At 45.6% G+C, this 72,089-nt stretch overlaps 1 protein-coding gene across 1 annotated transcript; it reads right to left on the bottom strand.

Annotated features, from left to right (window-relative positions):
• Window positions 1–49,454: 49,454 nt before the first annotated feature.
• Window positions 49,455–54,956, bottom strand: LOC142574074 (uncharacterized). The gene is made up of 3 exons (XM_075683244.1): window positions 54,916–54,956; window positions 53,949–54,256; window positions 49,455–49,611 (listed from the first exon to the last, which is right to left on the bottom strand). The coding sequence occupies exons 1-2, from the start codon at window positions 54,922–54,924 to the stop codon at window positions 53,951–53,953; spliced, it is 315 nt and encodes a 104-aa protein (XP_075539359.1). The 5' UTR covers window positions 54,925–54,956; the 3' UTR covers window positions 49,455–49,611; window positions 53,949–53,950.
• Between the last annotated feature and the right edge of the window lie 17,133 nt (window positions 54,957–72,089).

The raw sequence follows: 72,089 nt of genomic DNA, 5'->3' as shown, positions 1-72,089 counted from the left end.
TCTAACTCGTTTAAGAAGTAGTTTCTAGATTATCTTGGATAGAGGCGAAAGCAATGTGATGGGTCGGCCATTTTAGAGTAGTAGTTTGTTCTTGTTAAATATCGGTAGTATTTTGCCAAGTTTCGAAGCTGTCGCAAAGACTGTTTCAACAGGGCTGCAGGTAAGTCATCATGTCCTGCAGAATTTTTTGTTGTTTAACGAAAGCACAGCACTTCGAACCTCAGCAGGATCACTAGGAGCCAGATAAAAGGAAGTGCAGTGAGGGTTTATTATAGGCCAATCACGAGGTTGCTGAAAGTTCGCGGGTAGTTGTTTTGAGGTAAGATCTGCAGTAACCTCGGCAAAGTGACTTAAATTTCTGTGCCAGTGCATATGATTGAGTACTGACAGTGTTTCCATCAGTGACAGCCATCGATTTAGTTTGGTGCGTTACGTTATTCATTGCAGAGTTCAGAACTTTCCATGTTTTAGCAGCATTATTAGTGGCACGCGTTATTTGTGAATGATAATAATGAGCCTTCGAAATATGCAATAGCTTTTCAACACGTTTCTTATACGTCTTGTATCTCGTTTTGAAATCTATCCTATAAGGACATAGCTTAATTGTCTTATGTAGGTTGTTCTTGTGATTTATCAATTTTCGAAGGCCTTGTCCAATCCACGGCTTTTTCTACAAACCCTGTGTACTGTCGGGTATCGCACAATAAGAACTACTTATGTGACCGTGACCTATATTAAGAAAGGCTTCAAGCTTTTCATCAGCGGTAGGGACGTTACAATTACTGTCCCATGTGTGTAACCCTAATTTCGATGTAGTCATACACTTACGGATATATTTTTCATTCTTAGCGTGGAATGACGAAGCAGGCATAATAAACATGTGCATATGATCTGTTATATCAGCAGATATTGTACCACTCGTAAAGGCAGTACATGAATAATTAGTTATTGCGTGACCTATTATTGTGCGTTTGCTACTATTGTATCGAGTCGGCACATTTATTAGTCGGGTTAAACCATAATAGGCCAAAAGATCAGTCTACTCGCAAATTGTGCTGTTTTTGTCAGAGGTATCAATATTGAGGTCACCTGCGATAAAAATATATTCCTCGCGTTGTCTATGGTGACTAATAGGTAATTCCATTCCCAGTTCATTATTCGGCCATTCTGCGGACCATGGTTACGTATCACATACTGAAGGCCGGAAAGTTCGAGGTGGAGCCTATGCATTCCTTCGCCCAGTGCCATGCCCCGAAATAAATAAATAAATAAATAAATAAATAAATAAATAAATCGAATTTTATTCTCAAGGAGCGAAAGGGGATAAGGGAGAAAATGGCATAAACTTCAGCTTCCCCATAAGCCAGGGTCCTAAAGTAGAATTCGGCAATGAGCAGCACTAGCACACGTACAAGGTCGCTTGGCATAAGTGTGTAGATACACAAAGAAAACAAAATGGTAGAAGAAAGACGGTCACGTTTTAAATTCAGCAACAAAACATATACGTGTGAAAAAGGTATCGCTAAAAAATGCAGACCATCAACTAATTACGAAAGGATACGGCGACAACAAACCAAGGTGTTGACCAATAACAAAAGAATTTTAAAAAAGCTTCTAGCAGAACTTGCAAACTGAGAAAGAATAGGCATATCATGATTAGCCAATTTGAAAATAAAGGAGCAAGAGGAATCATCCAGGGCTTTTTTTGTGATAAGAAAATTAATAAAAAAGGAACTTGCAGATGTAGTTTCAGCGTTCAGTCCGATAAAAACAAAGGTGTTTACAGAGCAGCAATGCGGCATGATACCGAACCTTGTATAATCACCGATTTCTCGTACTATACCTGGGTGCGCGACGGTTCAGGTTAAACGAGCTCATTGTAGCGCATATATTTCCCTTTAGTGACGTGAACGACAAGACTAAGCGACGAAAACCATGTCTGCGTAATAGGCCCGTCATTTTGTTTAACGTACTGCAGGAGCTCGATACATTCATGCCGAACTAAATTTTCTGAAAATATCGCTACTAGTGTTTTGACCCTACTTTAAAGTATATAATTTGCTCGTTCTTTTGTTATTTAGATACAACATGCATGTTTTAAATAAGGATTTAGGGTCATAGGCGTAGCATGACAGATGATGGTTTGCGTTCTCTTGGCATTATTCTTACACATCACTTCGAAATACAGTTCTGGTGCACTATATTTACGTCATTAACGAGAGTGTCCTGATTTGGGCATGCCCCTGAAAAAAATAATAATATCGCGTTATATATGGCGTGTATAATTCACTTGACATTTTCAGAGGTAGAATAAATATCGTTCACATAAACAATAAAGAGCAGGGGCTCAAGAATGATCCCTTGGGACACTTCATATTGGGTAAACTTAATTTTTGAGTTTTAACTGTTTGGCTAACGTACTGAGACCGCGATGCTGGAGATAGGACAAAAAATTGTATGCATATGATCACGCATTCTATGTTGCTCAAACTTAGATAAAAGCGTAACATGGTGAACACCGCCGAATGGTTTTGTGAGATATCGATATATACTTCTAAATCACGTCAAGCGCCGCGCTTATAAATTCGCTGTGCGTTAACAAGGACAATTCGGTTTGTTTGTCCTTCGGGAAGCCGTATTGTGCTGTCGACGTACGCGAGTGTTTGTCTAAAAATTATGTGCAGTTACTTGCGCATCATTTTTTCTCAGCCCTCCGAATTAAAAAAATCTCAGAGATACTGAAATCGGTCGGAAATTATTAACATTATTTTTGTCCCCCCCCCCCCCTGCAACGCTGTTCTAGAGCTAAGTGATGAAATGTAATTAAAACTGACGCAGGTATGTCCACAAGAAATATAATCGGCCTGATTTGCACGCGTTATACGTCACGTGACTTGTTCTCTTCCTTCCTTTCTTTCTTTCTTTCTTTCTTTCTTTCTTTGCTGTAAGCCACGTTTTTAACTTGATCCTTTGACGTGTGGAAAAGATATACTTAAAGAAAAGCTGGCTTTTTCTTAAATCGAGGACGTCCTCCCTAGATTGTAATTTCTAGGTTCTCCAACGGCTACGAAATGATCATTTAGACTGTCAAATAATAGCTCGTAAAAGACAACGAACGCAGAAGAAAAGTAGAAGAAGTAGAAGACACAGCACTGTGTAGGTCTCTTCAACGTTCGCCCCTTGTTTTTTGCGCGCTGTTATTTTACGATCTTGAATAATCAATTACTCCGAATTTCAGCTCTAGCGAAGATCATTTAGAACATTGGAAAGGTCTACTCCGCGGACAGCAGCGCTGTTCGTGAGCGTGTCAGCGACATTTGTTACACCGCTCCATTGTTTCAGACAGTTCAGTTGTTTCCAGAACAACCCGGACATCATTCACCAAGTCGTTAAAACAGGCTTCAGCTTACGTCTACTAAAGATAAAGTTTGTAAACTAGCTTCCTGCATATTTTATTATGGTCTTACTAGTTCTATTGCTTGTAAAGGAGCTTGTAAAGTCAGTAAATAAGTGTTGCCGTTAATAGCCAGAAATGTTTTCCTGGTGGTTTTTACAAGGTAACTACTAAGCTATAACTCCTGTGCTTCGAGGTTATTAGGCGACGATTGTCCCTAATTACCGACAGTAAGAGGTTGGAATCAATACGATAATGCTCGCTGCCCCAGATTCATGGCAGTGGCAGGTATCAGAATTTGCGAATGTGTAGTCAGAGACGTACTTATTGAATAAATGGTTACTAATTAAGCTTTAATTAACAGGTGTACAAGGAAGTTCTTATTGCATAATTGAAGTCATATGTTACACAGAACATTCGATTTTGATATAAGTGCAGCGCCTACCGCCGCTTTCGAGAAGTGCGTTCTCGAAATCGACAGCGTCCAGTTAACACCTATCAGCAATGCATTCTTTCGAGTTGCTGCCTTGCTGAGGCTCATCAGCATTTTTAAATCAAGGAAAAAAAAAACAAAGCTACCTTATATGAAGGGTTGGCTTCAGTATACCAAAATTCGTCAAAGCAACGGATTAAGACATGGTCATTTGGCGCAAGATAATCGGCAAGATTTAATGCGTTTGTTTAAATATCTCGCGAAATGCGTGTCGCCGTATCGTTCGACGCTTTGACCACTCCCTGAGTTTCTCTCTCACATTTTCATGGTTTTTGAACAGATTACTCCCTTATTAGGACTAAATATGTAGTGCTTATTCATACTGACGCAATATTGCATCGTCCAACGTCAAGTTAGCGCGTCCGAGCATAATTATAATAGCTTTGGTTGCCCTAAAGCATCCGACAAAAAAACATTTGTTATACTGCAGATGCTTCAGGAATAACTGTTCATAATTGGTAAACGAGCAGAATAGAGATAAAGAGGTGGCGTTTTAACAACAACAAAGTTATACACGATGATGCATATCGAAATAAATATGATGAATAATTTATTAAGTAGTGATGTATATTCTGCTAACGAGATCATTAACAGCGATAGGAGGCAGATTTTGACGGTAAAATTTAAATTAGCTTATTTTTAGAAGTACACCTTTGCTAAACATACTTTGACTATCAATAGTTACAAGATGTACGTGACCAACATTTATACCAATACCCATTGGTGTTCGTTACCAATTTCTTTTTTTAATAAAGAGGTAAAAAGGTAGCAATCGTATATCAATTACTCTAACTGACTGTTCTTTTTTATAGCCTATTTGAAAATAAACCAGTGAACAGTTGCTAAGTTAGTTTTCTATTACCTAATCTGTCCGGAGTCTGTTAGGCCGAGATTGCGGCAGTCTCAAGCAAAATTTCTATGCCGTCTTGTTTACTTCATTATGTTGGGTTAACAGTCATGCGCTACGGTGTAGCACACATATATTCATACGTAAGTTATAGGTATACGGATCCGAAAGTTTAATCATTTATGCAAATACATAAGTGCTCACTAGTACGACATGTGCTCCCCCAAAGTAAATGCCATTGAAGTTACGCAAAGATGCCAACAGAAGCCCAGGAATTTAAGTGGAAAACAAATTAGGCTGTATTATCCAGAAGCCAAAGGTTGGCGGCCTGGGGTGTAGTTCCAACTGGGAAATGCCCCAATTGCAAAGAAACAGGGACAATTGATCATTTCTTGTTCCAATGGCACGCAGCAAAGGCCAAGCGAAAGCTTGCATGCAAGACCTTATACACGGAGACACCAAAGGAAAGACGACCACAAACAAGAACACACAGTCTTTTAAATAATATAGTTATGATGTGCATACGGAATAGAAAATGCCTCGCCGAGGTGTCCAAGAAACAGGTACGAGCCACTTTTCCGATTGTAAAATAAGAAAGCGAGGTTACGGATTTGGAAGTTTGCGAATGAGCAATATAATATTACCAAAGAAGCGAGTTTTTTGCAGAGGTGGCATACTCGCTCCCTCATAGATAGAGAAGGCGAAACTGCTACAAACATTTCCTATTATCAACAACGGCCCTAAAATTACCCCCCTCCTCCCACCAATCACACAATGCACATATACATTTCGAATCATTATGTTTGATGGAATATACATTGCATAGCGTATACATACAAAAAGTGTATCCTTTGTGCCGTTGTAAGATTGTTAATAGACACCAACCAACACAGTGGTTAACTTCATGTTAAAGAAATGCTTTCTTGGTACGTCTGTTATTATGGCAAACTGATCGTAGCTGTGTACCAATGAACTGTAGAAGGCGTTATATGTCATACAGATTCCCCATATGTAGTGTTCACTGTGCATAGTATTGTTATCATTGTATAATGACCTAAATCTACGCAACTTCATAAGACCTGCGTACTAGTAAATTGTGCTTATGTTTTAAGTTTTTAATGAAATTCCCATTGCGTAGTCCTTATATATATGTATATATATATATATATATATATATATATATATATATATATATATATATATATATATATATATATATATATATATATATATATATATATTATTTCTCTGCTTAGTTTATGATCCCTACAATTGACTCTCACGCCTTCTTAGGCCACTGAACCATCCTTTCCATTAAAGTTCGTTCCCTCTCTCAATGGCATCGACTTCGTATGACAGTGCAAGCGGCACTTATAAATCGAATATGCCCCACTATATGGTTAGTAATTATAGTTCAGTTGGGTTAGTAACTGCACTACCAATGTAGTGAATATCGCGACAGATCGTCACTAACAAACAGCTAATACTTACAAAGACCTTTTTGCTAAGAATGTGAGTCTTTGAGTTAGTTATGTTTACTAGCTTCAACAGGTAGTGAATATTACTATCCCTTTACTTTCACTTACTTAGAAGGTAATGCCTTTTGTGAGCAAGTAAACTGTTAGTATTTAGTTAGTGAATATATTGACCCCTGTTTCTTTAATCTATATAAGAGAAAGCTAGAACAACAAACAATCTGCCATGATTTTCTTGGTCATACGTTAGCCATTTCGAAAAAGAAAGTTCATTCTGTAACAGCACTATATACCCTGATAGATTAAATTTGCGGTCGCCTGACATGCCTCGATTCTTAATAAGCTGCCATTAGAACAAATTGTCTTCGAAATTCACTCGATGTCCACTACAGCGACTGATCAATTCCGAATAAAAACAAAAAAAGGAAGTCGTGGTGGTGGGGAGGTTGAGATATTTCCTTCCTGTTCTGCTGGCGCATCTTTAATTCATGTACATCGGGGGATGTGTAGCGATCAAAGAGAACGTTTGTGCAATTCTTGTTTCCTGCCGTGATTTATTAGGCGCATTTCTTGCCGTCATTTTAGGCACAACGTGAACTTACGCAACTCCATACATACTGCTTTTGAAGCGTTCACCAGTAACCAGGGGTGGATCCAGAGTAGTATCTAGAGGGGGGGGGGGGTGGCTCTAACCAAAACGTATGTAGAACAGCAGGCTGAAGAGGTGGGGGACGGGATTGCCTACTTCACACTCAAGCATCCCAGCGCTCAAATGTTTCTGTGCAGCATCGGTACATAGCAGGATGAAGTCACGTGTCAAAAGTACCAGAAGCGCATAGTCCGAGGGAGGGAGGCCTGCCCCCATCCACTCCCGCTGAATCCACCAGTGACCTTAATAATAGCTGCAAACGACAATGAAAGTGCATAGCTGCCACGAACAGGTTATTCAATAATAATAATATTAATAATAATAATTAACTTTTCATCAAGCATGTCCAAATGACGGATGCAGCGGGAATAAAAGCGGTGAACTGCTTGACAAGGTTCCTACCACCTGTACATTAAGTATACGGACAGCGGAATGCGACGGACATGGCAAGCATAGAACGATGAACTCATTGACGCTTGCTGAAGCATGGTCGCTTCACGCCTTTTATGAAAAAAAAGAGACCAGCCACTAAGCCTCTATATAGCAAAATAATCAAGTATAAGCTTCTTCAGCCGATTCAGCAGGTGATGCTCGTACTGTTGGATGCACAATTCACGTTGATGATGAAGATTTATTGGCATCTCCTTTAAAACGGGGCGGTGGCAAATATTCACTTAGCCTGCTTGAGTTGATCGAGTATCCTATACATGCCTTTGATTCTAGCATTTTTGTATTCGTATCTTCAATATTTTTTTCTCTTCCTCAAGACTTCTCTATATACCTTGTACGGCTGCCTAAGCCCGTAACAGATCCGGTCGTATGAATCTCTTCTCTCCTTTTTTTTTTTATACGCCAATGCTCTAAAAGTCTCGACTGCTGACCGGTGGATCTTTCCCTCCACTTGAAATCCAAGCGCATCTGGAAGGTGCATTTTACCTACGGGTCTCGCTAAGTGAATACCTTCGCATTCCATTAGGATGTGCCAAGTGGTCTCCGGATTTTCGCTGCAGCAGGTGCATGCCTCATCTAATCGCAAATATTTGATCCGGTATATTTTTGTCCTTATGCAAGCAGCTCGAACCTCAAACAGCAAGGCACTGCCCTCAGTGCTCGAGTACAGATTTGCTATTCTCATTTCTTTCTTACCATTCTTGCAAATATCCATGGTCTTCTTGCTTTCTATTCTTTGCCTCCAATTAAGCGTCTTCTTTTCTCTCGGTTTCTTTTTGATGACTACTGGTTGTCTATGTACAGTTTCAATGACGTTGTACTTGCTTGACTAATTTTCTTGGCAGTTTCCTCCAGTGGCGTAGCTAGGTCGTCTGGCACCCGGGGCCCATAGCTCTTCTGTCATCCCCCCCCCCCCCCGGGTGTAGCCGGCGGAAAGAGGGGTGTCTTCAGACGTATATGACACCCCCCCCCCATCCACAGGCCCCTTGCACCCGGGGCCCACGGCCCCCCGGCCCCCCCTATTGCTACGCCACTGGTTTCCTCCATTCTCGCGGACGCTCGCTGTGGCGGTGACGCCACCTGTCGGCCCAGCGGGGGAACCTTCGCCTGGCGTGACAGACGCGCGCTGACAACAACCACGCTCAACGGACATTGCAAGCCCCTATACAGCTCCGCTGTTAAAAATCACGCCGTACGGTATTGAACCGCCGCCAGCATGACGCGGAGCGATAGGTGCGAGCGATTAAACTACTCGGCGACGGCTTGTAATGCTTTCGCAGTGATACGCTAGGGTTTTTAAAGCTACCACGTGAATTCGCATGACTGTGTTTAAAAAATTGCTTTGGGAACAATGTTACGCCATGTGCGGAGATAGGCATCAATCGAAAGCTGATTCTCCGTACTACATAGGCTGTAGCAGCTATCACGGTGGCAGCTGCAGTTTTATCACAGCGACCGTTTTTGTCTCGAAAATCGAGTACAAGTTTTTGTCCTTTCCATAGGCTACTATTGCTGAATCTTTAACCGCTCTGGAAACAAAATTCTAACTTTCAACAGCATAATCACTGGACATGCCTGGTGTGGATTGCCTTCTAGAACATGTCTTTCACCTACCTTTTTAGATGCACTTTTAGTTATTACTGAAAAATCCGCTCTTTCCATTGAAAATGCGCTAGCTTCGCGATGCGTCCGCTTGGGGCGCTAGTTGGTACGTGTCCAGAAAAGATGAATACTTAGTTTTCAAAACGCAGCAGCGCAAGGAATCCCTGCTAACGTGCATGAACTTTGCATGCAAATTGTGGCGTTTATAACGCAACAAAGCACGAGCTTTATGTTAATCCACCTAATGCTCATCATTTCCATGCTGGATGAATGGCTGTACATGCAGCTGCAGTGATCACTATAGGGCTAGATAGCAGGACTCTCAACGTATGAAAGGTAGAATGTAAGAGGGAGGCACCATGGCAGGCAAGCAGCTTCGTTCCAAAAATGATACATATACCAAGAAGCTTCCATCCCAACAGTAAAATGAGTAGCGATAAGGGACTGTAGTTTGTTGCGGACAAAGTAGTATTTTATTGCTTAGACCTTGAAGTTTTGCGGCAAAAATAAAAGAAATGATGGTTGGTGGGTGAATTCTGGACGAACGAATGACGAAGGGTGCAGTGGGAATGCCGTGCGGAGATGCAGCTGTTGCTTTCGAATGGCGCTACCGGGGGCGGGACGCTTGGTCAGGAATGCGTGATGGGCCAGGGTTTCTCAAATGGTTTCTGCAAAAGGAAATCATATGCTGTGTGTAAAACGACTTTGCCGAATGAACAAAGTAAAGGGCACTGTAATAGCCATTGGCGGGGCTTTGCAGCATGCTTTTCATCGCCCCTGAGATTGTTCGTTTGAACTCAGCCATTTTGACGAAGCTGGGTGCGCCAGGTTGAAGTGTTTCAGGCTTCATCGTGAATAAGATAACTATTGCGCGAGATAAAGAAGAAGGTGCTGAAAGATTGAAATCATGTTAGAATCAGTGTTCAAAAGCAAGATGGCGCATCAGCCTGGCGCTAGAGTGGCACAAGTCGTCTGGTCAAAGACAGGCATGTGTATTGAGAAAAGAAAGGTTGCTCGATCTCTTACAAAGTTAAAGTGCTTAACTCTGTACAGCGGCTTGTATAAGGCAGGGTCGTACGTAACACTGATAAACCGCCATCCGGCGTCGCGTTGGACAACTGCAACTCTGGTAGCTATCGACAGGCAACACTTACACTTCTTGAGGACCGGGACGTACTGGTAGCCCCCGACTCCGTAACCGTAGCTCAAGCCGTATGGGGACACTCCATAGCCGTAGTAGGTCGGGTAGCTCGGGTAAGTTGAGTAGCTCGGGTAAGTCGGGTAGGTGACCACCTTGGTGGCGGCGGGTACAGCCACGGTGGTGTGCACGGGCGTGGTGTAGGTCTTGGACACGGACACCGGCACGGAAGGCTGGGTCTCGTAGGTGTCGGTCACCTTGGCCTCCACCGCCGGAGTGTGCACCACGTACTTGACGGGGGCGGGCACGGTGTGGTACACCGGGGCGCGGTACACGCCGTACGGGGCGCGGTACGCGCCGTATGGCACGTAGCCCCCGTAGGGGTAGCCGACGCCACCGTACGTCGGCACAACGTAGCCACCATAGGCGGCGCAGGCAACAGCCAAGAGGATGCAAGCACGGAGCTGCAAGATTGGTGCGAGCGCCGCTCAGTGACTCTCGTCAAGACGAAGGCGCACAGAGGAGGCCGTGCACGTTCGTTTTGGTACATGCGGACGGCGCGACACGGCACATACAAAGCAAGATAGACAAGTCAGGCACTGTACTCTGCATTGCAGCTTTAGTCTAGCTGGCTGTTCTTTCTTGGTCGATATAGGATAACGCCGTGCGTTGCAGAAGTTCCTACGGACTGTGTCGCTTCGTGCGGATGTGACGTGAGCTAACACAGGTGCAAATCTTCCTTCTCTGCTATAACTAGTGTACGCTTTGAAGAAATGCGTGTAAAGAAACGCCTCACTACTGTTTGTTTCTGTGCCAATGCCATTCCGTGAAAACTTCGTGCCTTATAGACGACGATGAAGTTATTTTGGAGAAATGAGCCCAATGTGTGTCTCTTTTTCAAGAAGTCTACGAAAGGGCCTTATGAAAAAAAAAAGTTTCATATATGACTGCGAGAAATGGAAATAGAATGTACTTAATATGTCCCAGATGCGGGTCTTCTGGAGCTTCGTTCGAGTGCGGAAGAAATGGCAAAGCACGGGAGTTCACGAATAAAACAGCGCAGCATGCTTTGTCCGCTGAGAACCTTGGCGGCGCATTCTGGAACGCGTGTCACAGAAGCAACAAGTCTCTCCTCGGTGGAGCTGGGGTACTCTGAACCGCATACACACATGCACACTCAATGCCTGAGAACTTTGCCCATAGAGATGCACCCCCAATAATTAGGCTTCCTGGCACCGGTAGCCCGTATTCGGTGCAGGATTGGACCCGTGCAAACGAGAAGCGCTGGTCTATCCGAGGCCGCCATGCGAGGAGAGCCGCTACGATTGAAGCACATTGGAGCAAGCACGTCGTGCCTTGAAAGTTGCGCAGGTAGACGCGAAGTTGAGCGGGGAATTGAGCCCCACAAACGGGAAGAAGCGAAACAGGGCACTGAACACGCTATATACTCACTCCGGTCATGATGAGTTGGTTGTGCAGCTTCGGATCTGGAATCGGAACTGAAGATGATCACTGTCGGGCAATGGGACCTCCTTATATATGCGAACCCCTCGCATAAAACTGGAAAGGCGGGGCGCCCTCGCAATCGTTGTGTCAGTATAGGCACACCCTTTCCGCGAGCCGGTTGTCTACAGGCGATGCCACGATCGAGCCGGCTTCCTTCCGACTATTGGTATACAAAAAAAAAAAGAAGTAAATTCTTTTGACTGTAGGTGTTTCAATCGCCAGTATCGATAAAAAGCTGTACCTAGACGAGCACTGCCGTCATACGTGTCTAGGGAATGAGTGAGAAATTAAACGAACGTGAGCCCGCCTCGATCACTTGAGGCGCCGGAGGTCACGTACCCTGGAGAATGCGCATCCATTCGCGCGATTCCGACGGTTGAGGAGGGCAGGGGTGGGGGCAGAATTGAATTAGTATACATGAGGCGCACGCGGGCCGGCTGGATGAAGGAGCGAATATATATGGATGAGAAGGAAACCAGGTGAAAAGTTTACTGCACTGGGACAAGCTATAAAGGAGATATTATATTTTAGGAAACTGCGCAGCCTCTTCCTTTGTTTTGTGAGGTTTTATGTGCTTGCCGTCCAACGCAGTGAGTGTTTCTATATTTAGCGTTCTCAGCTTGTCGGCGGGTGGTAGATACGTATTTCTTTTTCTCGTTAAACCCACTTCCCGAGGTCGCCCATTAAATGCCGCTTTTATTCGAGTCGGTGGTCATGAAGGCAGCAATTCGTGTACACGCTGTACCGGCTACACCACATAGTGACAGGTCGTCTGGAAAGGGTGAAAAGGCACTTTCTGTATCATGTCGGTTCCTCCTATACCCTACATGCTCGTCGCTGGCCATCACCACAAATACCACTTTCCCCCCGCAGGCCCTCTGGTTTCCTGATAGTATCTGCGCTGGTATTGCAAACCCTTTCCCACACTTCGGCCCTCATGCAGTACTTCCACGTTATACACATTGAACCCTGCAGCGCGGCCGATATTTCTGCCCAAAAAGGGCACCGCGTGCGACAGATATCTTGAATTAAGCTTTCGTCTAGACGTATATATCTTCCTTGTTTTGCTTCGCTTTTTCGTACTGCGGTAAAGAAGCGCATATGTAAGCAGCGCAGGGTCGTCACATTGCATTGGCGACTTCCCACGGAGTTGCACAGGCTGCTACGAAGGCGGCGGGAGGGTCTAGGGCTGGATTAAAGTGCTATTTATTTGTCGTTGCCTGTCTGGTTGAGCTCCGTAGCACGTGGCGGTTCAACCAGCTGACGTCAGGTCATCGCAGGAGTCAAGGACAAGAGATGGCGGTCAGGCCTTGCTCCCTTAAGATTCGTGCGTAGTGGCCAGGAAAGGGCCGTTCACTAAACGGCTGTGCCTTGTGAGGACCAACATTCGTGTTTGGTCTAGTAATCCAGATCATAGGCGCCGACTACGGGGGAGGGGGGGGGCCTCCGGGGCCCGAGCCCCCTCCAGAGCTTTAAGTAGGGGAGGGCTGAGCTCCCCCCCCCCCGGCAAGGCCGAAGCCTCCCTCCCTCCTCCCCCCCCCCCAACCTAACGTGTCATTGCCAGAGTCTTATCACCCACATCATTCGAGGTTTCTTTTGACTTGCCTCGACCTTTTCACTTAAAATTTCATTGTGGCTAATAGCTCACTGCATCATTGTTGGCGCAGACGTGCACGGATCTTAATTCATACTTTGCTTTATTTCTGCCAATCCTGACAATAGGAGAACAAGCGCATTAGAAGTACCAGCGGCGGCTGTCTCATCCGTATTTTCTCACTTCAACATTGTTTTAAATTTCCACTGTTAACGCCATGCACATACACTATTTAAGTATTTGCACAAGACAAAGTTTAATATATTTTTAAAGAAAAGGTGGCAGCCTATTAACAATTATTTCTAAAAGTATGTATAGCTTGTTCCTAGAGAATGAATATGTTGCTGTTTGTTCACCTCACTTCAAAATGCTTTGCCTGTTTCTTTGACCCTGATACATACCTGTAGACTTTAGTGACCCCTTCGGCACAGTCTTTTATCAACGGCGTGTAAAATGCACATGAATGATTTGTCTCAGTATCGCTTGTCTTTCCAGTAAGCAAAGCTACAGCTTATTAAAAAGAAAACACTTCTAATAATTTACAACATTTATTAGGGGTGGAAACATCGTCGCTTGCATGCAGAGGTCATAAATATATACAGGGTGTCCCAATTAGCTATCATGCACCAATATTAAAAAGAAGCAATGCGTTACTCAAAGAAAACCTAGTGCATATGGTTTCCAGTACAGTGGAGTAGCTGTCAGTAATTTTCTTGTTACTGATATTTAATTACTAATTGTATTTAATTATCTAACTCGAGACGTACTATCTCAAGGTGTTAATGAGGCATTTGTAGGCACAGCCAAGGGACATCTAACTGCGGTATTTTTAACGACGTACTAATTGCGCATTAATTTTTTTCGATTGGTAAATAAACACTGAGAAAAACGGCGAATACCACGTGACTGCGCTCCCAACCAAGTCATAAGTCAGCGCGCTCGGACAGGCTCCTTCTAAGTTAGCCAGAAGGAAATGACCAAAATAAAGAAAAAATCACCGCCCAAGCACTCCGTACAGTAGTTAAGCAGCGAAGCTGAAACTTGTGGCCCCGTTGTTTATCACTGGGGTTATCTCGGCGGTTCATTAAACGACGGCTTGGTAGGCCGCCGGATAGTTGCTGCTTGCGCTCGCTGCACAAGCGTGTTATTGTGCTCGGGCTGCAGCATCGGGACGGCGTAGATGAGCTCGTTCCAGGCTCTGCTCGCGGTGTTGCTGATCGAAAGCTGATTACTCCACAGGAGTGCGTATGACGCGTGGCCTACCCATTTTGGAGCCGGAGAGAAACTACTACGCGACCGCTCGACGGCGATGGAGAGCAACGACGTCACTACTGACGCAATCAATCACGCGCCTCGCTTTCGCTTTTTTTTTCGCGCATTCTCATGAAGTTGCGCCGGAGGAGTTTTTAGCATACAGGCGACGGACGGATGTACAGACGAATCGGCTAGCCACATACAGCTCCGTTGTAAAGCATTTGCTGTTGCGACACAAATTATAGCATCTATGGCCCAACAGCCGAGTCGGCATAACCTTAAGCACCCTTTTATTTACACGCATTTTAGTGCGGAAGACAAACACAATTCACGCCAAGTTACTTTATTGCATTGCTGGCCTGGCATGCCGAAACCCGCTGGACGAATAACAGGGGTACATGGGAAATCCAACAAGCATACACACATATGTCCGAATAATGAACACTAGTATCAGATTTTAAACAGCACTTCGTCCAGCAGCGTAAGGCATATAAAAGTAACAGTGATCATTTGTTACTTTTTTCAATGCATGTACTGAAAAGAAAAACCTGAAAACACAGCGGCTAGGAGCCAAATTAAAGCGAAAATGGGCTACACAAGGGCACAATGCCGATGCGAGCAAAGCAGAAATAAACATTTTACACAGGTGCACAATGCTGATGCGAGCAAAGCAGAAATAACCATTTTACGCGACACAGCAGCTGGAGAAAAATAGTTTGCTACATTGATCAAAGTGGGAAAACAATCAATGCGATAATTCCTGCACCAGTAGTAATTTGAGAATGGACACATACATGGACAGGAATATTGGAGAAACCAAGCGACATAAGTGAAAAACCCCAAGCAAAACACTGAAAATTGCGTGGCATGGTAAAATAATGTACAGAACAAAGAGATGTCGTGAGCAACCTGCACTTAGCTATGACAGCTAAAACCAAACTTAACAAAAAACATGATTTGAATGAAAGCATGCCAGTGCTTCTTGGTTTTGGGTACCTTTTGTAGGCTGTGATGAAGAGCAAAAAGAAAATTTAACAGGAAAATATTTTACAACTATTTTGAACACACACCTATGTAATGTTACGGAGAGAAGGCATCAATCTCCCTTGATCTTCAATGTGCAGCATTGCACTTGCGTAGAGTCCTTAACAAACGCACATTCCTCAACAAGTCAACACACAGCTTCTCGTACTTATGCCCTGCAGGTGTCTTCTCATAAAAAAAATGTGGTCACAACTGCAGTCTAAGCTGACTGCAGAGCTATTCAAAGTTTGCGGCAGCACAGGTTGTGCTCGATGCTCCATTTAGCCGTTGTGCATGCTGTTGTCGAACGTAAATCTTCAGTCTTGTACTTAAATACTTTTCGAGAAGCATTTTCTCTACCTGAGGCTTGTGCAAGTTGCAACATCCTAAGTACGTCTTTACAGAATTTTGCAGGGCATTAAAATGCTAGAAAATGGTTTCTTGAGCTTCAAGACTTCATTCATTTCTGCAAAAGTATTGAAGTTCTTTTCACAATCTATCAAAATACTCATTACAACCTGGCTTGGCTGAATGAGGTTTGCAGAATTTTTGACATATTCCTTCAGGTGAATGAGGCTGCTGTATTCGACGAAAGTACGGTCAATCAATACTTGTTCACAGCTCTTGCAGCTGTCTATACACTTCATAATAGACTTGAGAAGAAAACCACCCACATAAGCCATGATGTCGTACTCTGCAGTTGTCAGAACAATCACAAACATGGTTCTCCAACTCTTCAGACTGCTGGCTGGGGTCTTCTGCCAGCTTGTTGAGGCTTGGATCAAGGAGGTCAGGCAAATGACTACTGCCATCAATGTTGAAAAAAGAACTTATGGGGTTTTACGTGCGAAAGCCACTTTCTGATTATGAGGCACGCCGTAGTGGAGGACTCCGGAAATTTCGACCACCTGGGGTTCTTTAACGTGCACCTAAACCTAAATAAACGGGTGTTTTCGCATTTCGCCCCCATCGAAATGCGGCCGCCTTGGCCGGGATTCGATCCCGCGACCTCGTGTTCAGCAGCCCAACACCATAGCCACTGAGCAACCACGGCGGGTCATCAATGTTGTAGCCAGAAGACTTAGGCGTATGCAGGAACTGACCAACACAAATGGCCTTCAGAGCGCATTTCACATCGTACGCACTTGGTACAGGTTCCTTGAGCCTCACTACTGAGAAAACATCTTCAAGGCAATCCTGGATTAACCTAGCAGTGAGGAGGTACAAGTATCCGTGCTTCGCCAGGAGCTCCTCCGAAAGGCGCAGTACAAGAGTTGTCAACTCCAAGAGACAGACTTGAGATGGCTTCCAATGTGCAGTCGTTCCCATGTTCATGCGACCGAACGTGGCACACGCAAGCTCCAAGGTTCTAACTGCTTCCTTGTGCATTGCGAGATCGAAATGGCTTAAAGCGACGATGGGGTGTCGTGATGACATAAAAGTGTACTACTTAGTCACAAGATCAAAAAACCATGCAGTTGCTTCTGCTTCCGGCTTCAAGACGTTTTGCTTGATTGGATACCGAATGGCAGGAGGTGCTTGCGATGTTTACTTTCATTTTTGTGCAATATCCATTGCTGACGTGGAAGTGCCACAGTTTATTAGCAATTTTGATGTCCTTGTTGCTATCATATTCGAGAACAGCCTTAACATGTTCAATGCTAACTGTTATTCCTGGGATGCCATGCTCCTTTGCTGTCTCTACCGCCAGGGTAAAACTGCCTGCACGAGGAAGCTGCTCACGAATATTTTTCAAAACGTGAGCAGGATCGGCCATGAAATTTAGCTACCTGCCATCCAAGTGGAGCTTTGCAACAGAGCAGACAGTTTCATAGTGTCTGGGACTTGAAAGTCTAAGGAGGCGCCATACTGCCCTGTTCGCTCCTCCCATGTCACTTGTCTTAACAGGCACTACCAATGAAACCTCGAAACAGAGCTAAATTAAATGAAACACTAGCTAGTTCAAAATCCTTCCGTCATTTGAACGACCAGTGTAGTGGTAAGGGATGACTTGCTTCCATCTTGTGTTTAAACCCCCACATATAAACACAATGGCGACATTCGCCGTTGATTCTAGTGGAGTCGTAGCACCAAAAAGACAATCGAGGGAGGGAACATGTTCGCAGCCCTGGCTGGTCTCCATTTCGTCCATGAAAAGCACACATTCTTTCTCAATGTCTTCCATTGTTTGCGCCTTGCGTTTTAAAACTTCTAGCACCACAGTGAGGATGCCGTGCATGAAACGAATGTTCTGCGTCCTTCGAATCAAGGTCCTGTTTTGAGGCAGCGGATATGACAAAGACCTGAGAAATTCGTAGGCTGTGGTACCGCATGCATGCTTGATTTGGAGAGCTACTTGTATAATCTTCTGCGACCACTTTCGAATCCTGGTTTTTGTTGCCAGAGCCTTTCTTTGATCTGCAGCAAGAAATGTTGATAACTTTAACGCATTTAGTTCTTGCTGAGCTAACTTCATTTTCTTGTTAAGGCTCCGTACTTTTGACCTGGCTTGCTCATGCAGTTGTAACCGATTTTTACACTTCCATTTTAGGTCGCTACTTTTTCCCGCTGCTCAGCATTTTCTCGGTGCAACAACAATAATGTGGGAGTTGCGCCACCTCCAAACATGAAGGCAGCTGGCATGGTTGTTTGACCATGTGGAGAAGCAGTGCTGTCTGCGTCATTTGCTACAATGTTGGAACGGAGATGTGGCAGAATGGCTGCTGATACACCATCACGGCTGGACTCAGGAGTGCCGTCTGTGTCACTTGCTACATTGTTGGGAGGCAGATTTGCTGGAGAGGCGGCTGCTGACGCACGATGACACCTCAACTCGCCAGTGTTGCTTGCACCATTCGCTGCCTTGTCGAGAGGACAATGTGGTCAGGAATCTTTACGTCGCCAGGATGTAGAGGCAGCTGTGAAGCGTCTCCAGATGTGCAAACACGTTTGGTGCGAGACGAATTTGCAGGTGTCAAGGCACAAGTGCGCTTCTCTCGGGAGTTCCGGCGTTTAGGAGCGGCTGAAAAAGAGATAAGGACGCGAAAATCATTACAATGAAATTTTTGCATATGCTTTCTTATTTAGGAAACTGCTTCGATACTCATTTTCGCTTTGCAGAGTAAAAATTACAAGGAAAGTGTTAGCAGTTTTCTTAAATGAAACGCACCACGCAAAGCATTTTATGGACCGTTTCAGGTGCTTCATATAAAAAGGAAAATATGAAGAAGATACCGCCGTGCAATTGGGTAGTGAGTTCAGATGTTTAATTTTTGGAAACATAAATTAGATTGACGAATGTCGAAGCGAAATGGAGCTTTCTTTCTCTTCCAAAATAGATTTTATATATGTACTTACCGCTATAGGGGAACGATAGCCTGTTCTGTTCAAAACTTGCATCTTCAAAATTGCCTAGAATAAAAAAAAGACAATATTAACAAAATTATTTTAAAGCACAATAAGTTGTTTCAGTTGCTGGAAACTTAATGTAATGAGGACCTCAATGAAAAATTTATTACCTCCTATTTTTTGCAGTTAAATATTTAGGCCATGTGGTCTACATTTCCCAGTGATGCACCAAACGATCGACAGAAAGCGTATCTTCAACCATTATAATATTATAAGCCCGTCAATATTACGAATTACCACATACATATAAAGTTTTAAATAGTATGTGAAAAAAAACGCGCCCTACATCACCAGGAAAGACACGCGAGTGCATAGTTATGTGCTCGTTGAACGAAAAATATTTCGCCCAAATTACTTGGCTGTTCGTGCTTAAATCACTATAAGTGATCTTATCATAAAATCACCACAACCGGCCTTTAGGGCCAAGCTTGTTTGAACTACCTTTGACAAGTTCGGTTCACTGAAAAAAAAAAAAAAAGATCGATCGCTAGCGAGGCAGGGCGCTCGATCTGTCGCTTCTATTACCTAGTGGTAACAAAATTGATCATGACCTCTTACTAACTGATCACTACGGGAATTTTGATGAGGAACTTGGCGACCGAAACCTGGAATGGACAAGTGAGTCATCATACGCAGTTTGGCAGTGCACGACATCGGTTTTTATCTTTTGCAATCAAACCGGCCAATTACTTTTAAGAACACGCTATAAGAAAGAATCATAATCATGAATTCCACCCCGTGTGGAATTTCAGCACAAACAACACAGCGATTTTTTTTCTCGTAGATCCAATAAATATATATGCAGCACGCAACGTACAAGCCGATTGCGGAACGTAGATGAACGATGCGCAAAACTCTGAACTGCAGCGCATTCAAAGATTGAAATGTGGCTGCCAAGTTAGAACATGTTCTACAAGCAGGCTCAGTTATGAACATTTACGTTTCATGCCTTCCTAATACGGCGTAATGGAACGCATAGCCTCCACTTGCGCGCACGCTATCTACAGCTCGGCTAGGGGCGGCCGTCGCGGGCAGCTATCAGTCCCCGCTCACAAAAAAAACATACAAGTACAGAGCACTTCAACAATGTAGAATATAGCACTAAGTACGCCGCACACACATGGTGAAGCGAGGTATAATACTCAAAGCGCAAGCACGAGAAGCAGCAGTGGGCTCCCAGCGGTCCCTTGTCACTGCACAAGCTAGTGCTTAGTTCGGTTAGGGCTAGCCGGAAAGCGATACATTCGTGTGCCCTTCCTGCAGAGCTTCGTGCATTGCGGAACGCAACACCCGGGCATTTTCGGTGCTCACACAACTGTGAACTTGCTCACAGTGCTAGCATGGGGCCAATAAAGACCCCCTCGAGAGCGAAAATCACAGTCACTCAACCACGGCAATACGACAGTTTTATGCGCACGGCGATGGCATGCCGACTGGGGTTCAAGATGGCGCGGCGACGTGTGCTCGCAACACTGATCAACGGCGGGCGGTGGCACAAGCAAGGTCTAAGGTTGACACTACCCTAAGAGACGGAGGAGCGCGACATGTAGGCTCCCTACCGGATCGATGGATGGATGGATGCTATGAGCGCCCCCTTTGGAACGGGGCGGTGGGTTGCGCCACCAAGCTTTTGCTATTATACTGCCTAATGTCCTACCTAGGTTAAACAAGAAAAAAAAACACTATGAATTCCCAAAACCAAATTTGCTGATCCTCTATTGCGAACATTGCTTTTGTACGTCTCCGTTCTTTGTTATTTCCTTACTTTTCTTCCACCAATCCTGTAATCGCCTCTTACTAATCCCTTCTGCTGACATGTTTGCTTTTCCACTGTTTTCGCTGAACCCAAGGGCTTCAAGGAGGCCAGTGGTGCCTAAATCGACCGCTGGGCAGATGTCTTCACATTCTAATAAAACATGCTCCATCGTTTCCTTAGCTTTACCGCAGCAGGCACATACTTCCTCTACCTTCTTATATCTCGCTTTATAGGTGCGTGTTCTAACACATCCCGATCTCGCTTCGAAAAGTAATGATCTTCCCTTTGAGTTATCATAAACTGTTTCTTCCCCGATTTCATTTTTTCTTCTTAAGTAGTTAATCATGGCAGGTTTCTTTTCCATTGCCGCCACCCATGAGATTATTTCAGCCACTCTGACTTTCCGCTTGACGTTCTTTGTTGCTGGGTAGCCCACCTTACAGGCGGCATACTTGCTGGTAACCTTCCTAGTTCTTTTCCTCCACTGTGGAGGAAAACCGCTCCTACCCTCGGCGCGCCCTCTTGTGGTGAGCTTCGGAACATTCCAAGGCTCGACTTAGGACAGCTCCGCTGTTAAAGTATGATGTGTTAAAAAATGAATGTATCGTTCACAAAGTAGCTCGTTACTGTGATGTGTTCGTGACTATAGTGCCAAAGCGAAACTCGTGCAAAGGCAGACGCCGATCCCCGTTTTCTTAGAGGGAAAAAAAGAAAAAAATATTTAGCAGACCGGAATCAACTCCAGTTGTTGTCTTAGTAATGCGAATCAAGTGTGGTTTGGTAAGGAATTGTTATGAAATCAGATAAACAACGGTTGCTGCTCTCGCGACGTGTGTCTTTAGGTTTGTCTGTGTTTTCAGGGTGTCCCAGCTAACTTTAGCAAGATATTAAAGATATGCTAATGCCACGTAGCTGGACAGAACCAAGGTTATGTTTTTGCCATCGATTAAAGATACTCAGATTATCATTTAATTCTGGCTAATGAGATAATTAGTCTTATTTAAATAATCAACTTCTCAAATATTTTAATTAAGTGAGAAGTGTCAATAAGCAAATTGTACAGCGATATGAAAATCTCCCGATACAGCTTTCTGTTGGACAATACGTGTTACATAAAAGTTTTTCGAGCACGAAAGAAGCCCGCAAATGCACGCAAAATTGACACGCGACTGGCCGCTAGAGGCACTTAGCATGTATTTGCGGGCGTCTTTTGCGCTCAGAAAAACACTTTTATGTAGCACCTGTTGAGCAACAGAAAGCTGTATCGGGGGCATTTCATAACGCAGCTCAATTTTCCTTATACATTTTTCATCGAACTATAATATTTGACAAGATGATTAAATTATTAAGACCAATTGTGTAATTAGGCGTAATGGAAAGATATTAATCTGAGTACTTCCAAGCGACGCCAAACAGCATTACCTTGGTTGTGTCCAGCTGCGTGGCATCGGCATATTTTCAAACTCTTGCTAAAGTTAGCTGGGTCACCCTGCGTATGCAAGTATATGGGCCCATCCAGTGGCGCTACATTGTGCATCTCTAGAAATCCGCTGACACCTAACGTGAAGCAAGCGCAATGTGTGTCGCCGGGCTGGACTATATTCCTAGTTCGCTGCAACCACACTGCGTTTCAGGTAGCAGGCGCAACGCTGTGGATGCTGCGCAAGAAGTTCGGTCACCAAAATGTATCACTCCGTGCGCTTCGTCGGCGCTGCTGTGCGCACCAGCGGCATTTGCTAGCGGGAGAATGTACGTGAGGTTACCCCCGCGACGATCAGCAATTAAAAAAGAACAGTCAGTTAAAAAAATACAAGGAAGGGCAAATTGAACTAACGAAATGTGTTAGCAGGCGTATGAGTACATGGTTTGTGTTGTTTCGAACGACTAAATCTTTTTCTTTCCGAACTGAGCTCATATGAGGAAAGATTTCACGGAAATAAGCCAGAAAATCACCGAAGTATTCCTACGCGCGAACACACCCACTGCAACAAGTCTCTCTAACCTCCACAGCGTTGCACCTGATGCATGAAACGGAACATATATGATGGGGCCGAACACGAGTGGACCCTCGCACTTTTACAAGCGCAGCCTCGAACCTAGAGGAAGGAGGGCCCCGGCCTCCCTTTGATGCAATGCAATTTCTTTAGAGGCGTGAAGATATCATGGTTAATTATGCGACTGTGCGCACTTACAGGGCGCAAAACATTTAAGTAATCCGGGTAGAAGTCATGATCGATGAGTAACCAAACTGTGCTTTCCTTTCTTTTTTTTTTGCTGGTTGCATTTCTCAGACCACAGTTTCTTCGAGATTGGCCCACAATAACGGCCAGATACACTTCAGAAACTGACTTGACGTGCACAAGAATGCTTCGCCTTAAACCGTCCGCGGCTGCGACTACCCCTTTATCTGTTTGTTACGGTTAAGTAAGGTGCAAGACGACGTATGAATTTATATCTTTAGCAAAAAGTAAAAAGTCATTGCTTCTACAGAGTTTTTTTTTGTTTTTAGTTTACAATGTTGGTGCGTTTACCACCCTGCATAAGTCGGATTCCGCTGGCTCTACAGCAATGGTTGTTTGAGGGATGTATTGAAGAGTGTTTGACTATGTTACGCATCTGGCGTAACGCAACTCGTCAAGTGACTAATCTTAATTAAGAATTTACAGTGGCGGAAACAATATTGAAGCTCGACCAATGCAATTTCAAGTGACATTGTCATGGCCTCTCAAAATAGCGACTAAATTACTTCGAGAAACAAACACCAAGTCGTTGTGTGCCCTAAATGACAGAACCAGTAGCAGTGCTTTATCAATTCTAATGCATATTCTATAGTCGGACACTCAAGTCTGTTGCTGTCAGGTAGTGAAAAAGCGCTCGAACTGCTTTTTGGGCTAATGAACTGTGAGGCCAGGCTCCCAAGATCGTCGCTTCCGTAAATGGCCTGTCATCCAGTCTATTTCTATTCAAGGCACACTGGAGAGTCTCACGTTGATTATCGAAGCGAGAACAGTGGCAGAGAAGGTGACTGATGGTCACTTCTCACTTGCACTTAGCGCACATTGGTGAATCCGCCATTCCAATACTATAGAGGTCCTACACCTAAGTTCTCTCTCTCTCTTTAACTCCCCATTCCCCTGCCCACGTGTAGGGTAGCAAACTGGACGGTCTGGTTAACCTCCCTGCCTTTCCTTCTTCCCTTCTCTCTCTCTCTCTAATGCATATTGTAACTACAAATAAATGTTTGAGCAATAATAAAATTTTATTTTACCAAGGTCTCGTGGAAACTATTTTTAGACGGCAACAAAGAAAGGAGGAGGAAAAGAGAAAAATGAAGCCGCGGAAGAAGAACGCGTTAGCGCAAAGCTAAGGATGACGACAAGGACGCAATGGTGAGTGTGGGCAGAAGCTGTAGTTTGGGGTTCACATACCGAAGTAATTGCTTGGTAGTGTCATATCTTATCGCACATAATATCGAAGCTAATATCGAAGCTAGTAAGATATATCAATTATCTTACCGAAGCAAATTTTTCACCTGCCAGATTTGTTCCTCCTTGATCTTCTATAACTCCACTTTTTACATTGAACATGTTTTATGCGTTGCATATTGCAATCACTCAGTTCAGGCCTTGGACGCGGCCGGGCAGCCACCATTGGCCTTTAGCGCAACCACGTGACGTGACGTCACGACAGCCGGAGGAAAAGCAGGGCCCCAACTCGCGCGGTCGCGCGCGGCCGCAGCCACCACCTGACTCCCGCTCCTCCCGCTAGGGGCGCTGCGCCGGTGCGTAACGTCACGGAGGAAAAGCTGGGCCCCAACTGGCGCGGTCGCGCGCGGCCGCAGCCACCACCTGACCGCGCAATATGCAACGCATTCTTGGCTTAACCAAGCTAAGCCTGGCCATTTTTTATTTCTAGTTTTTCCTTGACCATAGGATTTTTATCTGTGACTAAATCCATATTTTATTTTTGTTTTAAATGTATAAGACTGGTGAATCCGCTTGTCCGTTTCCGTTTCTGTTGACCACCCTATCCAAGGCTGTGGCAACCAAATACAACGATGACGAGGACGACGACGTTGTAGAAAAGTGGGAAAGTAGGCTTCGTTAAGGCAAGCTATCCGGAAATCTCAAGTACATTCTGACAATAACGAAAAGAAAAGGCAATGATAGCTTGCTTTAGCCCCTTTATTCTCGTAATTCAGCGCTAAAGCTATATTTCACAAGTTTCTTTTAGTAGCACTGCCTTAGCACTTTGAAACAACAATGCCCATTCGTGTATGGAGCGGCAGCTGGTTGCGGAATACGTGACATAACCACAATACTTTGTTCGATTTGTGACTTTTTATTCGTTTTCTGAACTATCTACGCGTCAGCAAAGTAAGAACGAGGACGACATCTTGTGTTGTCAGCTGTGACATATTTGTCGTCGTACCGGCGGGTCTTGTCAGGGTGTCATTAGGTCGTTTGCCAAGATTGTTTTTTCTGAAAAGTAGAGAGCATTGTGAGTTAGCGGCGTTGAGAAAATTATTTATGAGGTCGTAGCGGCGCTGCAAAACTACTTGCTACCTAATGTTAGATACAGTACTTGTAAAATGTTGTCATGCCATCTGTTTCACCGTGAGCTGCGATCCACTTAAATCGCCTTCTTTTCCAGTTCTTCAGTGTAATGCAGTTGGCTAAATGAATATACTCCGAGCTTTCTAGCTTTGCTAAATAAACGAATGTTAATATTCGTCTGTTACATTAAGTAAAGAAGTTAGCTAACATAAGGTGTGCCTTCTGTCATCGTACAATTGATAATAAGGTTCTTATTCCGCATTAACATTTTTTATGCAATGTCATCTCATTTTGTTGCACCATAATAAACGATATTATGGCAAGTATAACTTTGATAAAATTTCCAATACAATTAATCGATCAAATCAAACCAGTTCCTCAGTCATAAGTTTGTGGCTTTATTAATTTTTTTCGCTTAGCTCGCCCCTACTGTCGCATTACTCGTTAAAACTATAACCGTTACGTTTTCGCGAAGAACGGCGCTCATTTTCTTGTACTCATTTTCAGCATTCAGCAAAATTTAAAAGCCATGGAAAATTTCTGGCATTGATAGGTACTTTTCGTTCTTTTCGCTGGCGTCAAGTGAAATCCGATTGCATCCTTGCAGCCGATGGAAATCCAGATTGAAGCAGTTGGCGCGTAGCGCGAACGTGGGTTTCGATACACCATCGGGGCCATACTGTTCATTTCTCACTGATTTCTTCCTAAGCAGTACACCCATGAAAATTGAAAATTTGCAAGGGTGTTGATCTCTTTTAGCGGATAACCTATACGCTGCAGCAACAACGCAATTAGTCGGTCGTATTCACATATATCTCACCACTTCTTGAGCACGGTGGGGTATCCGAAGGCGTCCAGTCCGTAGCCGTAGTTGAGGCCGTATGGGGTAAGGCCGTACACGTAGCGCAGTTTCACCGGGTGGGCGTCGACTCTGTGGCTGTAGCTGACGCCGGTTGTGCGATAGCCGTACGGGGTAGCCACGTTGTGGACGGTCGGAGTGATCGGCACCGTGCGATGGACCGTTTGTAGAGCGGCCACGGGTGCAGCGTGCAGGGTCGAGACAGCAGGGACGGTAGGGTAGCCGGCCACCGGTAGGCCGTACGTGGGGACGTACACCGCAAGGGCGTTGCTCAGCAGAGCGGCGAAGAGGCACAGGACCTGTAGGAAAAGACAGCGTCGGCTTTCCGATTATTTTTTTTTTACCTGGGCGAACTGCATGGGAACTGTAGCGTTCCACGTGGCGATTAAAGTACTCCTTACTTTCTTATGCTTTGCCTTACAGACGGCGATATTGTCTCGCTTATGCTTTTAATGGAGTCGCAGACAGAGTACTCGTGAGGCTGGTTTTTCAACGGATGGATTACTTTAACAGGTTTTTGTTAAGAGCGGAATTTTTACAACCATGCTCTCTATGTGTAAGACGTTGGTTGGCGTGTTTGGCTGCGGGACTGAGTAGTGACGGGTCGGTGCGGTGCTTGCTGACTTGAGTGCAAGCAGGTTTATCGTACTTCTATATATAAAGATGGCCAACAAGCTATCTGCTGTCAAAGTAATATAAAAACGGAGCACCCCATGGGTGGGAGCAATAGCTTCATATCTCCACCGCAGGCGGTTTGCTAGAAGAAAAGCAAATAGTTCTGTAAGTTTATGCTTGCATTGCTCAAGGAATGAGGTCTAGGGGCTTAATTAGAAATTGAAAGGATAGGGCTGGTTGCTTCGAAAGGAATAGCTTCATTTTTGATGAAAATTTAGAGTGAGAAATTAATTTCTGCAATCTCGCCAAATGGAGAATACGCAGAACTGAGTAGGGAGAATATCTCTGGCTTTAGTTCGATTGGTAGCTTGCAACACGTAAGGCTCCTGAATGCCAGTCAACTAGAAAATACTAAACGCGTCTACAGAGTAAAGTTAATAGTTTTCATAATTAGTCACGACCGCAAGAAACTTTGCAGGGCCTAGAAGTGAATGTTCTAGAATGACAATTTTTAGGCTGAAAACGTATCTACAGAGTATGGACACGAGCCAAATAGCGCGAAAGGTGAACGTCGAAAGCGCGAGACGAAAGCCAAATGGATAGCAACACTACTCACGGCAATCATGGTGGACTGTGTCGATCTTTCAGTTGGCTCGGAAGAACTGATGCCTGCACAGCGGTTCTCGGTGCAGTTTTATACCCTACGCGATCAAACGCCACGGGACTGGTGCGTCTATTTATTCACTGTTGTTTCGACTGCTTGTTATCAACTGAGGTTCGCACACACACACACACGCAAAAAAAAAGCAGGAGTTGACACGCGTTGGTCCATCTCTTTTGCATCTCGAAGCACGAACACACACGTGGTCTTGCTAACTGTCGCAACGACTCTACTAAACGACGACAACGCCTGTTAGAGGCGTTACGAGAGTAAGGGTCGTGGTTATTTCCAACGCCGTGATTCTTACAGTTGTAACCCAAACATAGTATCGGGCTCCCTGTTTTGCATATTCGCGGATGGGACTGCAAAAAAAGGAGGAAAGGAAGTGAAAGTAAGTTTTCGCGTATTTGACTAAGAAATAGGCAAAGACACGCTGATGCCCTCTCTTGTCGGGGAAGCGTTTTTGCCCTCTCACCTGTATGTCAAGACCGCGCGTCGCGTCGCCTTGAACTTTGCGTTTACGACCTATTATCTCTCCATCGCCTGGTCAGTGGTCTTTGCCCGCGTATCTCTCCTCCATCTCCATGCTGCCCCACCGCGCCGTTGCCGAGGTCAATGTTGCCATACCATCAAACGACGTGTGCAGGTGTGCTTTCCATGTTGCGGTACACATTTGTTTCGTCCGACTTTGCTTACGTATTTTCGGCTAGGTTGCTTAAGTGTTAAGATATGTCTTGCAAAAGAAGATAAAAAAACGCGTGACTGCTTTTTTTTCTTCTTTCTGCTAATTGATAGGAATGTGCGGCGAAATTCGCTGCGGTAGAAATAAACACGTTAGCCGAGGTCTGTGCACCAGTGCTGTGCGCCGAAGTTACCATTCGGCTCTCGACTGCCGTTAATTCAACAGAGGGGCAACACTCAGGATGTGATGGAATTGGTTGGAAAGAAATGTCCCTCCTAAAAAAAAATGCGTCTCATATTTACTGACTAGGAATATTTCACTCGGGCAGTCACTGCCCGTGTTAAGGAGTCGGCACTGTACAAACGCTTCTTGGAAAGCCCCATGCACTTCAGCCATAAGATAAAGAACTTCAGAGCTGTAGCGAACAAGATAAAAGTACACCAGAGAAGTTGCCGAGGCATGCAGCAGATGTCAGGTGTATGGAACCATGCTACGTCTCTACTGCTTTACAAGGATGAATCTGATTTTATTCCGAAACCTTTGGCGATAGCAGACTCTGTTAATCTGCGTTCTTTGATCTGACGTCAGAGTTACGGTGGTTATGTTGCCTTGTTTGCATCTCCCGGAACCGTGCGACCGTATCTTTGCATAAAGAAACAGTGCGTTGCCTTCATTCAACTTTATTTGTCAATGCGCACATGTGTGGGCGTTCCTTTTCGTTTATCCGGTGTCTTGTGAGTGATTTACAAAAACACGGACTTCGCTGTTAGATCTGCGTTATTTGCTCGCGCGAAAGACCATATCGGTAAGGCGACGGGCGATTCGAACTCAAGCTGGCCTATACGATGAAGAGGGAAAGGCCAGCTGTAGCTTACATGGCGCTCCGCCCCGCCTGATGCAACAGCAAGATCGCTTTTGATCACTTCTTTTGTGAATACGCGCTTTCAAACAAGGAACTTCAGCCGCTATTCTCTACTTCTCTCGAACGTTCTTCTACGTCGCTGTTTATGAACTGCAAAATCTTGTATCGTGTGGCTAACAAAAAACATGCTGTTTTAGATAATCGAATGAAACGAAGCATCTAAACACCGGAAACAAAAGAAGAAACGATATTAGTTCGCACTAGCTTAATATGTAAACGGTATGTTATAATGAATCCACATACCAAGCAGAAAAATATTATCACAGAGACACATATATATGATGCGTAACATTCAGAATCAGCGCATTAGCTGAGACTGGTACCCGTGCAGTCGCCGTCAAAAGTTTAGCCACCGCGGGATCCAAGAAAACTTCAATGCACGAGCAGTTGGTGATCCAAACACTCCGTTGTTCGCAAACTGCTATATTGCGTGCTGGAAATGCAAATGCTAGACTGCGTGCACTTACTGCGGAAATATTCAGGCTCTTTCCGTGTCTTCATGGTCTTTGAGCTTTCGACACCGATTGTGGATTCACTCGCGCTCAAGTAGTTCGCACCAGAGCGAGCATAAAATTTTATTGAAAAGCAGAAGTGGTTGTTTTTCTCGTGTGGGAATGAAACAGTAAACGACGCACAAATCGTATAGCACTATTTGCAGGGGCAGAACCATATATGTGCTCGGCGCCCCATCCCGCCCATCGTCATGAAGAAAGCTTTAGCTCGGCGCCAACTCCCGTGCCCCCTGTTCAGATAAAATGAAAAACTAAAAAAAATGCTGTAATGCGACAATTGCGTGACCAATGTTATTAAAATTTTTGAAAATTGAGAAAATACATTAAATTCTAGTGATTATAAGATACCGAATGTCGATTCAGGACCTAGAACTGTTTTACAATGATTTCAAAAAGTTGTAAAGCTTAAAAAAAATAAAGTGCAACGTTTACAAATCTCTAACCCTGCACCATGAAAAGATATCGTAATGTAAACTGAATCCGTTGGGGCATTTAAAGCAGACAAATTTGATTTACGAATTTACAGCTTACGCGAAAATGCTACAATGTTCACAAGGGTTTCGCAAATGTAATGCTGAGAAATTAGTGTTATACTCTAGAAGAGTGTATACTACGTCAATTTTGACCACTTTATATACAATATGAGGTGTGGTTTACAGAATGGTAACATCATTCTTTTATTCCTGGGTTACAGAGTTGTAAAGTTGATGGTTAGGTTTTCTAAAATTTCGCAATTTCTGCAACAGTCGCAAAAACAGTTACGGCGTACATAAAAAGAAATGCTTCCTACAGCCACTGGATACTAAAATCTTTTTTCAAACGCATCAATCCTTATCAAAATTGGTGCAGTGATTGTCATGAGAGACGATTTCTCCGTTCCCACGTATTGAGAGCTCCCGTGCTCAAGCTTCCTCCCTGAGCATGTCGTCACTGATAAAGATGATAACTGTCGCTCGAAGTCACGGAGCTCGAAGATAACAAATACCTTCGGATAGTCTCCGCCCAATATCTTCAAGCGCAGATTTCTTCCCCTCTTTGTTCTCACTTTGTGGCTACTGGCAGCGGTCCTGCACGATAAGACTTGTTTAGAGGCACACAGGTGACTAATATGCAAGAGACAACGTCGCCTGCGTTCTGCTACGCGTTCATATTTCACGCACTCTATTCACCCTTTTCTTGAGATACGAGATGGCGCTTACAACGGCGCCCCGCACGTTGCCTCAGCGAAAGCGCACGAATGCAAAACCATTACCTCTTCTGCCATGCTTCTGTGAAATCAGCTGCCGGAAATGCAACTCGGTTTTCGCTAACGCGCTGTGCTCCATTCATGCCGCAAAATGTGCAGCGATGGAGTGAAGACCTGTGCAGTAGTTGGCTGCAAAAATTGTGACTGGCGTATTAAGGAATGGAATGAATCTGTGTCTGCAAGTTGACTGACCACTGCTACGTAAGGACTACCTGTGTTGCCGTCTCTTCGAGATGCACGGCTTCCCTTGTGGATAAAAAAATTCATTCATCTGCCAGCGTGGTAGCGCTATAACCTCCTAGGAAAGAACTTCAACCCCGGATCGTCTGCACGAGTCAGTACCACCCATTATACGGTGACAAAGGGAGTAGAGCCGTTTCTTAATTGGCATATAGTAAGTTTCTCGCGCGTTATCTGCACACACCAACCCCAACTCACACGCAAACTCACGCCCTCTCTATCGCCAAGGTGTCAAGAATAATGAGTGGGCACACACTTGAATCAATTCGTCGAAGCGTGGGTGACGGCGGCTATAGCGACATCACACTAATGTTCGAAGCTGAATTGACTGAACGCTTCGTAACGGTCCACACAGTAAGCGAGTGACTGGCGTTAATACGTATTTGTTACAAGCTATTGCAACGTATATAACAGCCAGGTTATACAAGCTTTGTGCCTGGCAAAAACAAATCTATCGCAACTGAGCACACCCACGAGCGACCAGGCAGTAAGTAAACAACCAAACAGAGACCGCCCGGTGAACTTTACTGAGTCAGAATCTTGACAAGTCGCTGCTTAAATGTATTTGCTGAATAAAGAACGAAGAGCTAAACACACTGATACTGATTCAGTTCATAAGCAGAAAACTAAGATAGCTTGACATACATTTTTAGCCCCGCTTTTATTACAGGCATCGTATGCTCTGCTCTCGCCGTTTGGACAATGCGTAGGGAGCTCAGAAAGCGCTTACATGTCCTTTGGAGCGGCAGCAAAAGCTTCGCGTGTCGTCCGCCCAGTCACCGTCTAAGATATCCGCTGAAACATAGGTTTGCAGAGCTGCACCGGCAAGCGTAGGCAACGGAGGCAGCTGAGGCAAGCAATGGACACGGTACCACGTGATAAAACATGGCAGCAACCACGGGATCACCTTGAAAAGAATCTACAGTGTTGAAGAGAAGTGTGCTGACTTAACGTTTTTCAGCGAAGCTATTTAGTGCGATCGGAAGCGTGCGGAAACGTAAAGTGTGATTTCACTGGGTCCTGGGAGACCTATATTATTCACCGAGTTTGTATTTAGAAGAATTGAGGGGCCTGCAAAGGGTTATGTGAAGGCAAAACGTTGCAGTTTTTGGATTAAGTTAGGGTTAGATGAAAACTCGTTCTACGCTTGTCTAGGGGCGTTATATGAAACGCATACAAGCTTTCCCCACTACCCTTGGAGAACCGATTGCGTGAGCATTTTACAGCGAAGCTGCATGTACCTCTACCGTCCAAGGAAATTTCATGTCGTTGTTGGCGTGGCACGCAAAATACGTGGGCCGATCCTGGAGATAGGGCAATGCCGGGCCGACCCGCGGCGGAGGTGAAGCATGCGTTAAGCACTTCCCATGCATACGTGGGCCGATCCCGAAGATAGTGCAATGCCGGGCCGACCCGCGGCTGAGTTGAAGCATGCGTTAAGCCCTCCCCAAACGTGGGCCGATCCCGAAGATAGTGCAATACCGGGCCGACCCGCGGCGGAAATGAAGCAGGCGTTACACACTCCCCATACGTGGGCCGATACCGAAGATAGTGCAATGGTGGGCCGACCCGCGGTTACAGTGTCTAGAATAGGGAAGTCCGCGTACCGCGCCGCCGGGTCTGAAGCCCTTCCGCGATGCGTCGGAAAGACAGGTCCAGGTGGCGCTGGCGGCCGCTTACACGTCCAATTAAATTACATCCAAAAAGTAACAGCCAAATCTTTCCAAGGCAACGGCGAGGTTGTATTTGAAGAAAAAAAGAGCATGGAATAGACTCAAGTGGAAAAGAAGCTGGTGCTGACAAATTTCAACTGGAAGAAAGCGGAAGCGAAAATTCCTAAGCGCACAGCCACAGCGCTAGACGAGGTTCCCGTCAGGCTGATTAATGAACTAGGACCAAAAAGTAAGGAAGCACTGGTGAAAGCAGTGGACAAAACTTTAAAACATAGACGAATACCAGACAGTTGGCGACAAAGTAGAATGAATTTAGTTTATAAAGGTAAGGGAGAGAATCATAGAATTCACTCGTATAGACCATTGACCATTGCATCGCTAATATACAGGCTACCAATGCAGGTAATCAAATTAAAGCTTCAAGCATGGGTAGAGAATAGTGGCATTTTGGGAGAGCTTCAGAATGGCTTCAGAATAGGCAGGCGTTTGGATGATAACTTGTTTGTTCTTACTCAGTGTATTGAAATATCAAAAGTAGAAAGCAGACCGTTGTATGTGGCCTTTTTAGACATTACAGGAGCCTATGACAACGTAGACCGCAATATTTTGTGGGATATTCTGGAAGGGGGAGGCTTAGGTGTCGATTGTCTACAGCTTTTGAGAGAGACTTACCAAGAAAATACCATTTGCGTTGAATTGGAAGGGATGAGGAGCGAGGAGAAAGTTCATATCAACAAGTGACAGAGGCAGGGGTGCCCTTTATCCCCGCTGCTGTTTATGATGTAAATGGTGAAGGTGGAGATGGCGCTAGAAGGAAGTAATATCGGGTTTAATCTCTCATACAGACAGGCGGGTACAGTAGTAGAGCAGTAGCTCCCAGGTTTTTATTATGCGGACGTCATTGTGTTGCTAGCCAACAAGCAAAGTGATTTGCATCGTCTGGCTAATATCTGTGAACAGGAAGGCAACAATTCAGGTATGAAATTTAGTGTTGCAAAATTAGGTGTTATGGTATTCAATGAAAACAGTGAACAGACAGCGGAGATACAGGGCCAGGGAATATCTCGGGTAACAGAATATAAATACCTTGGTATATGAATAAACGAAGGCAATAGATATATGGAAGCACAGGAAAAAACAATAGCAGTGAAGGGGAAGAGAAATTCAGCCATAATGAAGCACAGAGCGCTATGGGAATACAATAGGTACGAGGTCCTGCGAGGTATGTGGAAAGGTGTAATGGTTCCAGGACATACTTTTGGAAATGCGGTTGTTTGCTTTAAATCAGGGGTACAATCAGGACTCGACGGGAACCAAAGGTCAGTGGTCGACTATAAATAAACTCATTCTTCATTCGTAACTAGCGGAGCAGCTGCTGGGTACTGACCGCGCTGGACAAGCCAGTCCTACAAGATATTCTATGAAGCAGACGCCTGACTGGACTACAATCAGAGCCAACAAGCATGGCCGACGCCTAAGCAGGCCGGTCAATGAACGCCATCAAAGAAGGCATAGTTTAGGCCAGCCAGAGACCAAGGCGTCCTAGCTACTGGATGTCGGGACCACGTTTATTCTCAGCTAAAACAGATGAAGATGTGAATGATTGGCTGAGACACTACGAAAGAGTAAGCCGCCATAACGGGTGGGGTACGTCAGCACAGCTTGTGAACGTTGTATTTTTCCTCGCCGGTACCGCTCTACTTTGGTTCGACGATCATGAACGCGTACTGACCACTTGGTAAACTTTTGTCCAGGAATTGAAAGCAGGCTTTGGCGACCCCAATTCCAAAAAGAAGAAAGCGGAACACACTCTTTTGCGCAGAGCCGAATTACCTGGTGAAACGTGTACAACGTATATTGAAGAAATATTGAAGCTATGCGGAATTGTGAACGCGAATATGTCGGAGGAAGACAAAGCAGGACATCTATTAAAAGGCATCGATGAAGACTTCTACAACTTTAATGACGATTGAAAACCTGAACACTCCTTCCGAATTGAGGCAGCAATGTCGCACATTCGAAGCTCTCAAGACCCGAAGGATCACTATTCGGGGGCTTGGGCAACGTCACCACAGTTAGAAGTATGTACGTCGCTGCCTGCGATGATATCGCCTCGATCGTTCGTCGAGTGGTTCAAGAAGCGCTAGCACGACTTCAGGCAGTATACGCTGGTTATCAGTGCGCGCTTGACGAGTGCATTCCCGAATCACCATCCTGGTCGCAAGTACATCGCATCGAGCACCGACTGCCTTCTGAAGAACCCCACTTAATTAACACGAGCTTTCGGTCTCTCCCGGCGAATCTCAGTCGCCGCCAGTCCTCACCAGTCTGTCGTGACACTACGGATTACTACCCAGCTCCACGACGTGTTCCTGCGGAATACCCGATGACACGACATGATCCCGCGGAATCATACCTGGCGCCACGCGTACCTGCTCCATTTAGTTTCAACGGACACCTACCCGTCTGCTGCGCCTGCGGTTCCCGAGGACATATTGCGCGCCTTTGTCATCGCCGCCCGCAGTGAGCGCTTAGTTTTTCGCCGTACACAGCTCGTGTGCACGAAGACGTGCCCGCGCCATTTGAAGTCCATCCTCTGCGGCAGCAGTGGTCGTTCCAATCGCGCGATCAGTCTGTCCCCGAACACCGCTGCCGCCCCGACTGCGCCGTTCACCATCCTCGCACCGTCGTCGGTCGCCTTCCCCGCCGCAGCTGGGAAACTAGCTGGTGCGGCCAGTGGAGGTGCGGTCGCGGGACGGTCAGACTCGCCAATTCCTCCGGCTGTTGCTATGCTGAAAAACGAGATGTGCGCGCGTATAGACGGTGTGAAACTAATGCTCTTGTAGATACAGGTGCCGCTATTTCTGTTATGAGCCGTCGCTTCAAGATCACTTAGGACAGCAAGTTATGTTCGCGTGGAATCGCAAAGAAACTTCGTGAAGTTGACGGTGAAATGCTGCACCCTGTTGGCGTTTGTTCGGTTTTGGTTGTGGTTGGAGAACAGAGCTTTAGAGCCGAGTTCACTGTATTGGTCCACGCAAGTCATGATGTTATTTTAGGCACAGATTTCCCGCGTAAATGCAGCGCTACACTTGACTGTGGGACTGGAGAGCTTTTACTAAGGAGAACGTTGTCGATCGCCATACTTGATGATTTGCAGACCGATCAAGCCGACTTGTTTTCGCCGTCTCAAGATGTGTTACTGCCTAGTCGGAGAACCATGTTTCTTCCCGTGAGTTCTTCACGTGTCCGGATGGGATCATGCAGCGCTCTTGTCGAGCCAGCTCATAACAACGCGATTAAGAAGAATGTGTTGGTCCCTCGATCTATTGTTCAAACCATCGACAGGCGCGCTTTCTTGTAGACAGTGAACGCTTTTACGGAGCCTGTTACTCTGCCAGTCAGACTTAAATTGGCAACATTTGAGGAGGAAGCCACAATTGATGTACGCACATTTGCAGCATCTTCAAATATAAGTCGACCATTTCCCAATTATTCGGATCACTTGCGACGTATGATAAATAAGTCGTTGTCGTCTTCCGAGCAGGACGTACTCCAACAAGTGCTCACCTGCTACACGTCAGTATTTGATTTCATGGAACGCGAGGGTTTTCGGATGTTGCCGAAATCCCGCATGCAAACACCGCATCAAGACAGGGTAAGCGTCTCCGATATGTCAGAAACCCTATCGCATATCAGCCACGGAAAGACAAGTGATCGCCGAACAGGTCGGCGACATGCTGCACAAAGGCGTTATTCAGGAGTCTTGCAGTCCTTGGGCAGCTCCTGTTACACTAGTGAAAAAGAAAGACAACTCGTGCAGATATTGTGCCGACTACCACCGCCTGAATACCGTCACAAATAAAGACGTGTAGCGCTTACCACGCATTGACGATGCTGTTGATTGCCTTCAAACCGCATCATACTTTTCGTCGGTTGACCTCCGGTCCGGGTACTGGCGGATACCGATGCACCCATCTGACATTAAAAAGACCGCTTTTGTTGCACTTGACGGACTCTATGAGTTTAAGGTCATGCCGTTTGGCTTATGTAATGCCACAGCAACCTTGCGATTAATTGACTCCATCCTCCATGGTCTCAAATGGAGATTTGTATGTGTTATTTAGATAAGGTGATTATTTTCGGCCGAACTTTCCACAAGCACAATTAGTGGCTCGGTGTTGTCTTGGACTGCATCTAACAGGCTGGCCTAGTTTTAAACTCTAAAAAGTGTCATTTAGGTGAGCGTCAAGCCCTTGTGCTCGCCGACAACTACGGTAAAAGGCCAGGTGCCCAAAAGATTTCTGCTGTTTACAGCTTTAAGCAGCCGAATACAGTGAAAGACCACAGAAGTTTCCTGGGCCTTTGTTCTTATTTTCGCAGGTTTATTAAAGACTTCGCCCAGCTTGCTTGTACACTGACTGACCTGCTCTGCAAGGACACTTCTTGCATATAATCCGCTCGGTGCGAGACTGCTTTCCAGCAGTTGAAGTTTTTGTTCACCTCTGGGCCACTTCTTCGCCATTTCGATGCGGAGGCGTTCACTGAACTGCATACTGGTGCAAGTGGTGTGGGCATTAGTGCAGTGCTCGTCCGGTTTCATGACGGACGCCAATACGTCGTTGCATACGCAAGGCGTACTTTGACAAAAGTAGAGAGCAATTATACAGTGACGAAACTGGAATGTCTTGCTGTTGTTTTCGCCTTCCACAAGTTCAGATCTTATTTGTATGGCCACCATTTCAAGGTTGTCTCCGACTATCATTCTCTCTGCTAGCTCGTTGGAATGCGTGACCAAGCTGGGCGGTTGATTCGGGGGAGCCCTGCGCCTTCAAGAATACGACTTTTCTGTTCCTTATAAGAGCGGTTGGTGCCACACAGGTGCCGACTGCTTATCTCGTCTTCCCTCTAAGAGCGAGAGTACTGATGATTTCGACGACGACTTAACTACAATCTCATCGGCGCCTCCTGACTTTGGTGTCTTCAAGAACGGACAACAGAGGGAGCCTTCCCTAAAGCCGATTAATGATGCGACACGCAGATCTGAATGGGCTACGCCATTTGTGATTGTTGACTGTCTGCTTTACCACAAGAATTATTCAAACAACAGTACTCCACTGCTGCTCGTCGTCCCAAGATGCCTGCGTCTTGATGTACTTCGGGCCATGCATGACGACCTTACATACAACCAAAGAACCACCTACAGCTCCTGCATAAACTCTGCAGCCGGTTAGACCGCCAACTTCACCTTTTGAGAAAGTAGGTATAGATGTACTGGGTCCCTTCGCCAAGTCTTCCACTGGCTGCCGCTGGATAATCGTGTGCGTAGATTATTGAACACGCTATATTGAAACACATGACACTTGTCTCAGCTACAGCATCCGATGTTTCGGGGTTTCTTCTGCATTCGATTATCCTCCGCCATGGAGCTCCTCGTGTGGTGATAAGTGATCGCGGTCGGCAGTTCACCGCTGACGTCGTGGAAGAATTGCTACGCTTTTGTGGAACTCCATAACGTCATTCCACGCCTTACCATCCGAAAACCAACGGTCTAATTGAGCGCACCAATCGTACCCTCGTCAACATGCTTTCAATGTATGTCTCAGCGGATCATAAGAACTGGGTGCCGTATTACCGTTCATCACATATGCTTTCAACACAGCCAAGCATGAAGTCATAGGATACGCACCTTTCTTTCTCCTCTACGCTCGCCATCCTCAATGTTTTCTCGACACGGTACTTCCTTTTTCACCTAACGACGATGATTCTTTCACGCAGATATTGCTAAGGCTCGTTACGACGCACAACGTCTGCCCGTCAGATTCGCCACCAGTGACTTTGTGTGGCTGTGGACACCGGTTCGGAAAGGGGACTTTGCCAAAAACTTATCTCCAAGTATTCGGGCCCGTTCGTCAATGACAAATGCTTGAGTGAAGTGACCTATGTCATATCTAAAGTGACGGCTCATAAATGCCGTTCACGCAAGACGCAAGTTGTGCACGTCGCGCGATTTAAACCGGACCATCAATGCGCACTCTGACTCGCTCGGTGAGCTTCGTCTTTCCCGGAGGATAATGTAACGCCGCACCAGAGGAGCGTGAAAGAGAAAGCCGAAGCAGCGTGAGGTTTTCCGAGTGATCGGCTTTTTCGGAACGTCCCATTGTCTTCTCTACCATTTTCACGGTCAATAAACCCATTCTTCATTCGTAACAATATGTAAGTTTTATGTAGCCGCTTATCCGTCTGCCTGGGTCGCTGGGAAGTGCGTCGTCGAATGGGTAGCTTATCGGGCTGCGCGGCTGCTCTTCCGGGACGGTATTTCCAAGTGTATTGATGTAATTAAAGATCAAGAATGTCCTCCGGATTGGCTGGGGAGGATTGAGCCCCTCGCAACATTAAATTAATTTTAAACGTGACATGGCCAGCCACAATGTGACTGACCGCACAATATTCAAGCGCACTAGCTTGAAAGTGTGTTTGTGTATTATTATGAATCGCTTACTTTAAAAAATGATACCCTTTGTGTCTGCCACGTGAAAGTTCTGGCAATAAAGACAAAAAAAAGGGCTGCTGTGCAGAGGTAAAAGGATTCGAAATCACCTATCGGACCAACTTAGGTCAGTGAGCATTTGGCAATGTGTGCATACATGCCTCTCTTCAGCGCACGTCTTTCATGCCGACATAGGTCGCTTTAAGATGCGGGGCTGGCTAGGTGCCATTGGAGCACTGGGTACGAGTCACTCGGTCTGTGCTGGTTTGGTTGTGCTCCAGTGAACCTCTGGATGCGATCATGAATCAAGAGAAATATCCCTCAAATTTCTCCGATTCTGAGCGGAATCGAACCCACGTGGCAAGGAGTTTGGTAAGGACAGCAGCCCGACGCATTAGCAGGCTGCGCCACAAATCCAATGGGTATGCGCCGCTCTTCAATGAACCTCTTGCGAACTTGGGTCCCTGAGTATGTGCCACTGAGTGGGCGGCAAACGATCCATGCGCGTTCTCGGCAGCGCCACTGTATTGGCCTCGAGCTCCACCACTGGAAAAGCTGGCGCCACCGTCGGCGTGACGTCCTATGAGGGATCACGTGGATATAGCGGCCGCGTCGGCTACTTCGGAAGCGCCAAAACGAGCTGAAAACGAGAGTTTAAATTTCATCGTACGCTGAGGTCCTCATTTAATGGTGAGATTTTCGCGCTTCAAGTGTCTCCTTTACAACGCTTGAAAGCACTACAATAGGTAGTGGCTGCCTTTGAAGGCGCGCAACACGGTAGACTACTGCTCGGTGCCGCAGTGCCGGACGTACGCAACGGAGCCCGGTGTCAGCCTTATTCACACATAGCCTCAGGACAAGAAGCTGCGTGAAGCTTGGCTCGCGTAACATAAAACCGACAAACAGTCGTCGGCTACAACTCGGGTATGCAGCAAGCACAGACGCGACGAAGATTTCTGCTACGGCGCCGGGTCTGCGATGTTCGGAAAACGCGCACTGAAACGCTCGCTCGAGTACACTGCCCGACTAATGTCATGACTGTTTGGTCTATGAACTTGTCGATGCTATAGATACTGGCAAGTTCACTGGAGTGGAAAGGGAGCGGTAAGAAGCACATTAAAAAAAAGCATGGCATATGGTCATGTTTGTGTTACGAACTAATGCACTGGATTACAAAAAAGCAGCAGCGCGAAATCGCACGCTGAGAACACCGATAAACATACAGTGCGACGCAACTCGAGAAATAATATTGAAACGTCCAAAAATTTAGAAGAAAAAGAAAAGATTGAATCGTCGCGACGGCACATCACAGTCGCCGTAGGAGTCGAAGTCTCTACAATGAAATTATTTTTGAACAGCTCTGATAGCGCCTACGCAACAATGGTTGCTTGTATACTGTCAAATGCTCATATTCTGCGGCCTAAAGCTCATGACACGGTGCGGAAACGCGCACGCGGCGAAAGCGAAACAGTGCGCGGACAAGCATACAAACGCACTGTCGGTCGCTGCGAATCTGTGCGACCGCTGCATTGAGGCTTCATTCTATTACGCTCCATTTAGTTACACAAACACTATAAGAACGTATTTCACATACTTTGCTCTCAGCGTTTGCCTAATTTTAACGCAAGAAGCCGGTTCGGGAGACTCCATCGCGGCGACCGCGAGCAGTGGCATTCACTGTACGTAATCGGTAAAGAGATAGCGTCTGTAAACGATTCTGTGCTTTCAGTTTGCCCAAGATTATTATTTAGACAATAAAAAACTTTTCTCGTTTCGAAAGTACGCACAGAAATGTCCAGGAGAGCTCGTGCCTGGTGTTGTCAGTGAGCGCTGACAGCAAAACCTATGAGGAGCGTGCCGCGTGATCCCTCATTCTACGCAGCGAGGCGCTTCCGATAGATGGCGACTCCGTAACTCCTCGCCGCCAATAGCGCAGCATGCCCAGAAGGAAGCGCGGTAGAGGAGCCTGGTTGCCGCATGACGCATTTCTCAGCGCTCGTACGCGCCGGCACGCCATGCATGTTGGAGGCCACGCGCAGGCTTCGCGATGTAGGCAGCGCTAGATGGCGCCGAGTGCTCTTAAGAGGATTCTTAAGAGGACTCGTAAGAGGCGATTGGAGGATTGGTGGATCGGTGGACGAAAAGTAGGGAAATGACAAAGAACGGAAACGTACAAAAGCACAGTTAGCAATGGGGGACCAGAAAATTTGGGTGTGGGAGTTCATAGTGTTTATTTTTTTATTGTTTAACTTAGGTAGGACGAAAAGTAGGGAAACGACAAAGAACGGAAAACGTACAAAAGGCACAGTTAGCAATGGGGTACCAGAAAATTTGGGTGTGGGAGTTCATAGTGTCTATTTTTTTATTGTTTAACTTAGGTAGGACATTAGGCAGTATAATAGGAAGAGCTTGGTGGCGCAACCCACCACCCCATTCCAAAGGGGACGCTCATAACATCCATCCATCCAGGAAGCTTTAGCTCGGGTGCCCCTGTCTACACCCATGTAAGAGGATAATTCGTTTTTTGTCGGCAACCACTGCACCAAATTTGGCAAGGTTTGTTGCATTTAAAAAAAAAAAACTTAAAATATAGTGACTGTTGGTCTCTAATCTTCGATTTAGATCACCAATTTTTTATTACAAATTGGCAAAAAAATGGAAAATCTTCAGAAAAATGAAACTATGAAGTTTACAACTCTAACCCAGCAATGAAAAACGATAACTGAAGTCTGTGAATTGTGTCTTATAGTACATCAAAGCAGACAAAATAATATGTTACACATGAACCTAAATAAATTTAGTAATATGGAAATACAGATTTTGCAGAACCCTTGTACACAACGTAACAAATTCACGTAAGATAAAGAAAAATGAAAGATGGAATTTGTCCGCTTGCAATGATCTAATGAATGCCGCTTACAGAACCGCGATATCTGTTATTGATGCACATCCATTGATTTGTAAGCTTCGTGCTACTATATTTGTCAAACTTTCGAATTTTTGAAAATCCTTGCAACACAATTCAGGCCCTAAATCCAAATTCCGCTTCCAACGGTCGCTAGAACTTGACGTTCTCTCTCAAATGTAACAAATTTCATTAAAATCGTTCGAGGAGTTATCTCAGAAAAGCGTTTTTGCGTTTTACGTGTATTTGAATGGGCCGCGTCGGAGTTGGACCAGAGCTAAAGCTTCCTCGAAGCACAAAAGAGGAATCCCGCTGCAGTACAGGCCTCATGCATCACTATTTTCAACGGTGGCAATACGTTGTGTCGGTATATTGAGTAAGAGCTAGCGCATCACCGTCGACAGGCATCGTGAGATGGGTTCTGCAGCAATTTTTGTCGAAGTCGAGTCGCGACAGCCGCCACCCGTCGCGGCGGCTTAGCGGCTATGGTGTTACGCCGCTAAGCACGAAGTGGCGGGATCCGATCCCGGCCTCGGCGGCCGCATTTTGATGGAGCCGAAATCCAGAAACGCCGCTTACCGTGCATAGGGGGCACGTTAAAGATTCCCTAGTGGTCAAAATTAATCCGGAGTTCCTCGCTACAGCTATCGCTATCCCTTCATCGCTCTTCGAGCGAAACTTTAATAAAAGACTGCACATTTATAGACTTTTAGTTGTATATGTGCAACAATGCTATCGCTGCTTCTTAAAACTACATGTTTCGAACCCTCTGAAGAAGGAATGAAACATTTTTTTTATAGAACAGGTTGACTAACGTTAGCTGAAGCGACTATAGTCGCTTCAGCTAAGATGGTATATCCTCTCACTTGCAGGGAGAAAACCTCCCATGGAATTTTAAAGCAAAGCTTTATTGCCGAGTTCCATGCACATTTTTGTGCGTATCTGGCCTCTATCGTCGAACGCATTTATCGGAATGGCGCCATCTTGGAACGGGGCAGCGAAGAGGTAGTTTACGAGTTGAATAGAAACGTAGAGTTTCATACAATAACGACTAGAGGGAACGCTGGCGCTAGTGTCTACATGTATTTGCCTGAACTTCGTCCTTTTAGTTTCAAACGGCTTCGTAACTTTGCAAACTCATAATTGTTCACAATATACAGAATATACACAATATGTTATAAATAATTAAATAAGCATTGATAAAGTTGTCTAATGGGAGGATTCGAACACAGGATCTCCAGCACACAAGCCTGATATTGAAACAATTACGCCACGGACGCATCGCAAGCGGCGTAGAACACCCTTTTTTCGCGGGCAAGCCGGCGAGTTCAGACGATCGGCGCATTTCGATCCTCAGCCGCACTAGAAGTTACTAACGCATCGGAAGCACTACGAGGGCTACATGGCACTAGGGATACCACTGAAAATGTTAACAGATGATATATGTATGACGTACTGCACATAAACATGAGTATTTAAGGCATTTTTTTCATCGTTGTATAGCGCCACTTTCTCAGTGGCACACACCCAGAAGGGCTTCATCGAACAGCGGTAGCCTACGCAGTCTCGAATCTTACAGTGACCCATGTCGCCGTGAAAGAGGTTTCTCGAAGATTGGCACGTATGTGTTTCGAACCCTGTTTCCTTAGGACAGCAGCACGATACGCTACCCAATACAAAAATACAAAAATAGATAGATAGATAGATAGATAGATAGATAGATAGATATATAGATAGATAGATAGATAGATAGATAGATAGATCACACTAACGCAATCAAAAAGTATCCCTGCTGGCTCGGAGTTCGCGGTGTCGCCAGTCACCGACATCCAAGGTAATTTTACCTTTGAGATGCTCCTGCGCTCAGCTGTCCTGAATCGAACCTCTCGCTCGCTAAAGCGTGCGTGGCTATTGGTTCGAAGTGTGCGGTGTGGCCAGTCACCGACAACCAAGGTAATTTCGCTAACCCCTGGGATGCTCTTGCGTTATGCTGCCCTGAATCGAACCTCACGGCAAGGCGTGCGTGGCTGTTGGCTCGAAGTGTGCGGTGTGGCCAGTCACCGACAACCAAGGTAATTTCGCTAACCCCTGGGATGCTCTTGCGTTATGCTGCCCTGAATCGAACCTCACGGTAAGGCGTCCGTGGCTGTTGGCTCGGAGTGCGCGGTGTCGCCAGTCACCGACACCTCGGGGTAATGTCATTGCCCCTAGGGTGCTCCTGCGCTATGTCGCCCCGAATCTGTAGTCGAGATGTGCGTGGCTCTTAGTTGAGATTCTTACGTAGCTTTCCGTGCAGCTGCGTGGCATATTCGCTGCGATGCCAACCTGGTCCAAACCCCGGCCACTAGTATTTAGTAGCGGGTTTTAAAGGCGTCAGACGTACTCGTCATTTTAATAGCTCGCCTACAACCACAGCTGTATGTAGTTAGCTATAGCAGCTATTTATACATATTGCTACTAATGTATATACAGCGCCAAGCACTTCGTGTCACCCAAGCCCAAAATTGACTATATCGCGAACAGTGCCTCTTCAAGTTTTGCAGCTCCTTCCTACATGCTAGTCTTCCGCAGAACCATGATCGACCACTGGAGCTGTGCGGGGGACATGAGTTGCGTCCTGCGCATTATTGTCAACTATGGCATAGAAGGAGACCAGCCGCTGCCTCTACCACTGCGGAAAACTAGGCAGTGACCTCAGGTACCGGATGTGCCAGGATGTACCGGAGGTACTGTAGCGTCATACCCAGCGCAAGGACTGTGCTCAGGTGCAACATATCTGCCTTTGAACATCGTGTCGAGCCCGCGTAGGCACTGCTTGAACGAGCGTCTCTTTATGCTAGGAAAGGCGACCACTACACTGAGTAAACGTAGATTCGGTGGCGGCCTAAGGACATATTAGAGAGAGTGTGGTGTCTTTCAATACATGTAATCTTTAGGAAAGTTTTAAAATTGACTAATAATTCACACTTACAAAGGACTAATAGAACGTTTTCCCTGTCATAGAGCAAAAAATGGCCGCGGAACTCATCTCACGATGACTGTCGGCAGTAATGTGTTAGCATTGAGTCAATATAGTGACACAACGTATTGCCGCCGTCTTAACGAGTTATGTACGAGGCGTGAGCTCAAGATGGACTCCTCTTTCGCGATTCTGTGAGAACTCTCGGCACCAACTGGTTTCGCCACCACGAAGCCTGCGCGTGGATTCCCAAATGACGGGCGAACACAGAAACGCGTCATGCAGAAATCGGGTTCCTCTCTCGCGTTTCTGTCTGGACACGCTGCGCCATCTGGTGACAACAGGGAGCAGTGCACGTGTGGCCTCTGACAAGAGAAGCGTGGTGCGCCGGTGCGTGCAAACGCTGAAAATTTTTTCTTCACTTGCCGCGCATCAATTGGCACAAACGCAGTGGTACAGGTTGTCGAGAGCTTCATTTAAGAGCGGCATCTAAGGAGTGTGCTCCTGACGCAGCTCACCAAAGCATATACGTGACAGTCATTCTGCGAAAATCGGCGCATACCCAGTGCATTTGTGGCACGGCCTGCCAATGCGTTGGGTTTGTCCTCGAGAAACCCTTGTGACATGGGTTCGATTCCGCTCAGCATCGGAGAAATCTAATACCGACACTGTCTATAATTCACTGCGAACAAAATCATTTCTTCGTGTAACATTCTGCCTTTAATATTTCTATTTATGCCTCGAAAACAACACTTCATTTACACATATGCATGTTTCATGAGACAATCACACCAATAATGCTTCGTTTTACGTGGAAGTTGACAGAACTTGAGCTTGTTTCGAAGTTTCAGAGCAAACCAACGGCTAAAAAATGACAGTTGCATCGGCCTGTAGCACATGCCTAGCTAAATTACAGCCTCTGCACTTGGTTTGAGTATGTGTGGAAATCATTTAAATGTTACTTCAATTCCCAAAATTATCATAAATAGCTGAAAGGAGACTTACATTATTTGTTAACAGACGAATTCTGTTATCCTAGTATCACCGATAACGCTAAGCATGATACTATTTTATCTGTACATGCAGTATTCTCGTAATACAAGTGTTCCCAATAGTCAAAAGGCATGCAACACTAAAGTAACAGGTTTCGAAAGCGGTCTTAGCGGAAGAGAACGTCTACGTGAGCTAGGTCATTGCATAGACGAGTCTTAGCGAACAGCCATGAAACACAGACCGTAAACAGCCTACATGCATTCTTACATGTAGGTTGGCTAGAAGCGACCGGCGAGGAACTGCGTGCCCAGGAAGTAATGCACCCCTGTTCGCAATCACCGAACGCAGAATACGAGGACTTGTGTTGCTGCGACATCACTACGAATGTCAGCGGGTACGCTTGTCCATTTTGGCAGCCAGACACGTGAGGGGGAACGCTGAAAATGGCTGTTACGACAACCAGTTGCGTCGACCTCAGCCAAAAGCCTGACTATATTACAGCTGCTGTATCTTGAGTAGGCCTGTGGAAGTCATTTAAAGGTTCCTTGAACGCTCAAAAATATAAGCTGTCAAAACGATCGAAGCTACCATTCCAGATGGTGATACTGTGTCATTTTGAGCCTACCCAATGTTTAGGTAACATATAGGTCCAGCAAGGTTTGAGATGTCTGCTTTATGAAAGGAACTGTACTATTGATGACATACCTTTGTTGCCATGAGGACATTTATGCATTATTTGTTTTACTCTCCGTAGTAAAACTATCAGAGCTATAACTATCAAAACTACAGTACTGTAGCGTGTGATTTGACGGCAGGGACATCGTGCATCTTTCACTGTCTCGTTCCGCTGCCGCGCCCTGCCTGCTCGCTTAATGCGCGCAGCTGGTAAGAGAAATTAGTTGATTTATTGATTTATTATGGATTGGAAATGTGGACAAGTACAATATGTCGACGGCTTCAGCACAAAATTAAGCTGTTAAATGTACCAAGACCTCGTGTCGCAGAAAATCCGGCGTCGCGGGGTCCTGTGTCGACCGTTCTGTCAGCGAAAAATAATTCCTAATCACGTATACTTAACCACGCAGGCCCTTCGCGTAGCGCAATGACTTTACTGAACTAATTGAATATCCCCAAGCAAAATGTGCCAGAAAAATCGTAAAGTATGGCTTACACAGAACCTGCAGACATGAAAGCGTCGGTCTGTAATTTGAATATACGAGAAAACATAACTTCGTTACGGGCGGAAACTGAAACACAAACCCCTTTTCCAGCGTTTCCCCCACTCATAGAGCGGCGTGCCCGGCACCATGCAACACCATACAGATGGCGCTCGCCTCCGCGTATCCGTGACCCACGCGAGAGACCGCGTTTCTGCCAGGAAGCTCGCCCTTCGCGCATAGCGTTCGCTGTCAGGGTTTTTCGGTCAACATTGCGGTTGCATAAGCTGGAGTTGCCGGGATGCTTGAGAAGCAGTCAGGGATCTTTGAATGCTATCGGGCGTTCCACTCTCAAAAGGCGAACCTTAAGCGTCCGCCAAATTTTGGTCTGTAATTGCCCAACTCTTTGTACTTTCCACCTATATGAAATAATGCCACACGACCAATTTTTAGCTTATCACGGTAAGTTCCAGATTACACACTTTCATTGACAATATTATGGTTAATGGCTTGGTTGTTTTGCGAATCCCAAACGCAGCATCCGTACTCGACTTTGGAGAACAAAGGATTTCGTACAAAAAAGAGTTTACAATTCGAGGCGCTGTGCAGTCTCCCATTAATCCTGCAACACCCATCTGGTTCAATGTGTGTTCCATACTGTCGCTCAAGCATTCTGCAGGGATGTATATTCCCGCGTGGTATTGAGTATACACTGATTGCAATGTTGTTGAAATACAATGACAAAATGGTTTTCTACCACGTAATCCTTAAATTTTGTGGTTTCTCGAGACAGCACCGCTGTTATTTTTAAAAATTCCCCTGTAAATCTTTCACAACAAAACCGAAGCTTCTGCATAAATACTTTGCAGTGTTTTACTAAGCAAATGTCGTTAGTTCGATTCATCTCCTTTATGACCTTGATCAATGTTTTCGAGCCTACTTCTGGCTGTCAAAGAGAATAACCAGAGCTTGTAAAGCCCGAATAAGTTTTTTTTTTCTTTTCGCGTTTTAATCTTGTATCCATAGGTAACATACTGCACTTCACCTATGTCGCTCCTTACTATATTCTGGTGATTCTTCCACGTGTACACACTGATCTGTCCAAGTTTCGCTGTAACATTATTGAACAAACATTATGGCCTCTTCAGACTTAAAAAAAATAAAGACAGACGGGCAGAGCGGTGGATGGACAGAAAGAGAAGGAGAGAGAGAGAGAGAGAGAGAGAGGCCGGCTGCGTGTCACGAGCGCTTAACGGAGGAAGAATACAGGGAAATCCGTGGCTCGATCCCATCTTTGCCGTCTACACTGTGAATGCGGAAAGCATTAGGCATTAAAGGTCAGTAATGACGCGACACGCATCATTGATGCCCTTCGGTCAGCGACAACCTGTAATTTTGTCTATGACGATTGCCCACCGCGAGGGCTCGACGGCCACCGCTTCTCAGTCGAGCAAACGCTGTCTCTGAAAGTCAGTGAAAAGGTCGAAGCACAAAGTCTGTCGCATAGCTCTCCGTTAACTCAATCTCGATGTGTGGTACATGCTATCTCTTGTCAGTCGTTTGCAACAAAGGTGACTGTCAGTGCGGCCACTAATTTGATCCTGCGCAATTTTGGCAGAATACATTGCAGCCGTGGTGTACTTAAATTGCGCCAAAACATCCTCAAAGAGGTCGTAAGCCACAACATCTCCGTTCGCTTACCTCAATTCTGACACACAAGAGAAACGAGATGTTTAAATTGTTTTTATTTTACAAGATGTTCAAATCGTTTTTATTTCAAAGAAAGCTCGAATCAGCGAATACGTAGAAGTAATCGTAGGGTCATACGGCAAGCACTCGGTGGTCTTTTCCTGCGAGCTTTTATTTACGAAGAATGGATAATGTGGAAAACTTGTAAGCAAGGGCATCGACAATGAGCTTCAGTCAAAGCCGAGAGTTGGGAATTGACACGTTGTGCCGTTTGACCAACGGGCTACCACTTCCAAATCTAAGCTCTCGTTGGTTCGAGATGTTGCGAGGCTTTCTCGGCCACCTCACTGCGTGCGTAGAAGACGCCCAACGCGAGCTTTTATAATTTTCGTTGTACTTATGGTGTGCGCTAGTGATTTGCCCTATGCAATATGTGGGCTCTTCCCCCTGAAGCGCACTAAGTGCTCAATGTCCCCAAGTCAGTGTCTCTACGAGAACACTTGAACTTCACAGCTACAGTGTCATTATCATGGTCAAAAGGCATTTCATACTTCGAACACGAGGAAGTAATTATGTCCGCGATGTCTGTGCTGAAAATGCCAAGCAGGAGGCTTTGAAGCGCTTACTCATGTGTCGAATTTGGGCAGCCGAAATATTGTGTGCACTACCAGTAAACGTCTGCTTGATAAAGTGTGAAACAAGCCAATAAATTGGAGACTCCGCATTTTTATTTGTAGCTGAACCATGTTGTCACCAACAGGGTCAAAAACGACGAGCACTGCACTTTGTCACACTGTCCCATACCGGTCGTCATTTGGTAAAGTCTTGTTGGGTTTCCGTAGGCTCTTCTGCATATCTTGTTACTGCGGAAAAAAGAAAGTATGTTGGCTAACACGTTCACAGAACACATTTCGTTTGCAGTGGCAGCCGTGGCTGTTGGCTTGTTGAAAGGCTGCGATTGGCACGTCAAATAATACGCGTACATTCTTTCATTGTGGCACTAACTTCAACCCGCTGACTGGGGTGACTATGACCTTCAACATACTCGACTCCGATTTTTCTGCTCCCGTATGAAAGGTGGCAGATAGTGAGCTATATAAACGCTGCCTAGAAAAACATTTCTTGCCATGAGAGGACAAGTCGCTTTGTTTGAATGTTGGCTCCCGTTCTCACTCTGCGTGCGCTTGTGTTTGCGTTTCAGTGCCATGATAAACGCACATACTTACTGTAGTTTCGCGAGTTATTTCTAATTAACTCTTTCAGTGATTTCGAAGTCAAACAACGTCCATTAAAGTTTGGACACATCCTAAAAAAGAAAGTTACTTTCACAATTAAAACATCTGAAAGCAGCACACAAAATTACAAAGGTGTTTGGTTGCTCCTTATCAGCCCACTGCGGTGTTTCAAACGAGAGAAAGATTTGGGCGCTTCTGTGAGGCAAGCATTAATCGCGATGCTGTATACATTGCAAGGTTAGGATAACTTAAGAAACCCATTTAGAAAACTATTTCTTTTCGCGCTTCGTCCAAGCGGCTACCCACATCAGCGGTATCGATCGCTCGTGAGCGGTGGACTATGAATAAAAATCCTGCTCTGGGAGTTGTCCAAGTATGCCTAAATATTGTGCCACTTGCTCGTCTCCACGCAGCCCGGTGTCATTATCAATGTTATGGAACTGGATCCGGCCAGTGCAAACGACGGCGCTGTGGCGTTGCGAATGGTGGCGCTAGGTGCACTGAAGACGTTCCGATCATTATAAGCTGTTATCGCTCTTTAGGGCTTTGTCCATCCGCGTCAACCATTGACCAACCTTACTGAGGTGGCGGCTTCGTAAGGAACCAACGCGCGGGCCTCACCTAGAACCCGCCTTGCGATGCCGACAAAAAGTGCCGACTGCTGATAGTTTCCGTCGCTGTGTTCCCGCCGCTTACCTAGCGTTAAAGAGAGACACGCGTGTCCGTATCTCGAAAGCTATCTGCGAAAGTGGCAGAGTGATGTGTGCGTTGAGAGCTCCGTGAGCGCTGCGTTCTCGCCGCTTCGTTGGCGTTGAGACGAGAGGCAGCACGACGGTGAATTCGCTCGCTGCTTGGGGCGCTGTCGCGAGAGCGGTCGTCTTACGGGATGGACGGACGGACGGACGCACGGATGGACGGTTTTCTCACTGGGTAAGCATAGAAATGCCTACGCGTTTAAATATACAGGATCGACATTCACGAAAGGCTTCTACGCCAGAAGTGTTTGTAAGAGAAAATTTAAGCCGATGATGATGCCGGGCATCCTACCGAAGGCGGCATACCAACAGCAAACAGCACTTACGAACGAAAAGCTTTGTGAATTCGGCCCCAGGTCTGCCAGTAATGTTCCATGACAGATGCTTATATCTGCAAATTTGACGCGACAGCAGCGAAGCCGGCTGAGGATTATTCAGAGTAGTCTCTTTTATATTCTATGCACAGCTTTGCCCTCTCCACAGCCTTCTCAAACTGACTTCCCTGTCATTCCTTGAGTTTCTATTGAGTTCTATTGAATTCTATTGAGTTTTGCCGTCACTGATTTCTTGATATACTGAGCAGTATTGAAATCGTGTCCCTTAAGTACCAGTTGGAGCTTGGGAAACAGAAAAACGTCAGCGGAGACAAAAGCTGGGAAATACGGTGGAAGGCTGAGCATGGAGGCTCGGGCGCAAAAATTCGCGACCGGAAGCGTACGAGACCCCTAGCGTCCTCCTTTTTCAAGCGTTAGTTGGGTGCTGCATGACGGAACGGGAAGCGCAGTTAAATAATCCGATTTCTCGAAAGCAATCGATCGACAGTTGAGAAAGACACGTTTGGGAAAGTTTGAGCACTACGGTATAATGCTCCAGGTTCCGTAGCAGTTTGATTATTTCATTGAGGCCAGGACTTTACTGTAAGAACTTGTAATATCGAGTGAATAGAATCCTCACAATATACCAGCCCAGCATACAACAGTGAGCGCTTTTGTGGAGGAAAGTAAATGTTTTTTTAGTCGTGAGAAAACGAAATTGGTGGCAAGATACAATCACTTTGTAGTCTGCATTGTATTCGGCTCAATTATTGTGAAAGCTGTGGCAGTGACTGACAATCCTAGTACTGTTTGGATTGACATTGGCTGGGGACTGCAACGTTCTTGAAGGTAATGGTAAAAGCACCGACAAAAGTTATCGGAGGAAAAGAAAGAAAGCACTCTTCTTGCTTGCGTCAGCTTCGACTGAGTGCGTGCGAAAAAAAGAAAGAAAAGCGCGCTTCGGGATGCGGCTCAGTTAGATGTTGGAGCTGTCATTTAGTCAATCAAGCGCGACTTCAATGAACTTCTCACAAAGGAACTGACACTGGCGAGTATATAGCGATAACGCTAGTGATGGGGTAGCAGCAGCCCCTGCAGAACCTGCGCGATAGTATTGCTTTCCGTGTTGGTTGTGGCACCGCGCGAAAGCGTTGGGCACATGAATGTGGGAACCTTGGTTCGAATCGCGGCTTTGGCAATCTTGCTTGTTTCTTTTTTAACGCTGCTGCATAAATATTTTCCTCGTGTGACTTCTGCAGTGCTTGATTTAGAGGAAAGTTTCAACTTTTTTCAATGGCTCTAATATCTATTGCAGTTTTTTTTTTCCAATTCAGGCCGCTATCTTGTACACGTTCGAAAAACCGTCGTTCGATTTCTCCTCGCGCGATTGTCCAGGCTGCGCCGATATCGCGGCCTAGGCCAATCTAGTCCAATCGCGTGAGGCGAAATCGAACGTCGACTTTTCGAACGTGTACAAGATAGCGGCCCAGATATATTTCTTTACGATCATAACCGATGCCTGTAAATGTATGGTGTATTATTGTTATCTGTTCTTTTAGGTAATTTTTGTTCATTGGCGCCAGTATGCCCTATGGCATAAATTAAATGAAAAGATGTTCAAGTAATTGAGGTTCGGTAATTTATGGTTTAAGGCTACTCAAATATTAAAAAAAAAGAAAGCGGATGCAATGACGTGCTAAATCACCGAATATTACTTACCTATGATAGCCATTTATTTTCAGAAAAGAAACGTGTAAGGAGTACGAAAGTTAAGCAAAAGGTGCATAGAATAAAAGATAACCGCAGCTGGAATTTCCACAGTCGCTTTTTGTATTGCAAAATCTTAGAATAGTGAGAAAATCCAGGCGCGCACGTTGCGCCGTAGGCTCATTAAAGCTATACTTGAATCAAATGCGCGTCTGGGCTATACTATTATCTACACTCTTGAGCAAATGTACACCCTTTGAGTCGTATCTTGCCACACCACGATAATCGTCATCTGTGTTGCTTGCGTTTCCTTTCTTGAAAGCGCTGGGCTCGCTACTTTTCTGTCAAGAAGGCTCTGTCATGCTGATAACGCGCATGCCGTTCGTGACTTGGAAGTACCGGGCTTGCAGTGTTAAAGAAAGGAAATGCGGACAAGACAGATGACGATTATCGTTGTGCGGCAAGATACGACCCAAAGGGTGTAATTTTGCTTAGAAGTGTACACTGTGAAAATATTTACACCTTTAAGGGTGTTTTCTTTATCGCACTGGTAACACCCTTACTGTTAGGGCCTCGTTAGAGCTTCGTTGTCGTCCTCTATAAATTTTTGTAAGGCCCTTACAAAAATTTATAGAGGACGACAACGAAGCTCTAACTAGACGTGCAATGACAAAAGACGCAGTTGAAAACTGTGTAATCATTCTGACAGCCTTGGGCGCACAGAAATATCTGACACGAGAGTTTCATATCTTTTTCTTTGGAATTATCTTGTCGGACATTTCTGTGCGCCCAAGGCTGTAAGAATGATTACATAGTTTTCAACTGCATCTTTTGTCATCGCACGTCTAGTTAGAGCTCCGTTGTCGGCCTCTATAAATTTTTGTACGGCCCTAAGGTTAAGGGTGTTACGAGTTCGACAAGAAAACACCCTTGAGAGTGTCAACATTTTCACAGTGTACCTTGATTATTAGAGAACTCCTGATTCACTTTGCACCCAAGTGGTTCTTTTAAAGTTATAGGCTACTAGTTCTCTAATCTTTCTGATGGCAAGCTTTCAGGGACCATTCTATTGTTCGCCAGGAAAACTGCGCGTCGCAGAGCTGCGCTTCGATGAGTGCGCAGTCGCGATATTCGATGATTCGATGACACTGATCCGGATATTGAGCAATCAATATTTATGACAACTCACCATTACTTCCACAGGTTCGGATAGCCGAAGGTCTGTAGCCCGTAGCCGTAGTTTAAACCGTACGGAGAGAGACCCCACGCATTGTGCACGCGCGGTGGTTGAGCCTCCCAACTGTGCCTGTAGCTGATCCCGGTGAAGTAGAGGCCGAACGGGGTGGGCACGTTGTGGATGGTGGGAGTCCAGGGCACACCGCCGGGATTGGCAGCAAAGGGAGCTCCGTGCACGGAGTAGCCGGGTGACAGGAGACCGTGCGTGTGGAAGTGCGAGGCAAGGCCGTTGCCCATCAGAGCGGCGAAGAGGCACAACACCTGCGATGAATAGTGGCACAGGGGCTCCTCAAGTGTATGGTACGCTAAGGTGGGAAGCAGTTCGATCTTTGAAGAAACGAATTCACAGGTTCAGACTAGGCGCGAAGGGGTGAAGTCAAAGTAAGAACCCAGCCGTGAAAACGGCGTAATCGTTATTTACACTCCTGGATTTTTGTTCGCTCAGGGAACGTAGCCTACTAGTTCGTTGAGATCGATGGAGTGATTGTTTGATTGATTGACTGATTTTGTTTAAGCGCCTCAATACAACACTGGCTGTTAGGGATGCCGTAGTTCAGGGCTTCGAATTAATTTTACTTACCCGTGGAGTTCTCTGACATGCTCCTAACTCTAAGTAGTCTTACTTTGGTAATCTCAACAAGACTTACAATCACAAAGAATATTGGATGTCTTAAAGCTTCACATGACCAGTCAACTCGTGGAACCCCGCCATCAAGCCGACTTGTAGATATGCACTTGAGGATTGAATAATTTAAAGAAAAATATTAGTTCCCTAATATGTAAGAGTGAACACATGGCGTGAGCGTGATAACGAAAAAATGATTAGAGCTTGCTTAACGGAAGTTTTAGCAGGAATATTAAGAAACTCAAAACATAAAAGCACGAGGTTCCCTGCAAACTAGAGGATAGGCTACACTCACGGCGATCATGGTTGAGGGTCTCTCAGCTGACAAGTGCCCGGAGGAACTGACGCGTTGAGAGTGAGGTTCAGTGCAGTTTTATATTCGCAGCGTACGATCGCCCCGATCATAATGTGTTTGTCTCATTTTTGTTTTTGTTATCCGCTTACATCAGCGGGAAATTAAGATCTCGCAGGCGTCTGTCAGTATGCTTCGCATCTTTAGCGAAACCCTGTGCGGAGCTTGCGAATGTCGCAACGCCCATGAGAGATCTTGGCAATTCCCCACGAGAGAGAGAGCTCGCAATTCAGCATGCGCGGCAAAATTTGCGTACGTCTTCACTGTCACGACTGTAATTCAAACGCGTTATCCCATCCGCTTTGTACACACGGAGTGACCAAGCTGAAAAATATAGTAATGAGGGCATGCTAAAGAGAACGGTGAGTCCTATCCTGTAGCATGCTTTTTTTTAGGCTTCCGCTTGCGAGATAAAACCATGTATTGTTTTCCCTTGAACTTCCCACTCCCCCGCTATTATATCTCCATCGTCTGGTCAATGGCCGGCGGGCGATACAAGCCCGCATTTTTCTCAACTCCATCTTCTTGTCGCCGTGACACGGCTTGTCCAGTTCGGTGTCGTGACGTCACACCGCCCACCGACGCACGCCGTGGTGGCGGCGTTGTGCGTACTTTTGTTTCCTTCAACGTGCTTGCGTAGTCTTCGGTGAACTTGCATCACTGTTAAACGAGTACCTGCACAGACGGTTTTTTTGTTGTTTCTATGTATTTTCTTTTTTTTTGTAGGACAGAACCATTGGAAGAATTTTCCCGCAGTGACGGCAAGGTAAACGGCGTGAAGTTGGGAAAAGTCTATACTTGGTAAAATATCGCCGTTTATGATGCCTGATGACTTTTTTCTTTTTTTCACATCGGGAAACAGTTTCAGCAAGCTCGGCGCAGCGTTTTCTCTTTTCTCTGATGGAACGTGTAGCAACTGTTACGGAAGCAGCAATAATGGCCGCTTGGATACTCAAGCTGTTGCTACGCGCATCGTAGCAAGAACTAAATTGATCTCATGCCCTTTTGATAATATAGGTAAAAAAAAAAAAGAAGACGTATGCGATGAGAGTGTAGCCCGAGAAATCACTCTCATCTATGACGACGATTGGGCGTTGCGTAAAGCAATGACCTTGTGCTCTGGAATCTCTTCTTCAACGGTTTGGGGGCCTCATTTTTCTCGCCGATCATTGACCCGCGAACTCACCAGGTATGTCGTCGTTATTGTCATCATCGACAAAACGACCTTAGTTTTCCTGAATTCGGCGACAAGCTCACAGTCACCCCATACTCCGTCCTCACTGAATTAGGACAGCGATTTGAGCGTGTTGGCCCAAGTTGATGACGTAAAAGGAGCGCAGAACAGCAGTATGCGGGTAAGAGTGCGGATAAAGGAAAGTATCCGTGCACATTAACTGGATTCACAGCGATTATTTTCTTGCCGGTGCGCGCTGCTTTTGCGTAATAGTGTTCACCGGCCCATCATTCCGGCAAGACTTTTTGGCTGTGCACTCGTCATCGTGATAGACGACGATTACGTAGTCGTCGGACGCGTCGTCTCTTTAATGCTCCGCGCGTCTTCGCTCATCAAGCTTGGTCAGTTGGTTTTCTTTTCCTTCGGGTTATCCAGAGTATGCTCATCGTGAAACATAGAAAAATATTAGGCGTAACTATGAAACTTCAGAAAGAAAAGGATATATTGACCAAATATCAGTTTCTGAACACACTCCTTTACAGGAAGTTATATTCAGTGCGAAGACCACATGGTACGCAATTGCGAGCATAAGAACGCATTCATTCAGCGGTAATATATTGCATGTAGCAAGCAAGCAAGCATACATACATACATACATACATACATACATACATACATACATACATACATACATACATACATACATACATACATACATACATACATACATACATACATACATACATACATACATACATACATACATACGTACGTACAGTGTGAATGTACACGTCATCAGCCATCCCTGGGAACTTAAAATGATAGTGCTGTTTCCTTTTATACTGCTGTCGACTGTATGTACAAAGCGAGCTACTGGAACGTATACTTTTTAGCAAGCGCTTCCATGCATATATATCCATATATCCATATACCCATCATTCCATATATCCCATGCTACTTTTACCCTCGTCGTCCCTACGGAGCGCATAGCATCGTGAAGGTCCACTGCTGGCGTGAGAATTTAAGCCAAACGAACAAGGCATATTCTGGCCCGGTCGTCTAACAAATTGAGTTGCAGTTGAACCTCGGTATAATGAACCCGCATGCAGTGAACTAAATGATCATTGACAAATATAGCAAGAAATTGGGCAAGTTGGTGCTCGCTCTATCTTGTAATGCTCCGCGCACAACTTAGTGTAACTAGTAACCACGATAGGACTCGCTACTCAAGAGGGACAACGCCGCTATAGTAAAGAGAAAGGCCGGCCTCGCATGCTCACATAATGGCATCCATGTATTTTTTCATTATAGATTGATGAAGACGACTATAGTGAAGTACCAAAGTTCAAAAACACTCAATATTGTTACAGTATCGGGTATGACGCGAATATCTGTGCCATAGAAAAAAAATAAGAAGCATAAAATACTAAAAAAAAGAAGAAAAGACAGAACGGGACGATGGACCTGAACTCGTTCCTGACACTGACGGTGTAAACATTGATCACACTCTACATGGTTTCAACTTTCAGCACAACGTTTCATTAACTACACTACTTCGTGAGCTCACTGGTTGCTTTGAGTACTTATCTAGGTTGTTCCCATGCTTTCGCGTGAGTGGAATGATGACATCGTTTATACATTTAATGATGGCAGCCTGAGAATCTGTCTTTCACCATGGAAAAAGTGCGTGACCTTTTGAACAAGTGCGACCTCCTGTGGTTAAAAAATCATCGTAGTTAAAGAAACGCTAAGTGAGGAACTACTCCTATTGCGAAGAAACTGACATAGTGAAGCTTTGCCCCAGGTCCCAACAACTTTGCGGCAACAGTTTCTTACTCTAGTGAAAAAAAGTAATCAATAGTACTGGAAGAAGCGGATTGGGTAGAAAAAAGGGATCGGCACGATTGAATTTAATTTTTGAATTTATTGCGCGTCACTCCCGAGAGGAAGCTTCAGCTAGAAAGCTGCTATCTGAATACATGAAAATGGAAAAAAATTGTTCTTACGGGCAACCGCTGCTCAGATTCTCATGAGCTTTGTTACATTTCCAAGAAAAGGTTAGAGTCTAGTGACCTTAAGCGTCGATTTCTTGATTCTGGCCGTCAACTTCAAAAACGAAAATTCCCAATAATCTTAAACACTCGAGGATTACGTTTAGAATTCTACGCCTCAGCAACGAAAGACGATATCAATTTTGTAAACTGCAGCTAACAATATATCCATAGCAGATGAAAATGAGGTGTATGCACCGCTCTGCAATGCACCAATACTTTGTGAGAACTTTTGAAAAACCTAAGTAAACCTTGCATAAACTTCAGGCAACCTTTAACGTAATACACCATAAAGAAGTTTATCGCCCGCTTCGGTGGCTTAGCGGTGGTGTTGTGCTACTAAGCATGAGGTCGCAGAAACAAATCGCGACCGCGGCGACCGCATTCGATAGATGCTAAATGCAAAAATACCCGTCTGCCGTGCATTGGCGACCCATTAAAGATCCCCTGGTGGTCAAAATGAATGTGGAGTCTCTCACTACGATGTGTCTCATAATCAAATCGTGGTTTTGGCAGATAAAAACCCAGCATTAAATTCACAGTTTTTCGGCCAAAAGGAATCACTGGTGTACTGAGCTCTACAAATAGGCGGGGCTGGCTCCAAGCTCAACCATATAGTTCTCGTGAAATAATGGAAGTGGTGCAGGGACGGTTGCCCATAGGTATTTTTTACAACCGGCCTCGCGCGACCTGAGAGGAGCCTGCCTGGCGACTTGGGGAGAAAGCAAAACAAGTGGGTAATAACAGTGCCTGAGGTGTTGGATGTGAACAAGCTCGCGTCCACGGCGTCGCATGTCGGAAGAAGGCATCAGTTGCTCAATTTCGCCAGTGACTGCAGAAGCGCACTACCAGAATATGGTAATGTCAGTTATACTTGAGAATCAGTATCAGTGACGAGCCCAGTAGTACTGCTGGGGACTCAACAGGCTGCGAGTTTGAACTTGACGTTGTGTTTGAGTACGCCTGGGGACATGACAGGCGCCAGGGAGAAAAGTTGGATTGGGGAGGCGAGCGACCTGACTGCTCTTCTGGAGCTGTTGTTCTCATGACGAGATGTGGCGGGCTAGTTGACTGCATATCCTATGCTTGACCGGCGGCGTTGGACATTGGGTTACACTCGGATAGGATAGGTCGGTAAGGCAAGACGGTGTCGACGGTGTGAGACGAGTCGTGGCCACAGAACAGAAAGAGTGATGTAAAAGCACTATTAGCTTGCGTGGCATTACTAAAGGTATACGTAACAAAACGGAATAAGTCGGTGCCAGCTGGTATGATCGGATGCGGTGTACATGGATATCGTGTCCCCGAGGGCAGAAAGAGACGCTCAGAAAGCGTTAGTCTGAGGGCTTTAGGCGGACCTGGTCCGGTGAACGATATCGCACTTGGCGAGGAGTGCTCAAGGCAGAAGGTGCCGCATCTATAGCTCAAGATTGCTTGAGGTGCGCCATGACGGTGAACGAAATGGCGAAAAATAAAAGACGCGACATCACGTGCACTGACTGTTGGTAGAGAGGCGATTTCTGCATACTGAGGTAAGTGATCTATTGTGATAATAATCTATCGACAGCTGATTGAAGTGATGAGAACTGGCCCGTAGAGATTGACGCCGACACCATGCAAGAGTCAGGCAGGGCAAGGAATCGGCTGTAAGGGGTCGGGTGAACGTCCAGGTAAAAATCGGCGACATTGACACATGGCCATCAGCGAACAGATTTCTTAATGAAGTTGTACATGTCATGCTAGTAATAGCTCATGCGCACGCGCTCGTAGGCTTTTAAAACTCCCGTTCGAGCTCACTGTGGGTTGGTGTGACAGCAAGCGCGAATAATGCCTTGAGCAAACATCTCGTTGGTCTGTTCAATAATGACTCGATGCTACAGAACTGATACGCGATATTGTTTGGCGCAGTGGGTGGTGGATGCCACCATCGATGCCTTGCATCCCTGTGGATGTGTGTCTTAAAGAAAGCTGGTCAACATGGAAGGATGAACAAAAGTGATGCAGCCCACTAAGAAGCTGAGTTCGGTTATAAGGCGTGAGATTGTCAGCAATGAAAGGACTGAAGGCTTTCTCAGAAAGTCCAGGGTTGAAAAGCGTGGCGAAGGCACTGACCTCGACACAGGACGAAGAATAATGCGTAACAGTTTGTAGCAAGTTGATGGCGGTGTCCGAGACATCCATGGCGAAGCAGGGCAAGCGGGAAGGCAAATGAGTTGTAGCCGATGAGTGAGGCTGGAGCAGGCGATGAAGACGAATGCGGCGAAGGGCTGGGGGAGAGCTATTCGAGAGACAAGAACGTGAGATGGCGTGAAGATGGCCGTGGCATCACTGAATGCGGTACCGGCGACCGGCACAAGGGCGCATGAGTGAGGAGGAATGTCAGTGTCGTTATGAGCTTTGACGCAACAGGGACAGTGCATTCTAATAGGGCTCGGCAGAACGGAGCATATGTGACCTCGGCATGTGCGCAATCAATACTGGCTTTTGGCTCGAAAGTACCACTCCAGAATGATTTAATGGGAACAGGAAGGAGGACGAAGTCGATGGTGTAGAGGACGTCTTGAAACCCACAATCGAGTTGCACACATCGCTAACGGCAGAATTCGCTGCACGGCGGCAATGCGATGAGATGGGTCAGAAAGGGGCGTCGTCACCTTTCCAAGATTGTGGCAATGTGTGGCGTCCATCGCCGAAACTGGTTGTCGGGGTCCACAAGGGCAAGCTTAGCGGCGCCGTCAACGAATACTGTCAAATTAGCAGGACAAGAACGAGGACTTGCACAGTTCGATGGAAACGCAGTGCTCGTCTTAGGAACTGTGGCGTTTAGTTTTCCTCATCTCGTGTCAGTGGGTGGCGACGAGTAGGAGAGAGGGAGCAACGACGTGGAGACGTCGAGCAGTGCGTAGGGAATGCCGGAGGAGGATCTCTCTGGAAGGAACTCGGTTGCTCAGGAGCGTAGCAGCATGTTTGTAAGACGTCGTCCGTTGAAAATCAGCAGACCGTGGTCCGCAACGGCGACAAAAACTAGTGATGTGTCGAGAAATGCCACATGCTGAATGAGGGGGCAGCTCAACTGTCGAGATCAATGCCTGTAGACTGCTTCCGAATACTTGAATGAAACTACCGGGGTGTGCTTCATTGACCGGTACAGTTACGTTCTAGAGCATTGGCTGAAGCCGACAGTTTGGTTCTTGTGTAAGCGGTACGGGTGATAGTGGGCGTGCTACTTTCTCGCACCGAAACGTCTTGATTTCGACAAGCACGGAAGTGTGAATGGGGGTCGCGGTCGGGACCGAAAGTTTTTCGTCTGACGCAGATGGACAGCGATTCAAAATTCGCTGTTTCCAGAACTCGTCAAAGCTTTGGGGCAAATCGACGACATCAGCTGCTGTGCTCGTGTACTTTGGAAGCAGCAGCTGGTATGAATTGCCGTCTAATTATTTCATAATATGTCTTATTTTGTCAGACTCTGTCATGGTGACGCTCACACGTTTACATAGGTCAACGATGCCTTCAATCTGGCTTGCGATGGTTTCGCCTGCGTGCCGTGCAGGTTCGCGTTAACGTTGTTCGGCACAGAGCTTACGAATAGCGGTGCGACCGAAGACGTCTGTAAAACTACATTTAATGATGTCAGCTTCGCGGCTTCTGTGCCACAGGTTAATACATTCCAATATGCAAGATGTCACAACGGCGATGTTTGCGTAGCGCACGAATGTGGGTAAGGAAGGAAAGAGACGAGTAAAGAGCGCTACCTTCCAAATGATCTTTATTTGCGGACGAGCATAACATATACGCGCGGCAAACAGGAAACACGTCACTAAGTCAGGTCACTTCACATACCCACAATTGCCCGGCGCTCGGCCAGGTAATCTCGCTCAGGTAGTGACAGAACAATGGAACGGGTGTTTACCCAGTGGTCACCTAGAGTGTTAATGCACTCCGCTTTCATTATTTATGGGGTTAACCGCTACCTCCAAATACTGCCGTTATTAACCACGACCAACTCGCCCGAGCCTCTACCCTAGTAAAATGTCACGTTGTTTAGTGTTGTTGCAGACTCCCATTTGTTGTGAAGACTCACCGAGTCATGCGATGAGAACAAATAATCTACGTCGTTGTCACCCGCTCCACTGATCATATCATGCTGCCGCTGGCAAAATACACCGCTGTCGATGAAGGCATAATAAATCTTGTTTTTGGCCTGGATGGTTAATAATGCTTAAGAAAAAAAAAACATGCTGTGCAAAAAAAAAACAAACAGAAAAGGCACTAGGAGGTAGCAACACGACAAGAGTAGATGACGGCTTGAGGCGATGGAGGTTGCTGGACTCTGTCGCATGGTATGGTAGTCGGTAATGTGCGCATTCGGAAGTCGAGAATGCACGGACTGGGTTTACCACACACCTCCCACAATTACAACAAACTCCATTTCCAAAAGGGATTCATCATTGAACAGAGTGTCGTGAATACGGTACGCCGGCTCCTAGCTCGAGATGCTACTACTCGAAAACAAGTGGTGATGGCGCTGGATTGGATGTTCGTCTTCTTCTTTATAAAATAAAATTTGTCCACTTTAGATGCTCTGATAGATGCAACTTACGTAACTGCGATATCGGTTTTCGGTGCAGAGGTGTGATTCGCAAGCCAGGCTTCAAATATTTTAAAAAGTTGCAATTCCTGAATTAGAATTATGCTTCTGGGAATCACTAGAATCTAGAAATTTCGCTCAAATGCAACAAACTTAATTCAAATCGGTCCTGCACCTTTCTAACAAAAGTAGTTTTACCTTTTACCTGTAATTTAATAGATCAGATTTGGCCCCGAGCTAAACCTTCATCTATTAAATACTGACATTATGCTTGTGTCTGTTAATTTTTTGTTGCCGTTAAATTAACCTCCTAGACCTCCTGGCCTTAAAAAAGAAATACCAGCAAGCCTCAGAGCGACCGTCGGGCACTTGTCTAATAAAAGCAATAATAATAATATTTGGGGTTTTACGTGCCAAAACCACTTTCTGATTATGAGGCACGCCGTAGTGGAGGACTCCGGAAATTTTGACCACCTGGGGTTCTTTAACGTGCACCTAAATCTAAGCACACGGGTGTTTTCGCATTTCGCCCCCATCGAAATGCGGCCGCCGTGGCCGGGATTCGATCCCACGACCTCGTGCTCAGCAGCCCAACACCATAGCCACTGAGCAACCACGGCGGGTCTAATAAAAGCAGTTCAAGGTTTTTACTTGTTTGAATAGGATCAGAGATAGCCCCGAGCTAAACCTTAAATTGTGGGGTTTTGCATGCCGAAATCACGATCTGATTATGAGGCACGCCGTAGTGGGGCATTCTGGAAATCTGGATCACCTGGGGTTCTTTACCGTGCACCTAACTCTAAGTACGCGGGTGTTTTCGCGTGCCGCCCCCACCGAATGCAGCCGCCGAGACCAGGATTCGATCCCGTGACCTCGTGCTTATCAGCGCTACACCAAAGCCACTAAGCAACCACGACGGATCGAGCTAATCTTAATTTATTAAGTATTGACATGGATGTTTGTGTCTGTGAATTCCTTTTGTGTTCAATGAACGTCCTAGACCTTTTGACCTTAGCAAAAACAAATAAACAAGCCTCAGAGCGACCCACTTAATTCAATATATAAGCTTCCCTACAGCCAGTTCTGGTTTCGTTTCTGAGGAGGTGACTGTGTATGGACTTCATGACGCAGGCGGTAGTCAGGTGGGAGCAGGCCATTGCGGCATTTTCACGTTTGCCCCTATACGCCTATACCGCTTCTCATTGTGAGGAGCGATATAACAGAATAGCAGACGACTTAGCAAGAGGAGCGAGTGTCAAAACTTCGCAATGCTCTGCTTCCACGTGACTATCTACTGTGTCATGAAGTCACGGCACAGTAGAGTCGAAACCAAATGTGGCTGTAGAAAAGCTATCTTATTTAATAATTTAGGGCCATCTCAGTGCAGTCGCTATTCTTTACTGGGTTTGGAGGTACTGTACATTAGTTTGATGCAAAATGTTAAGAGTCCACAATATCGGGACAGTACTGGTTCAGGTTCAGTGACTTATACTGTCAGGCAGATGAAACAGTATACTCGTATGCTGAGTTTTGTTACTAGCCATAGAGATGACCATGTGTTATTACTTCCAGTTTGTTTAGAAAAGGCTACAAACGAGCTGAGACATGTACAGCTCTGACATTGTCGCTATTTTGTACAGCTTTGAGTATTTAGTATTGGAAACGCTGAAAAATATGCAGAGCAATTTTTCGCAACTCATTGTGCCCTGCTTGGCTTTTATTTCCGCACTTAAAACGAAGCCCGGTAAAATACAGCAAATATTGAATCGCCATACGAGCCCTGCGAAAGTGGACATCAGTGAAGCTGTTGAAACCGACCATTACAACTGCTGACGTGGGCATACCATGCTTTATTGCTTTAGTGTAATGACGACGACAATCGCTTTGCAGTCACTGTGGTAGACCGCGATGGGTTGCGTGACCACATTCGCTACATTCTTGGCAACCGCCACTGGTCGTATTGCTAACTGCCGTCGCCGCCGTCGCCGCGGCAGCTTGAGCAACTGCAATCTTTACCAGGAAACGTATGCGGGGAACGCTACGTGTATCGCATTGTTAGCAGGAGCGCCTTATCACAAATTGTGTGGTTTCGATGCTTGATTTGTGCTTGTCGTTTATTGAAACGAATGGTGCACGGTACGCTGTATGCGTGATACTAAAAAATGTGGGCACTTTTCCCCTCCAATCGCTGAAGGAATTTTTTTTTCCCGTGAGGAGAGTGCCGCGAAAAATACCGTACAACTAGAGGCTAACAGCATAGAGAAATACAGTCAAAAAGAGCGGACACTCCCGAAAAACCCCGCGGCCGAATTGACTGTAGCGCACCAAGCGGAGGGGATTAACACCTTCCGGTTTCGGTGGTGGGCGCGCGCGTTTTCAAGGCTAGCTAGCACGCGTTACACCGGCCGCACTAATAGGTGCGGCATTCTTTTTTGCTTTTCCTGCTTAACCACGAGCAGTCTTAGTGCGGAATCGTTTTATTATTTGGTAAAAATGATTGCGAACGGTCTTTAGGAGCCTGCATCGAATCTGTGCCACGTACAATTTCATAAAGTAGACGTAAGACGCTGTTTAAGTGAGGAAATGTTTATTTTGCTCTTTATAAATGCTCGTTTCGGGATTTTGGCGCGTTGATCCAACGTTGCGGCACCAAGTAAGCAGCAGTAGTTCCTGTACGAAGGTCCACCGGACGGCACTAGCTGAATAAATTACAAGTACGTGTTATTTTGCGGCTTAGACCTTATAGGAATATTGTGTGTAGAGGCGAAGCGTGCGAAAGCGGTGAATGGGCGGCGTTAACAACCAAAGCGATTCGCCTCTACGTACACATGGCGTAGAACATACCCGACTCATCCCAAGCAATATCATAAAATATGAATGCACCTAATTTCTAAGCATCCCTCATTCCCAATAATTATTTCCTGCCCTCTAAGAGTACAAATACAGGGGCCACTGCGCGTTTCCGAAACAACTTAGCCTCAGCCAATGTGATGGTATACGCTGCATACACAGCGGTGACCACAGGACAGCCTCTCAGCCAGACCATGCTAGACGCTCGCAGGATGCCTTCTCCTCGCACTGAAGACAAATGGGTGGGCGCGCAGCCTGTTTTTAGTGGTTGAGAAGACAGAACTTTTTAGTTCTTGGTTTTTTCAGCTCCTCAGCGTTATCTTTTGAGCGTTTTGCCAGCAAGCAACACACTCGTGTTACTACGCTTGGTAATCGCTCGTTGCGTTTTCGACAAGCGTGAGTACCGAAAGAAGGTGTATGTTGGCAGGGCCATAGAAAGCGCCACAAGCCTGTCTCACTAAGCCTCAATACACTCCAAACTAACTGTCGCCAGGGCCAAACTGCGTCACAAAGTCGGGTGCGGCGAGCGGGGCGTGTCCAAAAACTACCGAAGTAGGTTGCAGTAATGTTGGGGCTCATGGAAAGCGTCGACAACTTGTGGCAATGTGATTCATTATCTCAATTTGATTGAGTTCATTGAGGACGGCCAAGCTGTTTTTCGCTAACGGCGTCACAAGACTCGGTTCCATGCTGTAAAAGCCCAAATTGCTTTAAATCCGTCGCATACTATCAAACAAAGTTTATCACCTTAATGTAGGCCAGTAGTGCAGTGGTGCCGTGCAGAGGGACCGCAAGAGGGGAGGAGGGAGGGAATACGCCTGGAGCCCAACAAACAGGCTACATCCAAAAGAGACGGGTCGCTGAAGAGGCGAACATCACATGCGCAGCTGCAGCCTCTCCTGCTTCGGTGGCGTGTATGGCGCATGACGCATACATTTGGTGGGTCTGGCGTGCCGTTAGCTTATTACTAGGTGACGCAAGAAAAATAAATCGCAAAGTATAAGTTCATTTATACGCAAAACTTTTTTTAGCATTAGAAAGAGAGATTAAAATAAATTAAAACGTTGTCGGTAAGCTCATTTCACAAGTTCTTTTCTGATGCTCATGTTTTTACCGAGTGTCCCCTCTCGTTGAATTCCTGTCTCTATGCTAACAACTTCGCTGTAGAACCGCTCATCGGGCTTCCCGTTTGCGCGCTGCAACAGTGGCGCTCTCGAAAAAGCTTGTGGTGAACCAAATCACGTCTATTAAGACGCGCTATTAACTTGGCAAGCTTACCGCCAGCAGAATCGAGAACTTCGTGTTAAATTTAATACAATGGGGAGACCTGAGTGGTCTTGAGGGACTCTTGTTGGATCACCTATTTCTGCAGACATTACAATGAAGCCATCGTGTGCGGCGTGCATTTTCTTTTTTTCGAGCAACCTTGCTTCGCAACTTTGCAGTGGGCATGCGCTTGCACTATTTTTCATTTATCTCTCCACTTGCGCTTAAGAGACATCATATCATTATCATCATAGTAGCCGTCGTCATCATCATAATCCTCCTCTTCGTCGTCGTCGTCATCATCATTATCACTATATTTTATGTCCACTGCGGGACGAAGGCCTCTCCCTGCGATATCGAATTACACCTGTCCTGAGCCAACCGATTCCAGCTAGCGCAAGCGAATTTCTTAATTTCATCACCCCACCTAGTCTTCTGCCGTACTCGACCGCCGTACTCGACTATATATATATATATATATATATATATATATATATATATATATATATATATATATATATATATCGAATGAAGCTGACGTGTCATATGCGTAATTAAGTGGCCCGTTACACAGGCAAAGTTAGTTTGCTCGCCGCGTGTTTGAGAGAAGCAGTTGCTCTGGCTCGCAAACGTGTAGCGGACCAACAGTGCGTTTTCTCTTATCTCGAGCATGAAAGAAACCAACACTGTTTTTTTTATTACTTCGATAAAGGCTAACTACCTACCCAGGCGAGCGTTATTTTTTCCCCTCTCCCCGCCTTCTTAAAATCACACCAATCCATTCACAAATTAAAGCAATTACATGAATGAACTCCTTAATACGACTATATAACACAAGTTAAGATGGGAAAGTTTAAGGATATCGTCGCGTAAGTCTACTTCTGTGAGTGCACATTTAAAGAAGAGGTCACGTACGTCGATAACCGGTGTCAGAGCATTTTTTAAAAGATTTACCTCATTACACAAGCCTCACTGCCGTAGCGTGGCTTGCAGTGCAAAAAAACTTACATGTGGCATAGTATGGCGACGTAAAATGAAGCTTTGCCGTAACACGTGATCAAGAGGTCCTCCTCGCAGTTTAGTGCGTCCTATGATTGGTTTGCCGTTGGAAAATATTTTCCAAATGTCCTTTTACGTGTTGCGCGGGCGCATACGGTCACTCCCAGGTTGCTAAAGATTCCTAACTATCAGCCTGTAAAATTTATTGGCACGCAGATGGGGGCGCAGGAAGTTCCTCTATGGTCTGTGCACGGGATTCCCTACGTGGTACTTGACGCCCATTGATGCGTGGTCGTTTCATTAGATTTATCAGGTGTTTGCGTGTTTCGACGCGCTGCGTCCGCATTTGCTCGTATGACGGGCTTTCACCACCGCTTTCGCAATTGCAGAATGAAGTAGCGTAAGCCATCGCGTCGGCGGGATGCGATGAAAGCGACCAAGTTTTTTTTCCTTCTTGGCTGAACAGACACATTATCGCATGGTCCGTGTGATTGTGACATCTGAGGCATTTGGTGTCGTAAACGATTGAACTCGCGCTAAAGTATTCAAAGAGGCGTCGTAAACCGCCTCGTTTTGCATTCACAGTACGCGCTGGGAGTATATATAGACGCGCGCGGGGTTGGCGTAAAAAGAAAGAAGCGGGCAGTTCTGCAGCGAGCAAAGCAGATCGTTTCGACCACCACGCAAGCCCTCCAGTTTCGTGGGAGATTCCTCTGCAACGGGCAGTGGCTGGAGGTCACCGACGGTCTACGCGCCGAAACGACTGCGCTCATGTTATGTAATAAACCCGGACATATCAAATAGATCAAACAGGCTTGATGTCGTCATTTTTAACTTCCTCGTTCTTATGCTCTATCTCGCGGCTCCCTTCAATGCTCTCTGACTTCTTTTCCGGCATGATTAATTTAATTGACGTGAAAATCAAAGAAAATAAATTAAGTACCTGGAAGGGTGACCACTACTTCTTCTCAAATTGTTGTAATCGATCAATCAATAAATCAATTCATAAATTATCAATAATTTATATACCGTGCCCCGGAACAACCCTAAGCTCTGAGTTGTGGCACACGCTTACATAAAAAAAAGCCGCAGAGGAGTATAGGTAAAAAAAAAAAAACAATGACTAAGAAGAGCAACTTTTATAAGAAGAATGTACCTACAAATAAGTGGAATGTAATCATAAAAAAATTACCTTCCACTCTGAAGAAGGATGACCAGTGAAGCTGTAGTGTGTGATAGCTATATTAATTGAATAAATACACATAGGTTCCTTCTTTTCGTCTTTTATTTCTCTTATATACGCAAGCAATTTTTTCCGGAACCTAGCCATATCTCCTTCGCTGTAAACGAGGACAAAGGCGGTTGCGCAAGGTGTGAAAATATGATAGCTGCAAAGCTCGGAAAAGAACAATGACAGCGAGGTATGAAGAATATCGAGATCATGAAAATAAGCGTATGGAGATCAACAACAACAACAACAACAACAACAACAACAACAACAACAACAACAACAACAACAACAACAACAACAACAACAACAACAACAACAACAACAACAACAACAACAACAACAACAACAACAACAACAACAACAACAGTAAAGTAAGAAATGATGACATGGTTTGGAAAATCAAGAGCGCAGTTAGATGGTAGAGTAAATGAGTTCAACATGTACTTCTCTAGAGAGACTAATATAAAATGACAAAAGGCGAGGACAGGCAGAACAACACACTGCACCTATTGTCGACACCTATACGTAAATCAGAGTGGCGAACACGTCCACGAGGTCACGCTGCGGTCTGGGAATACCAGGCGTACCGGATAAAAAAGGTACACAAATGACAAAACATGAACCGAGACGCAGCAGTCAGAACCGAGCCGTCTTCGTTTCTCAGTGCGGCGCGAACAATCCTTCGCTAAACCGAGCTTCCAACAAATTCATACACCCGTTGCGTTTCTAGATCACACTCTCAAAGGTACTGACCGCCCAACAGCTGCAGTCATTCATTGCTCATTCTCCAATAAGAGTACCAATACACGCTTATTCCTTAACTGACCTTGTTGCATTTATAAAAGGAGCGCCAGCAACAACGATGTTTTTTTTTTGACGACGTGATCAGCTATTCCAAATAAACCTGGCTCGCGTCTCTTGTGAGCGGGAAGATCTACGCATTGAGTCGGGTCACGACGTTGACTTGTCACACTCCTAGGCGTACTCATGCCACGGTGTGGGAGGTGCACATGTGCCCATTGCGATAGGATTTGCGACGGGTTGCCATCTCTTGAAAACTTTGCGAACTACTAACACTCGGGAAGTCTTTATTAAACGTAACGCACTGCGCGAATGATTTGTATAGTTGTTCACACACAGTTCAAGGGAAGCGGAAAGCTTTGAGCAAATTTACTAGCAAATAAAACGATGACTAAGAATCTAAACGCATGACTTGCTAAACGCCTGTGTGGTGCGTGCTTGACATGGTAAGTGACACACGGAGCGCGAAGCAATAGAAGTGGAGAGGGTATAGTGACTGCTCTCAAATGCTTTTAAATCCGAAAGAGACATGATTCCTCGAGGCATGCATCACAATGTAAGGCATATTGAAAACTGTTGCTTGCTTCCCCCCCCCCCTTTTTTTTTCCCTAACGAAGCTGCGCGAGCATGTACCAGGTTATATTTCATGACGACGGGATGGAATAAGCAGTTCAGGGTAATGCTTGTCCCCAGACCATGGCTCTCCTTTGGTGTGGCGCGTGTGTGTTTTTGAGCTCACTTAGAATTTCAAGCCGTATTGCAAAGAGGGTTTGTCTATATAACAAGCAGCTAGCATACTCTGGTATCGCCTTGCATAGCGAGACTATTGGTGAGCGACATTTCTTAAGTGAGAAGATTGTCTTGTGGATTGATCACCTGCTGCGCTAGCGCACTGTCTCTGGCATTGCGGTGCTCAGCCCGATGTGGCGCGTTGGGTCCCGGCCGTGGCGACCGCATTCCGACGGGCGCGGAATGCGAAAAGGATCGTGCACGGTACGTCAGTTGTGCATTTAATCTACACCAAGGACAAACACTCAGTCATGAAGAACTGATAAAATATTTTGGGAAAACACTACACTTTTGTTAATTTGGCGGTAATAGGTTGATTATAAAAGGAGAAAAATATGAAGGACAAAGTTTCGTTTTTACAAATCCACGCAGAAAGCTCCGCGCAGGAATCTGTGACGTCACGGACGCCGAAGTATTTTTTTTTCGTAATTGAGTCATCGGCGTTAGTTAATTAAAAGTTCCTGAAACTAGCCATCTTCAATGTTTGCGTCGTTGAGAACGCAATTACCCCCCGTAGTTGCTCAGTGGCTATGGTGTTGGGATGTTGAGCACGAGGTCGCGGGATCGAATCCCGGCCACAGCGGCCGCATTCCGATGGGGGCGAAACTCGAAAACACCCGTGTACTTAGATTTAGGTGCACGTTAAAGAACCCCAGGTGGTCGAAATTTCCGGAGTCCACCACTATGGCGTGCCTCATAATCAGAAAGTTGTTTTGGCACGTAAAACACCATAATTTAATTTAATTGAAGAACACAATTCAGTGCATATTTTTGCCGACAAGCGAGTAGCTGCAGGCCCCAGCAGACGTAGTGCAAACCTGTGGCGTTACGGCGAGGTGGCGCGGAAGCTTCAAGGTGGCGTCGCGACTGTTCTGTCCATTTTGTGCCTTTTCTAGCTTGCTTCTTTTCTCAGCCGTTTCTTGCGGTAACAGAGGATTCTTTTTGTATTGTGGAAGGATAATTGACTAATACAGGTGAAATCATTTTTTTATTTGGTCTCCCTTGAAGGAACACCATATCTTCAAAAATTATTCGGAAACCGTTACGACGTCCCTCATAAGCCACTATGCAGTTTTGGAACGATAAATTCCACAATCTAATTTGATTGATGGATGGCTCCATGCACGCCTTAGTGTGGGGCGTCCCTATCAGTTTTGATTCCTGCGGTTATTTAATGCCCGCCCGATGCTCGCTACACGAGGAGCGTTTTCGCATTCTGACTCATGCGCCCGGAGCTGCTGGGACTCGAACTGTAGATCACATGCTCTGCAGCTGTGAGAAGTAAAAGAAGAGCTTGGCAAGCTCAAGTGCAACCACAACTTCTGTTTTATTTTATTGCGATAAAAATTACATGGGCGCATTTCT

This window comes from Dermacentor variabilis, chromosome 3 (genome assembly GCF_050947875.1).
Source record: "Dermacentor variabilis isolate Ectoservices chromosome 3, ASM5094787v1, whole genome shotgun sequence".
Classification (NCBI taxonomy): domain Eukaryota; kingdom Metazoa; phylum Arthropoda; class Arachnida; order Ixodida; family Ixodidae; genus Dermacentor; species Dermacentor variabilis.
Note: the sequence above shows the minus strand (reverse complement) of the source record. Positions and strands in the feature narration are given on the sequence as shown.